Below are 72,089 nucleotides of genomic sequence, written 5' to 3' on the forward strand. Positions count from 1 at the left end.
TTTTCGCTTTTGCTCCTGTCGGTGTGGGCAGGGTCATTTAAAGAAGGACACTGACTGGTACCAGGTGAAGCGAATGCAGGATGATAAGAAGAAGAAATCAGTGTTGGAGAAGAGTACGGGAAGGTCTATGGCAGAGTCAACAGAGGAGGCCAAAAAGGGCAGGCCGGCCAACAAGCCCCAGAAAGGCTTGAGTAATGACCTCCAGCGAAGGCACTCGATGGACAGGCAGAACTCCCAAGAGAAGGGTGTGATGGGTGGCAGCTACGCCGTTCGTTCACCTTGTGTCTCTCCTGGCCAGTCCCCGCCCACTGGCTACTCTATTCTTGCCCCCACACACTTCAGTGGGCCTCGTTCCTCGCGATACTTGGGAGAGTTTTTGAAGAACGCCATTCACCTGGAGCCCCATAAGAAGAACATGGCTGGTGGGGGCATGTTCAGGAATGCACATTTTGATTATGGGGCAGCTGGCTTGCAAACACATAGGTCAGGACACTTCGATGCTCCTGTGCAGTTTTTGAGAAGGCTCGATCTATCTGAGCTGCTCACTCACATCCCCAGGCATAAATTGAATACTTTCCATGTGCGGATGGAAGATGATGCCCAGGTGGGCCAAGGGGAAGACCTTCGGAAGTTCATCCTTGCTGCTCTCAGTGCCAGCCACAGGAACGTTGTAAACTGTGCTCTATGCCACAGGGCGCTGCCAGTGTTTGAACAGTTTCCGCTGGTGGATGGGACCCTATTCCTTAGCCCATCAAGACATGATGAGATTGAATATGATGTTCCCTGTCACCTTCAAGGTACAGGTTGTCTGTCAGTCATGCTAGGTTTCATTAAATGATGGAACTGCCTTCTGTGCCCTGTCCCCTCCATTATAGATTTTCATTCCTATTCTGCATTTTTAAGGAGTTCAGTAAAACCTAAAGTAATGTCCAAAGTACTCGCGTGGATCAAATTGAAACACTTAGAAGGAATTACAAAAAGCAAATACTCTGTAGGAACGTCCATACCTTGTGTTTGTGTTTACAACTAAAAGATTTCTTATCTGATTTCTAGGTAGACCATGGGAATGTTTTCCAGCCAATCTGTTTTGCATGCTCCTTTATCTGTCATGAACTTTACTCCAAGATACACATCAACCTTTTAATTTTAAAAGTGCAGTGCTGTAGCATGGGTGAAAGTTGTATTTGTACCACTGATAAGGGTGAGGTGCCTCTCATTTGCTTTCAGACCAGAGAATATCAGTTTTGTTTTGTAGCAAACTGTTATTTTTTTCATATGGAAAAGACTATAGTCTGACCTATGTTAACACTGGCCTGGAGAGGTTGGACATAGTAAAGGTAAGCTTTTAATATGGTGGGTTGAAGCAGCAGTGTAGTAGTGAGGGTTTTAGACTTATTTCCAAACTCCCGCCTGTTTGAACTGTGTCCTCATCATGTCCCAGCTCTGAGACCAAGGCATGTGTTTTTTTTTTTCCTAGAGAAACAAATGAATGTGGGCTAGCATGAGCTTCAGCTCTTCGTGAAGGCTCAAACTAAGTGATCAGGTTGTATACAGCTAGACATGCCTGTCCTGCAGCCTACTGGCAGACAGCATGGCTAAAATAAGTCAGAGTATTCATAGTTTGGAGTTCAGAAGCATAGAATTATATGTTGAAAAGTGTGTTGGTAAGTGATTAATGAGAGGTATTTTAACATTGAAGTTTCTCACCTTTAAATAAAATTTTCTATATCCCATGCACTGTCATAGTATATGTTATGTAACATTCCTTTGCTCAACAAACTTTGTATTTTATTTTTTTCCTTTCCTTAAATCACTGTGCACTAAATCACTAAACTGTATTCATGCTGGCATTATTGTTTCTGTCTTGCCTAATATAGTTCAAGGAGAAAAAACAATAGGCAAATATACATTCTAAAAAAGTTCCAGGATAAACAGAATATACGTATATGAGATAACAATGCTTATTTGCTTTGGTGGGGAGTCAAGCACAAGGTGCTTGTCATTTTATCAGTACTAATAACTGGTTTAGTAATAATGTAACTCATCATTTGTTAATGTTTCCCACTAAGAATGAAACTGTGAAATTTTACTTTTTGTAATTAATTGCTTCTTAACCGTTGAATGATATATCTGAAAAACCTGCTCAGACAAGTTGCTGTGAATAATTAATTGTTAAAATTTTTACCTCCTTGTCCTGGGTAAAATGGTTTATTGTCAGAAGTGCGCTTTGAAATGAAATTTTTAAACTGTAAGGTGCTGTTCCAGACTGTTATTTTCTTTTAAGTACAGCAAAATACTTCTTTTATTTCAGGTGGGTTTAAGATACCAGGTGCCTTGTTTCCTTTATAACAAGGATCCTGAAAATTAAGTGATAGGGAAATGTAGTATCTTAATGTGCAGAAACAGTGCAGAACCTCAGATGGGGAAAGTTATGTATCTTCTGGCACAACCCAACTCCTGTACGTGGAATTATTTGAACATCACCAATGTCAATTGCTTGCTTTAGGAACAGAGTTTATTGTATTTGCGCTTTAGTCTCATTGCATCACATTTTCTAAAGCCAAATATGCCAATGTGGAATAACTCAATTTTTACCAGCTCATACTAGCATGTTTACTTAGTATATATATTTTAAGAAGAGTCTATTTTCTCTTTTTGTTTTTCTAAAATAGTTGGCTTAAAAAATCAAAACAAGCTAAAACCCAAACTATTAATTTCAGAAATGTCTGATATAGACTAATCATAAATTATTAATATTTTGTTCCCATATATCTAGAAGAGATACAGGATGTGTGTCTGTTAAATTACAGTTTGTGATGTGTTCTGTACTTTGATGCTAAAGAGCACAAATTGCAATCCAAAATGAATACATATTATACACAGTCCTGTTATGTTGCTGATCTGTAACTGCAGTACTGCTTAGCTTCGTATTTTCTAACGGTGCAAATTATGGTATGTTACAGAATTAGTACTCTATGTCAGCCCACTTCTAATAGCCAACTATTAAACTACAAATCAATTTAGTCATTACAAATCAGGCATAATCTGTGTGCCAGATCTTTGTAATTTGTGTAGGTTTTTTTTGTTTTTGTGAAATTTGATCTCAGATTTTGCATTGGTGATTTTAATCACATATATGTGGTGAAAATATTTGATTTCCAAGTCTGAGACACTTGATTTTTTGAAAATAAATATAACTCAGGCTTTGAAAGTCATTGTGCATACAGAGCCTAAAGTCATGATATTCATAGGTCTGAATGGCATGTTAAACTCTGTATGTGTAATACGTAATGTTTTTAAATATTCTTAATGAACGGTCAGAAGAAAATACATGAAAAAAATGACTTTTAACTGTTGCTTTTTCTATGGGGATTATTAGATCCTTAGTTCCCTCTTTGCTAGAAGATTCTGGCAAGTTGTGAAATGAATCTGTACCAAGTTTGCTAATAAGCTTCAGCACTTCACTTCTTCTGTAAGGTGGAGATGAAGCTAGGGCAAAATCCTGGTTTTGGAAACACAGCAGCTGATCTTACAGCTTAACCTGGCATCTGTTCTTGGAGGTTTAGCAACTCCTTTTATAAAATATTTTGCTAAGTTCTACCAGCAAATGATGGAAGGGAGAGTGGGCAGGGTGATGACTAATTCCTGAGTTCTGCATCCATGGAAAATAGCTTCAGTCAAATCCTATGTATTTCCCATAGAGAAACTTTTTATACTTTTATCATTCATCCTTTATAAAGGAAAAAAGAAAAGGTGTGATTTGTATCACTAAAGATCAGATAGCACAGTGCAGAAAATGTGTCTGTTTTAATCTTCTGATTTGTCTCATGAAGATATGTCTTTCCTGTCCACAGGAAGGCTTATGCACCTCTATGCTGTTTGTGTAGACTGCTTAGAAGGGGTTCACAAAATTATCTGCATCAAGTGCAAGTCCCGATGGGATGGAAGCTGGCATCAACTGGGAACTATGTATACCTACGATATTCTGGCAGCATCTCCCTGTTGTCAGGTTAGTACTATACATAAATAAGACTCTAAGGTGAAATTGCTGCTGATGATAAAGTCAAGGTTTGTGTATCTCTTCTCCCTTTCCTCCTTCCATCCTTCTTTTCCAGTCTGTACCTATGAGTGGAATACAAGAAAGCTGACTGGGTCCCCGTCCCTTTGTCTTAAGAGGTACAAAAGCCTATAGCTAGACAAAAGGCATTGCAATGGTCAATGGTTAATACTTTTGTTTTTAAATAAAGCCCCCTTAAATGCATTTGCTGTTAAATCCAATGCTGCATCACTAGCATCAGATATAATCCACATTTTCAGCAGCTGTTTCATGTTTTCAGGTTTTTTTAGTTCATAAATCATGTTTTATCATAATTTTAGCAAAAAAGCTCCAAGGGAACAGAAAGGTCTAAAGTGTCTTTATACTTGGAGATTACTCAGCTCTCCTTAATCTTTGCCGTGACTGACTCTGGTGATGGTGCTTCATCCACCACAGCCTGAAGCAACATAGTTTTTATTAAATGCTCACCTAATCTATACCTTGAGTGAGGAAGATCCAAGGCTTGGGGCTACTCCAGAGTAGACATGTGCCCAAGAGAACAGGTTAGTTAGCATTCAAGAGAATTGTCTTTGTGATGGACAGAGTACTTCTGCTGTGCAGGTAGGGGTAGACAGCTGCAAAAAAAGCATTTGTCTGGGAATGGTCTCAGTGGTCCGCTCCAGATGCTCAGACACAGAGGTGTTGTTGGTAGGATAGGACAGGAGCCTTGCAGAGATGCACGTGTTCAAACTGTGCTCACTTCATGGTGATGTGCATACTTAAGAGCAATCTAAAATACCATTTTGTCAATATGAAAAATGACAATTTATTTTAAATCTAACATATTTACAAAAATGTGTTGCTCAAAAGACAAGTGGTGTTTCTGCTGCTAGTTAAGATGGCATTGATAGCAGTTATAACTACAGGCAGATATACTGCCTCCAAATTTAGTGTTTCTTGAAAATGTAACTTAAAAAACTAGGGACTTTAAAAGATAAAAAACTGATGCTGACTTGCTGTCTTTGTAAAAGGCAGCAACTTTAAATCTGAATTGCTTCTGTAGAATGTATAATACAAGAATTAAGAGCTCATTAAGACCCTTAATTACATGATTAATGGACAGTGTGACAGTACATGGTATCAGAACTGATTATAAAATCATTAAGTGCAGTGACTGTAGTTGCCAGATAGTACACATTATTGTTTCACCATGATTGTTATAGGTGATTCCATGCATACAGAGGAATGACATTTAAATATAGTATATGATTTAACTCCAAATTACCTTGCTGATTTTATTTTGAATAATTTCATACCTTATTTCAAAATATTTAATTCTACACCACAAATTTACATGAAGGATAAAGCCTCTGTCAGGTTACTAACACTTAACTGATGTGCTGGACGGTAGCAAAGGAGAAAACACTTTGGTTAAGAAATTAATAAAAATTCATAATCTAATAGATTGTATTTCTTAGAATTTCTGCTTTTCAAGCAGAACAGATGGCTGTGAAGCTGTTGATTAGTTTCTTTTTGAGTCTGGTCTCAAGAGGAATAGTACTTTAATAATTTCCTCCTCTCCTCATCCAGGAAAATCCCTTAAATCAAGGTGGCCATAAACAATACTTTTTTGTTCTTTTCAGTGAAGAGCTGAAGCTTTCATTAGCGTATTGGGCTGTGAGGTTAAGCTACAGTACAGCTCAGGCCCTTACTGCTCTTTTGCCACCTTTACTCTTAAACTCCTTTACAATCTCAAATCCCTTCTGCTTCTTCTGAAAGACCTGCTGAGCTTTCATGTTGCCTGTTGCTTTCTTTACATCAGATGGGCTGTATTTCTCAGCTAGATTCCTTCTGAAGACTCACTTTTTTGTAACAACTGAATATTAACGGCTCTGTCTGTCCTCACCTTTGACCTTTAATTTCTCATATCCACCCAGTTAATGTTGCTTTTTTCTCAGTTGATTTTGTAGAATAGTTTGTGTGCTTGAAGTGGTTTAGTTTGTGTATCCTGATAAGTATTACAAATGGTTAAATAGCTACTTAAGGTGACAAAAATATCATGTTGTGCTGATAAAGTAGATTGAGTTATACATTCGTTAAGCCAAAGGATTAAAATGCTGATATATTTCACGGACAGATGATGTTCAAGTGTCATCTGAAATGGTTGAATTGCGTGGCACAAATATAAAATTTCTCTCTGTGCCTTGGGGCTTCATTTATAATTTATTGAGACAGCACTTCTTGTGCTGCAGATTGAGGAATTGGTTCAGAGATTAGGCAAAACAAAACAATCATTTGTGTAAATAAACCTTGAAATTCTTTGCCTCTCGTCAGTCAGAATGGGACTTGACCTACTCTCCAGAATTTGGTGGTGATATTTAATGTGAAATATATAGTGCATACCTGTGAGTTACCAGTCCAGGTGAGGAATGTCCTTGCTAGCAGATCCCATTACTGCCAATTTCCTGACTGACCCATTCTCCTGCTGGGGAGGGCAGGGGGCTGCCTCTGGCACCTTCGTTTTCCAGAGGTGAGTTTGGTTGTTTAAAAAGTATTTTTTGTTTGTTTGTTGTTTACAGGCTCGACTGAACTGTAAGCACTGTGGGAAGCCAGTAATAGATGTACGGATTGGCATGCAGTATTTTTCTGAATACAGCAATGTCCAGCAGTGTCCTCACTGTGGAAATCTAGACTACCACTTCGTGAAGCCATTTTCTTCATTTAAAGTTTTGGAGGCTTATTGACGAAAGCTTTGCTTTAGTAATAGCTATTTTATGGGTATTTCAACTTTATTACATATCTTTTTATAGGATTCATTCTGTGATGAAATTTAATTTCTTTTCTAACTGAAAGAGCAGCTTCTTTGTCAGTGTACATATTAATATGTATATATATATATATATATGTCGTTAAAACCAGAATCCTCCTGACAAGATCTCTGTGAAGGTTGGAGGCAAGCCAATTTAATGGCCTTTGAATATACCCCAAGTATGGGGTAAAGATCAGCTAAAAATGATTTGGGTTTATTTTTTGTATAATTGTAATACAATTTATAGCAAGGGTATGGGGAAGACATACAGGACAGAGAAATATGTCCAGTTGAAAAATGGATAGTTGTGTAGTGAATGTTTCAGCTTGGTGAAAATGGGAAATCCTTGGGAAGAAATGGTTCTGTTAGTGCTGAATTCATTCAGCCTTTTAATCGGTCCTCACAGGCGCAGGAGCTGGCTCTATGCTGCTAGTCCCACCAGTCCCCTCAGCAGGCTTTCTTTCAGATTTCCCAAAACAGGAGTAAAGTAGGGTATCATGACAAGTGAATGTAAATGTATGCCAGCAGATGCAATCTTGAATGAGGTTTTTTGTTTTGGCATAGCATCTTCCTGCTGTGTGTGTTTGATGTGCATTGCCCTCATGGCAATAGTGCTGCTTCCAACGGGGCTGTCATGTGCCCAGCTGGGTCATCTGCTCCTACCAAAACAAGCTGGAGATCTTAAAATGCTTTATTTAAAGGTATTTCTTCACAGACATTTTAGAGAAGGAACTGGCTGAGCTGAGTGGGTATGTGTTTGTATGTGCCTGCTGGGGCTGAGGCTTTGCTCCCTGCTCTAGACTGGTGTGACTGATGTGGAAGGAGAACCATGAAGTGGGATCTGGGCCCTCAGATCTTTAAGAGCTGAGACGTACTGAGTACAAAACATGACATCACTTTTTAAAACAATTAATTGCTGCATCTTCATATTTCAAAATTGTGTTCAGTTTAGGATCTAAAAACATGGAGACATTTTAAGAAAGCAAACTTAGCATATTTACTTTCTACATGCCTCTGTGCTGTACATAACAGGCTGCATTAGGCAGTGAATTCGTATCAGAGAGTTTGGCCCTGTAGACTCTGCAGTTGTTGTTTCTTGATTCCCATTTCTCCTTTGCTTAAATAAATTTTTTTAAAATAGGTCATTATTCTTTTGCTTGGTTTCTCAAATCAGTTGAGACTTATGGGAGGTGTGGTTTTCTTGCTTTTCTCTGCAGTGTGTTTATGGAGTGTTTGTCCACTTGAGAAGTATGGGGGTTGTTTCTGTTTACGAGATGGGATTTTTTTTTTCTTAAGTTTTTTTGTTTTCCAAATTAGAATCTTTTTAAAGAATGTATCTGTCAAAATCACGGTCTTGAAAATGGCCCTGATACTCTGCCACACTGGGAAAGAAACAAAAAAGTCAGAGGCCAAGAAAGTGTTTTTCCCATATTGGACTGGGAATTATGCTTTCTGCTAAGTTAAGAAATGGACATGCACATAAAACTCAAGCTGAATACCCATGTTTCTTTGTGTGTAAAAATGCCAAGTTCACGGTTTTACTTCCTGGCTATCTTCACTGCAGAATTAGCTTGTTTTAGCATTAGCTACTCTTTGAGTAATACTCAAGTTGCACAGAGGGTTTACGTGGGCACAAGTGACTTACTGCTAACTTGAGTGGTAATGTCCTTAAAAGCCACCCAGCTCATGTGATCCATTGCTAGTCTAAACAGCAGTGTTAACAGGCTGTGGTAGCCTTCTTCACTGGTGCTCTTCTCCTTCAGTCCTCACTCCTGAGCTTGGTTTTGGGTCTGCAGCACATCCTTGGGTTTTCTTCAGTTGTCCCCTGTTTCCTCTTCAAGGGGAATTATGGAAAGGAATTTGAGAGACTTCTAACACTGTCCCATGGCTACCACAACATTACACCAAGCCCAGTTGCAGTGGGACCAGCACTGTAAAAATTGTTCATAGGAGCAGGAGCTGGCCTGGGCATACCTGGGCTGGAAGAAGGTTTCTAGGAGATAAAACCTAATTAGCTGTGCAGTGTAGACTTCCCTTATGGAGGGCAATGAAATTATAATTTGGATTAACTCCTTGGGAAGGATGAGCCCTTCAGCTTTGATGGTGCATTGAGCAGGCTCATGGAGTTAGGGTGGCTAACAAGCTTGGAGTTGCATTTACTGGCAGTACCATGAGAACCACACCAGACAGACAATGGCTAGACTGCCCCAGCAGCCTGAAATCATGCAGCAAAGACAAAGGTCCTGTAATGAGAAACATTAAAGGATACATTTCTTCCTCTAATGTTTGGTCTTGAGTGCCAGTCACACATGCCAGGAATCTAGGGTGTTACTTCCCACATAGGCTAATGGCATTGTGTGCCCGCTTTTTTGTGCACTGATGAGGGGAGGTGTCACTGTACAATGCACATGGTAGGGGAGAAGTGGTATCTGGAGTCCTAGATACTTGTTCACTTGCTTCCCTTAGAGTAGCTTAATTTATAATTATTTTCTTTAAGTTCTTAGATGTCTCTCTAAACATGTATGTGTGACAATCGAGAATGAGTAGATGTGAAGAAAAGGGAATTTGGCCAGCTTTAAAAACACAAGTGTATGGGAGAACGTGCAGTATATCCAAGTCAAAAGTAGGAATGGAGCAGACTGAGAAAATGGGAAGGGAGAAGCGTATTTAAAGTGTTAGCAGTGACAAGGATTTACATACAAGTCTATCCAAGAAAATAATTTAGTTCTCCATCAGCTTTTCCTTTTAATTCTGTTGTTAAGTGAGTCTTACCGCTGCTTGAGGAAATACCTATTTTCTTGCAAAACACTCTCAACTGGAGGCTTAGTAGCACATGTAGCACTGTAAAAATGATCCTTGATGGAAACCATCTGAGCTACAGAAAGATTCCTCTGAACTTTCACTCCAAAGTAAATTGTCCCTAATTTGTAGAGGCTTTCCCTGCTTCTTGCTGGTGCTGAAACCTGTTCTTGGGTTTCAGCAGTATTTTTTGTAACTGCAGATTGCAGTCAAGGAGTCAGCCCCTGCCTCTGGCCATGAGAGTTTTGCCTAAGTAGAAGGGCAAATGTAACTTCTTTGGGACATAATAGCTACTTTGGAGGTTAAACTAGACCACAATTGGCTTTGCTTTCTGTCTTGACGAGCATTGGAAGTAGTTATGAGCTTATAAATGTGTCAAAAGGGAAATTACTTCCCTAGCTAGAGAGCTGCTTGCTTTGCTTGTTCGGCTAAAGTTTATTCTTCATTACGTTTCATTTTTCTGGTGCTGTGTGGTTTTTTTTAAGCTGGCCCGTGGTCAGATTAAATTTGCCTGAAATATGTTTTGTAAAAGAGAATACAGTCCAAACCTCCAAACCTCTGGATTTGGAGGTTCGTTCTACTCTCCTTAAGTGCACGTTACTCCTTGTGATAGTAATAGGAGTTGCATGTGCAAATGCTTTTCTTTCCAGTAGTTAACTCTCCTTTCGATAGGAGAGGCTTGCATTTAGATAGATTTCATATTTTGGATGTGTAAAAATGATTTCATCCATCAGTAGGATGTCTACAGGTAAATTCTGATGATCATAACTAACCAAATGGACATCTTTTACATGCTGATGTGTAATTTGACATCTACCAAGGTGAACAGCCTAAAATTGTTGTTCCGTCTAATGCTGCGGAGTCATTAAAACGACAGTGTTCTGTAGCCAGCCCATAGACTATCCTGTTTGCATTAACATCTCCAGTAGTGAGCAGTGTATTCATGAGTTTAATTGGGAAAATAGGGAATATTCCTACAAGGGAGGCATCTAACCCAATTTCTTTCTTTTTTCCCTTTTCCCCCCCCCATGTACTCTTCACTTTACTGTAACAGGTAACCAAGGACAAACATGTTGTAAGGCCACTGGTGAGAAAACCCCTCGAAAATATACTTGTCCAAAAGGTTCCTTGTTGAGACATTCTTGGATTGCACTTTTGCAGATGGAAGAATATGTACATAGCAAATGAATGTTGATGAAATTAAAATAATTGGTTATGATATCAATTACATGTGTTGTTAGAGAATATTTTGTTGTGGCTTCTCTGTATTAAAAAGTAATAAATACCAGACAGCTAATGGTGTTGGTTCTTCTTTCCCTGTTCTTCTCTGGACTAGTTTCTTACACCTGCTCTTTCTAGAGTTCCTCTAGTTGCCTTAAGTTTAAAGGGCACAATAAAACCAGGTTTTTGGTGTCAGTTAAAGTGAAACTTAATTGTAGTAATTTTGAAGACTGCTGTCCTAAGAGGGTGGTGGTGGGTGATGTGATGTGCCACCTTGCCAAACTGAAGTCCTGTTCACTTTGTTGACGTTAGAAGTGCTCCGTCTGTAGCCTAGCACGTCCTGCGGGAGCTGTTTCAGGAACACCCATGTGCTATGCCAGCTGTTGCCAGTGAGGCTGCATAGAGGACAGAGTGCTGAATCCTTCACTTCTGGCTGAGTCTGTTAATGGAAATATTCCCTCTGGTGCCAGTGAAATATCAGAAGGGCTTCTGGAGGGGAAAACACAATACAATAGCACTATGGTAAAAGGGTTTCCTATGTTATGACTGTACATGTAATCTCTGAAACCCATTTGCAAGGGAGGGGACCTAAAATCTTTGCTTTCTGTGTCAGTTTTTTCAGCAGTCTGACTAATCATGGAATCATGCATTTTAGCAAACCTTACTCCATGAGCTTACAGCATGATTTTTCAGCCTTTGCATATTACCACAGAGAAGTTCAGGAAGGATATAAATGATCATGGCCATCTGGACATACAAAAAGTAAAGCAAATACTGCTGGGAGGGACGGAAGGCCGTAGCTCAGGAGAGATGAGGTGTGATTTGGAGATTTGGGAACGCTAAAAGAGCCAGCTCTAGCTGCGCACGTTTAATTTTGGAAGCAGGTGCCATGGCTGATTTGAATAACCTGACACTGACAACCTGTATGTTAATTGTGAAAAGCACTCTGGATAGCTGCTTTTTAAAATATGAACATTTGCTCATGAGGCGAAAATATAAATAAGCTGCCATCAGCTAATTGCTAGTGAATGCAGTGATTCCATATTGATATTTTACTGAAACAATAATGGGTAATGGTTTGATGCTTAAGCCTCTGTGGGAAAACTAAATGATAACTAGTATTTCAGGGGAACTGTTCCCCTAGCTTAATTACTGCAGTCCTTGGTACTGAGTACTAAACTACGGAACTTGAGGTTTGATCTTCTGTGGTACTTACTGTGTTGCTAAAAGAAACTGAATAGCATTGTGAGAATGTAGAGAAAGGAAAAAGTCTCAGAAAAGAAAGCTTTTCAAGCTGTTACATGATATGGTATGTAGGTAAAATAGGGGTGGCACAGGCAAATTGGGTTAGGAGCATGCCTGGGCTCATATTGTGCTGGAGGCATCCCTGATTGTGTCAGAGGAGGGGAATGAACTATTCAGGCTGCATATGCGTGTGGGTGTTTGCACCTAAAAATACGTGTCCAGGTTTCACACAAATATATTTGTATTTAATTTCTATTCCTACAGTATTCTGTGAAACAATTTCTGTTCATTGTGATGCTAGTAAAACCTGGCCTTATAAAACAAAACCGGCTTTCCAAAACAGCTGCTGCTGCATATTTTGTCATTGACTTGCTACATTAGTATTTTTTGGCCTTTATTACATGCATTAGTCACTGAGTTTCCTGCACATTTGCTTTTCATTCAGTGATGTCCAACCACCATCAATGGGATGTGAAGAGAAGCTAAAGCAGCTGGTATAGCTCCTTAACCCACAGACCACCTGATCCGAAGCTCATGTGAGCCAAGCTTGCAGAGCCAAACCAACCGTGGTAGCATCCAGGAGGAACTCTGAAGTCATGCTTCAAGAAGAAATTTGCTCCTTCCTCCTTTGAAGAAAACTGCTTTCCATTTTGTAATGTACCTGCCTGAAGTGCTGTATATTCGAGAGTTTGCATTTGGCTCCATTATATCATGTAGCCTTGGAGCTACTCCCTTTTGTTAAACGTGTGCTGCACTTGTTTTCTTGTGAGAAAAACACACATGCAGATCCCATCCATCTTACGGCTTCTGTGTCCCATTTTCCTGGCTACATATTCATTTAACAAGCAGTTGAAAAAAATAAAAAGCTCTGGCAGGATCTTTTCAAAATAAAATTCTCCCTGATTACTGAGATAGGGTTGGAGAATAACAAATCAATGCGATGCCTGCATGACTTTTATTAATACAGGAATGGTAACTGTGGAATGGGGTCTGTGGAATAGAATGTAATCCAGCCATAAAAATCAAAGAGACTTAAATAATAACACATATTACCAATTGCCAAATACTTCAGCCTTTTTTTCCTTATTTTGTGGTTTTTTTCCGGACCTGAGCTTTTAAATGAGTCTGGCTCCAACTGAAGTAATACTTTGTGTTTGGAATGTGATTAGTGTAGGCTCGATTTAATTGCCTGAGACTTGTTCTAAGAAGCATCCCTGCTAGCTGATTACTTGTATAATGTTTGCAGACTTCCCAATCCCCACGTGACAAACTGATCCTTCCGTTTTTGTGTGTTTAGGAAGCATCATTCAGTTGGTACAAGACACAAACACTGATTGAGGATACTGAGGCGGGCTTTTCCTTTTCCATGTCTTTTATAAGACCTGTAGGCAGACAGCACCTCAGATCAGAAATGAGAAAGATTGAGAAACTGAATCAGAAACTAGAATCAGTACTTTAAAAACTAGGGAATATTTTCTTTAAAACTTTAAGTGATTGCTGTGGTTACAAGCTCTGTAACCAGGATATTCCAGTTACACAAATAGTAATTGAATTTAGTATGCTTTTAAATTTCAGTCTTCTGCCAAAGAATATGTTGAACTGCGTGGGAGTCTTTCCTTGCCATTGGGCAGCCTTTCCATTTGGTGCAGTCAACACTAGATGGGCTGCCGTGTTGACGGCAGAAGGGGAGCAGCTGCAGACCTTGGTGTACGGCCGGGTGGAACATAGGAACCTAATAATCAGGGGCAAAATACCACATAAAGTGTAATTCACTACCACAGGCAGCACGGCAACCACATTGGTTCGAGTAGAAGTCAACTGCAGAGTAAGGGACGAAAAGTTTTATGGCAGTTCTTCCTGATGATTTTGTAAGCAGTCCTCACTTAAAAATTGTCAATGCTTGTACCTTGTTGAATTTAAATTCCTCTGGCTCTGGCTGAAAGAGTCCCTGTTCCACTTCTTTACCTCTGCCCTCCCACTCATGCTGAAGCTGAAGGGATGCTCACAGCCAGGGAGATGATGGACCTGGCTCCCTCCAGACCCAGTGAACTGGCTCTGCACTTTAGTGCTTGCAGGTACAAGATGCCATGTGGACAGTCTGAAGCCTTGGAGAGAGCCAGCATGGGTATGACTGAGCTGAATTATTTTGCCTCTGCGTTCTACCTCATCTGTGGTATGCTTGTGATGTGCTTCTGAGAGCTATTTATCTAAAAGGCTTGCATGGAAAAGAAAGGCAAAAGAGTAGCAGGACTTAACTGCCCCCGTTGGTGCATGTCAGTGTCATAAGACCTGTTACCCAGGGGAACATAAAGCATCATGAGCTTGCTCAAGTTCCCTGCAGCACACAGACATCTGCCTGAGGGTCCTTGCTTTCTTAGTTGTGCCCTGGAACAAGATCAGTGGGAGCACACTGTAACTGCCACAGTGTGACTGCTGAATGTGTTGTGCTCATGGAGGTGGAGCAGCTGTGCAGCAGGTGGAGCAGGATCACCCACACATCTTTTTGCTTTTGTGGGAAGATCCTGAGAGAAGTAGTTCTCAGGAGCTGCCTATTTGTGGCTGGAAAAAATGAGAAACGAGTCAGTTGCAGTAGAACCAGGAAGCCAAGCAGGGATTTTGGCAATGTAGCTGTCCTCTGTCTCCCGAAGTCTGTGGAAATGGGGTTGTGTCTGTTTATACCAGAAAAAGATATGTGCTAGTGCTTTGGATAGTTGATGGATGTCAGAACTTCAGAGTACAGGTATTGCTGAGAACAAGCACTGTACAAATTAGTCTAGTCATGTGTTTTGCAGATCCCTCATTAGCAAGGAATTCTTAATAAGAATTATAATATTAATGAGGGTTTATCCTCTAAATCCCTTTCAAAGGAAGAAAAGAATCAGAAAATTGACTCATACAGTAAGGTGAGGACATTTGGCTGAAGGCTGAAAGCATGAAAGAGGTGATGGGAGAATTAACATTTCACTTCCTCTCTGGAGAGTGTACAGCAGAAGAGGGCTGGAGGGAGGAATGTTCTGACTCAACAGACTGGGGGAGAGGTGGAATTAGCAGGACAGCTGGCATTTGGTTAACACTAGGAGAGCTTCAATCAAGATGTTTGATGACTACTTGCAATATCAAATTTAGCTGGGGAGGAACCATTGTCAAGTACAAAAAGCTTTTTCCACTGGTCTCTCTGTCTTGTCATGGTCACTAGAGCTGGTGTGAGTTACTATGCATAGCACTGGGCACAGCCCAATGCAAGGTCACCGTGAGAGGGGAGTTTGCGTATTGCAGTCAGCTTTTGCTGAGGATTGTGTCTGCACGCTGGCACTCTCCTTGTGTGGATGGCAGTGTTGTCATGACCTTACTGGAGGTTTGTTATTTGTGTGGATTTTGGTGTGCTTCATGTCTGACCTCTGATGAAAATGTGCTGGCAGAAGAGAAGCACTGGAGGGCCCAGCCCTGTTCTGCTACCAGTTTGAGAGCACAGCTGCCCTCGTGTCCCTTTACCACTCAGCTGCCATGTCTGTGCAAACACACACCTACACCTAAAGCAACTGGACTTTCCAGGCCAGCTTATTGTTGAATCCTCTCTTCCTGCTGTGCTCAGCTACTGACTAGTGGAAATGCAGTTCTGTGAGCCAAGTCAGAGAGAGCAGGCCAAATTTTAAAGTGGGTGTGTATAATCTTCAGAAAAAATACTGTGTAACTGTGAACTCTATAATTTTCTTCTGATTGTTTTGATGGAGGTCAAGGCATGATAAACATGCATGTGAAAACTTGCACTGGTTTAACCACATCAAGTTGAAAATGTACAGGCATGAACAAGACCCAGAAATGTCAGTATTCCACTTTTGCAAACCTGTAGTGTGGTGGTGAGGATCCCAAAATAAGTCTGACTTTCCTCCATAGCACAGTTGCTCCCTCTGACTGCTGTAGGTGCACACTGCATGGGCATGGTAGAAGATATTTCAGACAGGCTTCAGTCCTGGAATCGATAGTGCTAGAGCACAAACCATGTGAACTTCATCATGTTGTCTTAAGCTTGCCTCTGGCTTTTGGAACCAAATGGTTGATGCTTCACAAGTCTTACCAGTTACGTAGTTGATCGTCAGCTGTAACTGTGACTCTTAGCTAAAGTCGTTTCAGCAGAAGTTTTCAAACCAAAAATACATATCCAACAGACTTCAAAAGGGTTATAACACATTTATTGTTCAGACTTTGCTGGTTGGAATTCCCCTGGGAGATGCCCTGTAGGGTGCATTTCTGTTCAATATACTTGATCTGGATGCAGGAGTTGAATACCCCACTGGCAAGTTTGCTGATTATGCTAAACTGCTGATGACTATGAGAGGTTTTGTAGAGGGCTCTAGACAGATTGGAGTACTGGGCAATGATTAAGGGGGTGAAGTTTAACAAGTCCAAATGGCAGATTCTGTACCTCGGATGGAATAACATCAAGCACAAGTATAAACTGGGAGAAAGCAGTCTGGAGAGCAGCCCTGCGGAAAGGGATCTAGGGGTGTTGGTTGTCAGCTGGCTCAATGTAAGTCAACAGGGTGTGCCCTCGCTGCCAGGAGGGCAAACTGCATCTTGGAGTGCATCAAACACAGCTGGTCAAAAGAAGTGATTATCCCTCTGTATTCAATGTTGGTGTGGCCTCATTTTGAGCACTATGAGCAGATCTGGGGCCCACAATTTAAGGAGGATGTGAAGGTCCTTGAATTCATCCAGAGGAGGGCAACAAAGCTGATGGAAGGGCTGAAGGAGGAGTGGAGGAGGACTTTGGGCTTCTCTAGTTTGGAGAAAAGGAGTCTGAATTGTTGCTATCTGTAGCTTCCTGAGGAGGGGATGTAGAAAGGGAGCTGCTGATCTCTTCTCCCTGTAATCCAGTGATAGGACACATGGGAGTCATTCAAAGCTGCACCAGAGGAGATTGAGACTGGATATTAGGAAGCATTATTTTACCAAGGGGATAGTCAAACACTGAAACAGGCTTCCTAGAGAGACAGTTGATGCTCCAAGCCTGTCAGTGCTTAAAAGGCATTTGGACAGTGCCAAAGTGGTCAGGCAGTTCAACTAGATGATCATTGTAGGTCCCTTCCAACTGAACTCTTCTATTCTATTCTATTCTATTCTATTGTATTCTATAGGGCTTCTCAATAGGAGGCTGGTGTGACAAGATAAAATGTCTTTATAAGATTGACTTAAGCTTCTTGACCTTTAAGAATTAGTAAAGACTTTTGTTTATTTTGCTTTCTCTGGTTGAATGTAACACACGTGGGTGTGCTTTAACCAGGTTCTTCTGGTGCTGCATTTTTGTTCTTAATCCTTGTAACATTTTGCCCAACAAGCAGGAACAGTACATGTCAAAAGTTCATACACCTGTGTAAATGTTATTGTTAGCAATTACTGCTCTGCTGAGGACTCGGAAAGTTTTGCCAAAACCTCAGGAGAAAAACTATCAAGTATAGGAACCTGAGCTTATGGGAGGTAGGTCTCAAGTAGCTGTCACTGTGTCACACATCCTATTGGAGCTGCAGCTGCAAAGGGGTGAGGCTTTTGCATTCCCAGCAGACCTGGATGATCCTGCCTGTTTGCCAACAGTTGTTTCTCTGCTCATCTGGCACAGCTGCCTGCATAGTCATCCCCTGAGCAAAGCCAGGTCAAAATGATCTGGTTTGCTTGAGCATTTTCATAACTAAATCTAAAGTTGTCTTATGTATTTTCACCAGGCTGTCTTAGAAAATCATCACATGAGCTGGTACGGTGGCAAAATTAGTGAGGGTTTGACCGGTGATGGAGTTCATGGTGAGGTACTAGGAAGACTGCTGTATGAAGGGGAAGTGGTGGCTGCTTTGCTTGGATAGGAGCAGTTCAAGCAGGCAGGGAAGTCACTGCTGCAGTTAAACACGTGGGTTCTCTTGTTACGAAATCAGGATGTCCCATGTCTTCTCAACAGAAGAGCTGGTTTTGTTGAGCCTGGAGAAGGCTCAGAGGGAATCTTAAACTAATGATGGGAGACTACAAAGAAGATGGTGATACATAGTGGCAAGCAGAGAGGCCAAGGACATGAGCTACACCAAGGAAGATTAGATAGAAGGAAAAAAATTTTACTCTGAAGAAAATCAAACATGGGAACAAGTACCCAGAAACATGCAGTCTCCATCCTTGGAAATATTCAAAACTGACAGGACCTAAGCACCCTGATGTACCTTCAAAATTGGTCCTGCTTCTTTTAGGAAGGGGAGGTGACCTCTAGGGATCTATATCAATATAAAATATTACATGATTATAATCTTTAATGGCATTATAAATTAGATGAAAGCAATTAATCTCACTGAGCAGTAAATGCTGTGCTCAGTAACTCACAACCACATTCACTACTCAAATTTTACAAGCAAGAGTATGAGGCAGAAAGATCATTCATTTGTCTGAGACACAGGGTCCCAAGAGCAGGGATTATAATGCAATAATTGCAAGAGTTCCAGGTGCACCACCTGGTGTCTGCATTCTGTGTTTCCCCATGCTATCTACCAGTGCCAATGGGATTCTTCAGAGTGCAGCAGGGACCCAGCTCCTCCCTGTGGGAGAAGGGCACCAGGAAGAGCAGAAGTGCAACTGTGGTGTTACAGAGCTTATACCATTAAAATGCCTTACTACAGCTCTTCAGGTCTGTATGTTTCACAGCTATAATAGAACATGCTGCACCACATTAATATATAATTAAAATGTTAGTATGGTATATGTTCATTCACCCATATACTGAGATTTAAAGTACAACTTTTCAAATTCTGTTTTCAGTCCAGGAGATGTCTCTTAAAATTGTCAAGGAAAGGCTACCATTAGGAACAGCGTTATACTCCAGTTAACATCCAAATGTGTGGATTCCTTTATGAGCAAAGGATGGCTGAAGTTCAATTAGAGTTATGATGACCAGAATTCAGGTTGTAGTTTCCTGAGATATTGTCACAAAAAAAACCCCCAGTGGAATTACTGCAATGATCTGAGTTAATATTAGCTCTTCCTGGTGATGATGGTGGTGTATTTTTAACCTGAATTGCTTGAGTGACCCAGTTCAAGTGCATCTGTGCAGCACCATGCTGGTGAGGGCAGCGGGTGCTGTGTCTGTATGGGAGTGATGCCTTGAACGGGGGGGGATGAGGCAAGAAGCTGTAAGTCATGTTACTCTAGAGCTGGCATTTTATTTTTAATTCTGTGGAAACTGGTGAAAACACCCAGAAAAAAATAGCTGAGTAGCATGATGAGTAGCACAACTTGACTCTCTTCCTGGGACTCTAGGGTTTCGTTCTGTGTATGATTGGCTGTGACACTGGAGGTGTTCAGCTTGTATCTTTTTTTTAGAAACTGAACTAGCTGGCAGTTTGTAGGCTGAAGCCTTCCAGTGTTAGCTATAGGACACCAGGACCACCTAAAATGAGAGAACAGAAATTCCAGAAACCTAGTGAATCTCAGCAAATGTTGATTTTAAAAAGCTTTGTTTTATTTGTTGTTATTGTCTTTAGTAATGCTCTCCAAGGGATGGATTGAAAAGGGATTACCAAAGTGCCCAACTGTAATATTGCTGATAACTGACAAATCATGGAATGATGAAGCTAGGAGGGACCTTGAAATATTCCCTGTCTGGGTGAGGTCTATTGTGGTCCATATGCCCAAGTCACACAAGCCAGCTCTCCCAGCCCTCTTATTTTGGTAAGGTTCCCAGCTCTGTGTCCACAGCAGATCTCACTGAGCTGGAACATGGAGATGGGACCTTAGAATCTCTTCAGTCCCCTGGTGTCTAGACCATAACCTTTTCTTTAAGGGATTCAAGGTGTTAAATAGTGTATCTTTTCCCTCTGGACTGCAAACTCAGATGCTGCCACAGCCTGGCATTTGAGGTAGCTCTTTTTGCCTAGAAAACTGCCCAACTTTGCAAACTGGAAGTGATGTGAAATAAGTGTTCTGCCAGAAGGGCTTTTCGTGGCCTGAGTGTTACTGATGTGTGAGGACATATGGACGTTCAAAAGCCCTCTGCTCCTCTCAGCTTCTGCAGTGAGTGAAGCGGTAGTACCACAACACCATAATAAGCCATTTTTGAGAACCACAGTAGCAAAAAAAAAATATTTTGTTTTCTTTTTCAAGATTGGTTGTTTTCCAGGTTAAACTTGCACTAAAACCTCTACCTTTTTTTTCTTTTAGGCATAAAAATACTTTCATTGGGATAAACAGGGAAAGCAATCTCAAATCAGAGATGCATAAAGGAAAAAAAAAGCTAGTATCCAAATACAGTGAAATGTAAAGCTTTTTCCAGTTTTCAAGACAGGGCTGCAAGTAGTTGTGACAGGGAAGGAGGATGACACGGTTGTTCCCTCTTTATGGTGACATCCTATAGGACAAAGAGCACATACCTCATGAGGCAACACGAATGGGTGTACATGCATCCCTTTGTGGCATCCTCAGGGTAAATCCAGAACTTCCCTAGCCTGGATACAGGAGTTCAGCTGCTCCGTCTGGGCAAACTTACATCATATGGCTCCCTTGAGTAAGAGCAAAGAGCATTCCCTTTAGACTCTTGTTCATATACATGTGATGTAGATATAGTACATTATTCTGGGCTTATTTCTGAGCTATCACCTCTTTTAACTTTTTGTATGCCCTTTCTTTCAGAATATCTCTAAATAGCAGAAAAAATGTGGAAGCTACTTTGCTCACAAATGATGGGTGTCCTGGCATCTTCTTTGCCACTCCTCTCTCAAAGTCAGGACCAAAATGTAGGACCCTTCACTGCCCCTCACTATGCCTGTGGAGATGGAGCTGACCTATGGTTTGTGCAGCCATCTGCAGCCCACAAGCAATTACCACTTGACCTGCTGCATGGGGTCAAGTGTGATAAGCGGCCAGGCTGCAGGGTGGCCTGAGCTGTCAGCCATGTGAAGCTCTGAGCCAGTGGGGGCTTTGCATGTTGACATTTCTGGGTTTCCCTGGGATTTGAGCACTGGCCCAGCACTATCCTCCCACAGCCATGATCATCGTCTCCTCCTGCATCTTTGACAGGGGTGCGATAGGTATTTTCCAAGCAGAAAAAACAGCATTGCACAGTAGTAATGATGTTAGTGCAAAAGATTCAGGGGTAGGGGAGACCACCAGCGCAGCAAACACCCTTTCTCTGTGTCTGCCCTTCCTGTCCTCCTGACTCTCTCATCTAGCTGGTGCGTGCTGTGTTGCTGGACAGGCTGCCTGGAGGGAAGGGTTATCTCTGTCTCTGGTGCTTCCCCCTTGTCTCAGCAAAGGTCATGGGTGGATGTTGGCATGAATGGCAACACAGGAGTAGTGTGTGGGCCCAGATGAAGAACAATTCTTGCTGCTGTTTCCTGATAAGTAAGAAGAAAAGTCTAAATTCAATACTGATGAGTGCAATGATGTTCATTGCAAAGAGAGAGGTGGTGTGAATCTGAGCATGAAACTACATATGCAGTTGATTGCAATGTGATTGACAAAGTGAATTTAAAGATGACATTAATAGTGAAGCTTAGAATGAAAGTTTCACTGTATTTTACCATATGTCCCTGTTCCGGGTCATTTGCAATATTGCTGCAGTTCTGTCATCTGGACTGTATATTCCATGCCTGTATCTACTTCTGTTCAGTTTTGTGGGAAAAGTTAAACTGAAACAGATCATCTGTTTCTTACTAATCTCTCATCAACTGGATTTATCAGTTCTGTAGTCTGCCTCAGGATCAGAAATTAGGTGAGAGGTGTCATGTTAGTGTCATGAATGTGATTTTAGCAGTCATCAAGAAAATTTTCTCATATATGTAAAAATTCTTGATTATTGAAAGATGTTGTATTTTACATGTTCAGCAGGGGAGCTGTCAGATTTTTGAGGCAACAAAAGGTTAGATATACAGAAAGGGAAAATATTTTTGTTCTTTCCTTGCAACTTTTTCAAATAAAGACTGTTGCTGATTTGGAAGCAGTGCAGCAATGGCTGGGTTTAGTAAGGAAGAAATAGCTACTATCATCACCTTTCCTCACCCCCAAATCTGTGCTTGGTGGTATGGGAACAACTATGTGAAATAAAAGCAAGACTGAAGGAGGCAACCACAGAACACACCAGGACTGATGAGACTGGCAGTATCAGTAGGATAATGACAGATAATGACGATAGCGATGAACACTGGGAAGACACGTCTCACTGCTACTTACTGCCTCCAAATGACCACAGAAGTGTCATGGGTTTCTGTGTTTTGAGTGCAGAGGTACCTGAGGGAAGTGCAGCAGAGCTGTTGTGCAGACTGCCATCCCAAAGGCTTTTCACAAGGACACTGCTACTATGCAGAGGCAGTTTTATATTGGGTACCAGTGCAAGAAAAGAGCAAGAGAAGGCTAGGAATTAATTTTGAAGAAGAATGAGAGAAAGTAGGTTAGCACACAGAAACCTGTGATGGTGGTTTAATCTTCCAGTCTTGGTTAAATTGCTTGAACAGGTGCTTGGTTAAATTGTATAGATTTTCCACCTCTGCTGAGAGTCTCCAGCCTCTATAGACCATGAGTTTACACATAAACCATCCCCATGGTTTGACTCTAAATGCTCTGTGCAGCCTCGAATCAGCCAGGATTTTCCCTACAATTTGTTTCTCCCGTCTTGCAAACACAGGAAGCCAAATCCTGAAACAAACAGCTGGGAGGGTCACTCTCCTGTGCTTTCAGTGTTACATGTACACACTGAGAATGAGGAGGAAACTGCAGGAATAAAATGCAGTTGGTACATGGTATTAAAGAAGAGAAGCAACAGGTATGTGGGTAGAAACTCACAAAGTAATAGGAATTACAAATATGTGACTCCAGTTTTAGAATGACAAGGGCAAAAATGAGGAAGGCGGAATAGAGTGGGAGTGATTTTCCCAGAAGGCTGTGTAATTATTCAGGAGGAATGATGCTGTAAGAATAAATCATAACTATGTAGGAAGTTTTTATCTGCAGGATCCTTGTCTCCCTGCTTGTTGAAGTTGGAAGGTATAAAGCAACAATTACATAATTAAAGATGTGACCATAATGATTGTGTAAAATGGAACCAACTTAAAGTTACAAGGCCCTTATTATTGAATTGAATATTTGATTGTATAAGAAAACTTCAACAACTGAAGGCTATTTGAAGAAAAAGAAGGGCCTATTTAAAGAAAAAAAGTTGGTTTCATGCAGGTAATTACTAAAATGACAGCAGAATCAAGCAAAATCAAGAATGAAAAAAACCCTAAAACATCAAGTATATCAATTGCATTAATTTTAAAAGTCACCCTAACAACAAACAAAACTTGTACGTGTAATGGAAACTATATTTCTACAGACTTAAGTCAATGGAAACTAAAAAAAAGTATATCGTATGAATATAACTTTTTATCTTAGGACAAGGATTTGTTATAGATTAACATTTTCACAGGCACATAACTGGCTTGGTTTTCAGAGATGGCCATTCACTTAGTGCCTTGAATCTGAACATTTGATATGATTCATGTTGCCTAATTTAAACACCTAATCAGAGACATATTAAATTTAAGCTAGTTGTCTTAAACTGGCTCTACAATCCGAAGAGACATGGCATCTTCAGAGAGAAAGTAATTCCTTCTGTCTTGGATGCCAGTATTACTGTGAAATATCTTGTCCTCAAAAGATTCCTTTTCTTCTCCACTGCTTATAAAAGGAGCTTAAGGTAACTAAGACTTGAATGATCTACTTTCAGGTGGTTAAAGACCTGAAAAAAATCCTGTAGGTCTTGTTATCTAACATAAGGCATCCACATTTGAAAAGTGTAGCCATAATAGCTACTCGTAAGGCCATATCCAAACAGGCTATTGCAACTCGTGCTCGGCATACTCCAAGAGTTAGCTCTTGAAAAGGCTGGGCCAGGCAGTGCAGAGATAGACATACTGAGCCAAGGTGTGGATCATGTTGGCAGTAAGCAAAGATTCAAACCCCACTTTTGGAGGGTGGCATGCTGGAAGGGCTCTGTGCCCACTATTTCCCAGGGTCTGCAAATGATGACATCTTTCCTCTTGGTTCACCTGTATCTCAACCTTGGCTTGAATAAGTCACTTTGTCTTCAGGGTCTTCTTGGGATTTGTCTATAAACATAAGTTTCTTTGATTGCAACATTTCCTTTTCTGGCCTCTGAACATCTTGTTTAATTGCCCTTTTCAAATTCTTAAGCTATCCAGCTCAGACTCTGAAAGGCCTAGATTGAATTCAGAAGAAGGAGACGAGAAACAAGAAATGTGCCAACAGGATTTTTCAACTTTCTTCCAAAAAGCCTTCTTACTTTCTTTGCTTGAGACCATGAACAGCTGTCTGGGTTGGTACCCTCTCTTGTCGCCTTCCTTCCTCATCTCTGTTCTTGGCGCTAGAATCAACCAGTTTCTGACAAGGTGGCTACATTAATAAGCAATGGTGTGTTGGCAGGCATACAGGAAGAGCCGGTTAGACAAGAGAGGGGATAAGAATGTAGCCAGTGCCTGGGAGTGTCTGTGAAAAGGATTCCTGCTTTCCTGATACCTATTTGCTTCTGGGCTATTTACTTGTGCTCTGCTCCAGTGAACAGGGTGACAAGTGAGTGTCCTTGCCCTTCTCCTGGGAGGATCAACACATGCAGCAGGGCCAGGAGGAAGCTGTGGTGAATAGGTTCATGTTGCTGTAACTGGGAGAGATGCCACCATCCAGAAGCATGATCTCAGGGTTTTCCTCTGGAATACATCTTGGTGTCTTCTGGTCTGCTTTCTGCTCCTTGCCTAGAAACTGGGATCTGCAGCCAACTTCTGACCTCATTTGTGAGCTGGAAACAGCCATAATCCCCACTGTTGGGCTCAAATAGTATGACAAAGTAGCAGTTTTCTGTTGGATGCAGAAAGGGGGTTGTGACCCCCTACCTTAGGAATTGCCATCAGTTTGGAAGTTTCTTTTCAGTTGTTTTTAGTTATTTTATGGGAATCTATAAAAGATCTTCTCCTCTTCCCTATAGTTCTGTGGAAAACAAAACCTCTTTTACAACACTGAGCAGAAAAGACCAATGGAAGGTAAAGCTGAAAGCTGGTGGATGTTTAGGCCACAGTGCTGATCGGTCATTTCCTCTTACAAAAATTCATCTTTGGCTGTTGCACTACTCCTTGGATATGGCTGACCACGTCAATCATTTCACTATTTTACTTTGTAATTACAGATTCCTTTCACCTCATTTATTAAAATAAATTTATGTCCAAGTAGGCCATCTTTTATACAATGTCAAAACAAATAGATAGAATTAATGATGAGTCTTTAAATATATGTATGTGAATTGCAATGGGTTTTGAAACATCAAACTGCAACACTTTAAAATTATATTGCTGAATGAGATGACTCATCATGCCTGGGAAAAAAAAGATCCCGTGATTTTATTGTATTTTCCTGTCATTAAGAAAACATTATACTTCAAGCAGATGAAGGATTGCAAAATTTGCAGACTCATTATTACTGGATAGTGGTAGCAAAGAGAAGTGCATTACATTTGCCTTCAGATATGTGAGTGTGTTTTAGCACCCACATTTTTGTTTCTTTAAAAAAAAAAAGGTATCTATTTAGAGGACAAAGCAGAGCTCTAGTTTGCAGATGACAAGTCTGGACACACCAGTGTCTTCAATCCACTGCTTCCATGTCTGCGTCCCCTCTTTGCTCAGCGAACTGACCTTGGACAGGTCTATCTGCTGAGTCATCCATATATTCTGTAGCTTTTGGTGGACATTCCATGGGTACTGACATATTCCCAAGGGGAGGGGTCATGTTTTGTGTGGGTGTTGGCATGTTTTCGGGGCTTGCTGGCATGCTTTCAATGGGTTTTGGCATATTCCCAGTGGATACTGGCACACTCTTGGGAGGTATTGGCACACTTTCTGTGGGCATTGGCACCCTTCCTGGAAGTGCGGGCATGCTTTTGGTGGGCTTTGGCATGTTCCCAGTGGGTATTGTCATACTTTCAGTGGGTGCTGGCATGTGTTCAGTGGGTATTGGTGTGCTTGTGCTGGGCTGCTCACAGTGTTTCCCAGACTCTGACTGTGGGGTGAGAGGAGCGGGGAGTTCTGGCTCTGGGGCAGCATTACACTTTTGAGTGTCACAGGTCTCTGGATTGCTGCTGTTGCTTGGGAGGGACTCCTCTGCCTTGTGGGACACACGGAAACCTTCAGCCAGCTCCTTCAGCATTCTCTTGTCACTCGCACGCAGCTCAATGCTCGCCTGCTCAGAGGGGGAAGGGCTTGTATCAGCATCTTCTTCTTCTTCTTCTTCTTCTTCTTCTTCTAAGATGCCATTTCCATTCACCTCTTCTGGGTACTGTGCTTGCTTTATTTTTTTGTACAATTCATTTCTCTCTTCCTGCAGAGCACGGCAAAGGTTCTCTAGTCTCTGGATTTTCAACACGAAGCACTCATATTCCTTGGACCTCATGGCTTTCTGTAGTCAAAGACATCAGACAAAGGTTCATTAGTAGAACTGGCAATTAGGAAACAATTTGAGACCTAAGCAGCCTTCACAGGATGCTGCCAGGTGGCTGGCTTTCACCAACTGCTCTACAATAACTATGGTCTTTTGGACCAAAGATTCAAGAGGAAATTCATCCCTGTTACTACGGTGTATTAGCATTCTCCATACATATTCAGATCAATTTCACTCAAAAATATTTGCAGGAATACCTGTTGATGATCTGTAGAGGTGGAAAAACATACTGGATATCTATACAGATAAGCAGCCAAAAATCTACCTGGACTTTTGGTTGGTGTGGGTGTGAATTTTGGAGGAAAACAAGCTGCATTCTACTTTTTGTTTGTTTTGCTTCTGGGTCCTATGAGAGCAGCCTGAATTGGAACAATTTCTGCTTTTACACCCAGTGAGGAAACAAGAGGTACAGAAAACCATAAAAATAGAAACAGTAATAGCACAGAGCTACAAAACTAACCAGAAAGACCTGGTCCAAGTTCAGCATATGTTTGGGGTGAAACTTCAGGCAGTCTCTTATCTTATTTGAATGAGTTCCAATGTGCTTATGAACTTCCTTTGCAATGCCCCTGGGACAACATGTTTAAAACTATGGTGAGACTCAGTACTTGCTTTGTACTCTTGGAGTTTGCCTAAACAGGAAGTTAATGAAAGGTGTGAATTTAAAGTTCATTATCTAGAACACATTAATTCTCTGGATGGATGCTCTCATGCAGAAAGAAAGTACTGTGAAGTCAACTAATGCCAATTGGCCTTTCTGGGAGAGCATTCACAATTACCCATTTTTAGAGCACTTAAAATTCAGAGTTATATAATTCAGTTTCTCATGGACGTAGTGAATGTCTGCACAATCTAAAAGCCCTAGCAGCTGGGATTGTCTTTTTCTCAAAAGACATCTAATTATCAAGGTAGCTTTAAAAAAAGACCCTTAGATTCAAAAATAAAATTTTCACTGACTTTTGGCAGTGTCAGGTTATCTTATCTCCTACTTAAAGCTTTATTTGGGGAAAAAGACGCATCTTAAGATGAGAAAGACTGCTCACCTCTTCAATCATGTCCAGTAATGCTCTGTTACAGTTCTCAAACCTGGATTTCCATGTAGCAGTATCCTTTTCCAACTTCTTCATTTTCTTTGTCATCTATAGAAGCAGGAAGAAAAGCTGAATCACAACAAAAATTTCATGCTGCAGATGAAAATAGGGCAGCCATTTTATTTGAGTCTTTGGCTGTACTCATAACTCTGCTACCAGCAGCCGTAGTGTCTGTGCTAGGTAATAATTTATGTTAAGGGATGGATTTAATTTTAAGTAGCTGCCATATAAGTTTCAGCCTCTAGTCTGTAGTCTTAAAATAGGACCAGTTGATTATAGCTATCTTCCAGCATACAAACTATCACAAAAACAAAAGGCAAAGAAATGGAGGAATCATTCTGTTTGTCTCTTTACCAGACCACAGAGTTAGATTGCTGGGAAGGTAAAGAAGGGCTGGCATCTTCTGGACCATCAATGCCAAGGACATTCCCCCTGGATTAGTCACCTCTATACTACCTCCAAAACATACCACTAGCTAAATAGCCCCATTTTTCCCTTTGTTTTTCTGACTGAACTCTGTGAAGAATCATTAGAGACTGCTTGGATCAGGGCATGACGATTTTGAGCCCTGGTGGCAGAGCAGATCATTGTTTATTATGAAAGCAGGTATAGCACGTTGGTGTGCTTGGTTTTTAACTCCCATTCACTACAGGAATTCATAACCCCAGCTACAGGGAAATAGTCTGTGTGGGCTGTTTCCACACAGTGAAAAGGTGTTGGTGGGCTTCAGCTCCGCCTAGGTACTCCAGTGGAAAGATGTGTAGCCTATGTCAAGCTCTCTGTACCAGTGTCAGTCACCCAGAAGCTTCTGAGCACTCCTGGAGATATGGTCTGACAAACATGGCTCCAGACTCCCCCTCTGGTATCTCTTAGGGATCTGTACCCAACCACCATATTAGATTTTAGGTAAAGTGTTTATTCTTACAGGAAATCTTGGTTTTAGCTGAAAGGGAAAATGAAATGTTCAGCTTGCAGAGCTGAAATCTAAGCTGCTGTCAGTTGTGGCTGAGTGTGTCCCAAATCTTATTTGAATGTTGACGAGATTTTTCTTCAAAATGTGAAGAAATAGTCCTATCTCAGGTACAATTATTACAGTGAGAAATGTAAAGGGAAAGTATCAATTACAAATTCCAGGCATGAGTTACTACTCACTTTTTCCATCTCTTGTTTGAATGTGGCAAACACTTCATTGCTTTTGGTCAGTGTTTTCTGAAATTCTTCAAACCTTTCAGAATACAGAGTGATCTGCATTAACAGAAAAAAAAAATATTAATTTCAGAATCTCCAGGACAGTGAACTTCTACTTTGGTAGAAGATAATAAAATAAATTTTGCATTTGGACATTGAAATTAGCTTCTGTTTGGAGAATATGAAGCACAAACATCAGGGAACACATCTTTTTAAGGTTGCAAGCTATTATGATTCCACTATTGCAGAAAGGTACACTGAGTAAGAATAGAAAGACCCAGGCAAGTGATTTTTAAAAGACCTGGGAATTGTGGATGCCCTATTCTCCTGAATGTTCCAGCTATGGTGTTTCTACACAGGATATCCAGAAGCAAAATAATTCCCTAGACATAGAGACTTCTGAAACATTTCCCTTGGTTTGATCCCTGACCCATCTCCATGGACACGAACTAACCTGAGCTGGTCCAACCACTGATTCTGTGCAGGACCATGCAACAGGATTCACTCAAGGTGAGAGCCAGCATGATGATGAGCTGTGCCTGAGCTCTAAGTCTTGCTTCACTATGCAGACATCACCAAACCCCTGCTTTAACCCAAGGGCATAAGCCCTGATGGGCCTTAGCAGAGGAGCTCAGTACCACTTGGCTGCCCAGCTGTTCACCTGCCTTGTGGATTCCTCCCCCAGCCAGGCTAGGAGCTGAGTGCTACCCTGGCTATGCTGCTTCCGATGTCCAAGTGAGCTGGGGGAGAGGCATCCCCACATGAGGCTGCAACCAGAGTTTCCCCTCTTCCATCATTCTGCCTGGTGGCTCAGGCTATGGCCTGGAGCTGCAAAGGCAGTGCTCGATGTGCTTCACTGAATTCCCCTGTTGAAGAGGAGTGTCATTGCTCACCCCACCAGTAAGCAAAGCCCACCCTTCACTTTCACACCACTGTGATTCTGCACTATATTACTTCAAGATGCATCCCTGTACCATGGCTTGAGCAAGCTGAGGGTACCTTGTCAGCTCTGTTTTGTAGCCTGCATGTGGACTGCAGCTGTGGGCAAGGCCAGCAAAAACAGAAGAAGTGATCTCCAGCTGGCCTTTTCTGCTGGTTTCACTTCACTTCATGAAGCAGAGCAGAAGAAAGGTCTGTTGCAATGTGCCAGCATTTCAGACTATTAGGGCTCCATATTGTACTGTCAGTGTATACCTGGCAGCCATGTGAAAATTCACCAGTAGCTGTATTTTGTCAGTAATACCTATTTTTTATATCTAAAATCATTAGGGAGTTCTAAAGATCTGAAGTTAGTTTTTCTGTACGATTTTCTCATTTTTCACTTTTTCTGGTGTGGGATTTTTTTGGGCGTTTTTGTGTTTGCTTCTTTGGTTTTTTGTCCTCTGGAAAGGAAGACCATCTTCAGCTTATTCACTTCCTTCTAGTGCCAAAGCATCCCCAGCAGTGTTTAGGTGATCAGACATTTCATCTGTCCAGCCTGACAGCTCTTAGAAAAAGTGATTGACATAACATGTGGTGGCTGAGGCAGGGTAGGTGCAGGGCAGTGGGAGGTTCAAGAACAGCCTGCAGTATTCTCACGTCTGAGTGGAGGTTGGCTACCCTCTCCACACTGGCAGGGAGCTGGCTAAATGATTAGTTAGGAGCTTTCTTTTTGTTGTGGTGCCAGTCAACTCATCCTCTCCCCTGATACTACTGTGCAATTACTGAGGAAAAGAAGATTTAGAAAACGTTGCTAGTGGTGGAGCATGTTTAATTCTGATTTTGAAATCAGGTATGGTTATATTATGTATTATGCTCATTTAAGCTAGTTGTTATGATCCCCCTTGTCACAGCCATAAATGCACTGTACTGTGGATGTGTTCCAGCTAAGTTTAACCTAGGTAGTTATGGCCCCGGTGGCTGTGAACACAGCACTGGCTGCAGCCCTTCCCCACCAAGGTGAGTGAAGACATGGGAGGTTAATCTCCGCAGAGTTCTCTGTGGTGCCAATATCAGAGCTAGCTGACATGAAGCTTGTGTGTATTTATAGAAAGCTGTATCCAGAGTTGTAACCTAGGCGCAAACAAAAAACTCGAGGGATTTATTTTAGCAGCCCAAGTGCCACAGCCTAAGTGGGACACTGATATCAAGTAAGACATTTGGAATCGATGTCATAGCTCTAAGAGGAAATGCCTGAGCATCTCAAAGCCAGGTGAGGGAGCAGGGGTGGGAGTCAGCAAACTGAGGCTCCTAGTCCAGACCCATTGCCTTAAAAAAGCTCACCCCAATTCTGTCATTGCTTTTCTCTTACAATTTTTGTTTAATTAAATTAAAAACCTTTCATGTTTGAACAGGGCAAGCTCTGACCTCAGCTGGGGCCCTAGGCAGCACCATAGCACCAAGAACAACTTCTGCAACTTAAAATTGAGTAATGAATGAATGTTTTCACGGTGGCTGGGAACAGGCTGTGAGAGCTGTCCCTACCTAGGAGCACGCACTTGTGCTCCTAGGTCAGGGAGATGAGGACCCCCCTGCTGCTGCCCACTGCCCATCTAATGCCCTGACTGTGTGGGCAAGGAGAGCAGAGGTAGAGCTGCTACCAGTGCAAGGCCTTGGGAACTGGGGGCACCTCAGCACTGGAATACTGAGAGGGTGCTTCTACAAGGACACCCCTTTGGCCTTGTTATGTTCTTCTTGGTTGCCGTAGCCTAGTGGTTGCACTATGCTGGCAACCAAAAATTAAAGATCTCAGCTGTCATCTATCTTATTTTGTTTCAATGCATGAAGCTAAAATAATCTGCCTAAGCATCATACCTGGGGAGAGCGTGCAGCATCCTGGGAAGCACCACCACAGTTTGGGTGTAACCCTCAGCTGGTGCCAGATCCCTGTCACCATTTGGAGCACCAGAATTGGCCATCTCAGGCACACTATGTGACCCAGAGACAGGTTGGTATGAAGATGATGTCTGCAGTTTCTTACAGCTCAAGGAAGCAGTGGGTGCTCATCACCTCCTCTAAAATAGAGTGGTATTTCTGTGAGGGTTATATTATGGCTTCTCCCTATCTCACTGACTAATGTCTTTTCATTTCCATGTAGCTGTTCCTCTGCTAATCATAGAATCATAGGACGACTTGGGTTGGAAGGTACCTTAAAGACCATCCCTGGCATGGACAGGGACATGTTTCACTAGACCAGGTTGCTCAAAGTCCCATCCAACCTGGCCTGGAACACTTCCAGGGATGGGACATAACATCTATTTATTGTTTTGTGTTGTTTGCATCAAGGAGCTCTTTATGCCCTTTCTGTTTGGCACTTGCACAAGACCTTGCATGATGGTATGTGGTCCATGAGGGAGGCCTTTCAGTGTTACCATTCTAGAAATAATAAAAGTAGCAAAAATAATACTAATAGTGTTATTATTCCCAGTAATTTCAAAGAGAGGTTGATGTGTGACAGAGCCCTCACACTTGAGCCATATACAACTGTATGTTTCATTTCAGCAAATGAATCACTTAAGTTTCTGAAAGGGGCACATGTATTTTCAATGCCTTTGCAGACTTGTTTGAGTAGATTTTTTCTAAAAACAATTTTACTGTTTCAAATGTATGCTTAATAAATTCTAGTCTTTATCAATACCTTCAGTTTCATTAAACTGGCTACAGAGGTCTGCCTGCATAAAAAAACCTTTTTTTCTGGTTGAACATAAAAGTTTAATTAAAACCACCTTGAGAAAATTAGGAGCGGGTTTGCAGTTGGGACAGACTCAGCTGGAGGCATTTGAGGTTTGATTGCAGAACCTGTCAAACTGGTGTCAGCAGGAGTTTATATGATGTTCTTCCGTGTGCTACTGGCTTATCTTAACCCTTGAAAAAACAGTTGAAGAACCAAACCCCTCTTATCGCATTTCCAGGTTATCAGTTTAACACTAGCATTTCTTGACTGCTCAACAGGTAGCAATTAGACCATCTGCAAGGGGAAAGCTGGAACAACTTACCAGTATAATTAGCACTGAGCAAGAGCTAGGAGAGGGCTTCCTGATGAGTGAGGAGATTGGCAGCTGCAAGAGGGGCTGAAAGACTGACACCACCCTTCTCAAGCTTCTGCTAATCTTTCTCACAGACAGCTCAAAGAAGATAAATCTACATGACTCTTTCTCTAAGTCTAGGAAAATCTACCAATACTCTCTTTTTGATGTGAAAGTCCAGGATATCATCCAGTGTTCTCACTCCTTGATTCACGGTCTCACTCGACTATTCAGTGTTGATTATTGCATTGTTCCCAAAGTGTAGTATATACTGCCTATTTCTTGGTTTTACTACCTTTCACTCCAGCCTGACTCCTGGTGTAATTTTGGCAAGTAATTTTATTTTATTGAAAGTTTCAAATTACAATTAAAACTAGTGACCCCTTTGCATGAACTCTTAGTAGACAGAATTCTTGCTAAAGTTAATGAAAACAGTGCCTTCACACTCCAGTTCAGAAAAGCACATGAGCACATCAGCTTCAGTTTGGTAAATGTTTCATGATATGCATGTACTCCAGTGCTTTGCTGGATTATAAACATGCCTGAAGGGTAGTTATGATGTATAACCAAGCCAAGGCACATACATTGTTCTGTGGTTGAATACTGTAAACACTCATAAATCATGGAACTATAGAATGATTAGGGTCCTTCCTGCCTTGGGAAGGGACACTTTCCACTAGACCAGTTGCTTCAAGCCCCATCCAGCCTGGCCTTCAACACTTCTAGGGATGGGATATCCACAAATTCTCTGGGCAACCTATTCAAGTGTCTCACCACTCTCACAGTAAAGAATTTTTTCCTCATATATAATATAAATCTCTCCTCTTTCAGTTTAAAACTGTTACCCCTTGTCCTGTCACCACATGCTCTGGTAAAAAGTCTCTCTCCACCTTTATAAACCTCTTTTAAATATCTAAAGGTTGCAAAAAGGTCTCCCCAGGGCCTTTTCTTCTACAGACTAAGCAACTGCATGACACAGTATGATCCACAGTTGTGGGCATTACCTTACAGCTGGCTTGAAAATAACCTGTTTCCTTTGCAATAGTTTATGGGATGTAGAATGAGGGTAGAAGGAATACACAGAAAGTAGTTTGGATACTTTACCTGGAATGGGCCTCATGAGTTAAAAACTGGGAAACAAAAGCACACCATGCAATAATCTCTCCTACGTCACCTGTGCCTGCAGGACAGTCTCTTGCTCCTTTAGCATTTTGGCCTGGAGCTTCCATTCTGCAGCTTGGTTCAGGAGCTGTGTTTTGGGCAGCAGAGAGAAAAATTGTTAGGTCTCTAATTTATCAGTTGGAAATCCTCATTCTCCAGCTACTCATATATCTACCTCTGCTGCTGTAATAAGGAGTGATCTAACTTTCAGGTGAATGTAGTTAGAGGAGTTAGGCAAGACAGGGTATTTAGTGTTAACTTGAGACATGGGATGGGCCATTTGGTTTCCAAAAGAACATTTGAATTGCAGTTCAAAAACTGCTTTGAATTAAGTGTGCAGTACAGTGGACTATAAAAAGTGTGGTATTTAACCATATCTTCACCAGACTTCTAGAGAATGGTTGTGATGCTTTCTGGCACATTCATTTCAGCACAGCTCCAGCCAAATTCCTGCTCTCCAATGAATGGCAAACTCCCTTTTGCATTAATGATCAGGACGTAGCATGGTCACAGTCAGACATGCCTCAAAAAATCTGCAAGTTTTCAGAAAGGGAATGCATAGTAAAGGCCATATATTTGCTGCTGTCTATTGTCTTTGGGCTCTATTTGCATTGATAAGTGGAGAATCCCAGTTCAGCATGATAAACATCTCACTTAGGTCAAGGAGGCAGCCCAGGAAGAGCTTGACTGCAGTTTCATTCCTGGCTGCTCCTGGGAAGATGTAACTCCCTACTCCCAGGCATTTGGCAAAATTACATTCTGATATGAAGGCTTCAGATAGACCAGAGGAGGGTTGGTCGAGGCTGAATGAATTGTAAGAATGAGGTGTACGGAGACCTTTTCTGGCTACAGTTCTGAGTTAGGACTTCCAAAGTGCAGAGTAATATTTTAGCAGTTGGTTTAATCTGAAAGCAGGAAACATTTAGCGAAGTGTAGAGGAAATATACCTGTCGCCTACCAAACATTTTTAAAGTGTTTACCAGTCAGGCCAAATGGGTTTTAGAAAAAGAATGCTAATGATAACTTGAGCAATGAGACATAAAGAAATTAGTTACCACAAGATTTTTTTTCTGTTTGATTAAATTGTGCTTAAATTGTACTATAAATTGGATTTAAAATAACACAGTTGGGCTCTGAAATTATATTGAAAATTAAAAGGACTGTGTACATCAGTGGACCCTACTCTTATACTGGAAATGAAAGGTGAATAGAACCACATGCAGAAAATGTGTTTGATTCCCAGTAAAAACCTTTATTCTAACCATTCTATTGGAAATAACACACGTAAACTATATATACCACCTGGCAAGAGAGCTGAGGATGCACCCTAAAATGCTGACTACCTCCATCTATTTGTGGAAAAAGGATTATAAGCTCTAGAAAAATATTTCTTCCATCAATTTGGCCTTTGATATAGACTCACAGAATTGTTGCCATCTACAACTTCCTAGACAAGAATGTTTTACAGCTAAAGTATGTACTGTATGAAGAAATACCACATTCTATTTGTTTTCTACCTGCCTCTCAATATTTATTTTGAGAACTTAATTTGATGTTTGGTTCAGTGGAAATAAATAAAATTCATGAATTTAGATCTTATTGACTAAAATTTCAAATAGGTTGTGTCATAGCCAGTAAAAAGAGATGATATGGGTGGGCCTGGGTTAAATGAGTTTCAGTCCATGCATTTATTTTCGTGGAAGAGGGTAGGTTTCACACACATAAAAAGAATGATTTTTTTTTAGAGTTGGATGAGATCTGGATATCTATATTTCACCTTTCTTTAATATCTACTTGTTTATGTTTTTTTTAGGAATTATAGGGTATCGGGTTTGAATGATTTAATGAAAACCTTTTTGAAAACCTTCAGAGCTACGCAGTCCCTAGGCCAGTCATTACTTTGAAGAACTGGTCTTTTATCTGTATTGCTTTAATCTCAGCCAGGGTTACCTTCATATCCAGTGTGACTGGAATAATGAAAAGGTCCCATGTCTTGCGCCATGTCTTCTGCCACAGCACAACAGATGGACAGAGAAGGCAAAGGAAGGTTGCTTCTTTTGCCTGTTAATGAAATTCTTCTCTCTTACTGACCCACATAGCTTCTGCAGCCAGTAAAAATCCAAGAGTTAATAAACTATTCTGTAGTGGAAGCAAGCCACAGAGAGCCTTGCTCAAATTAGTATGCGTTTATATGCAGCCCGAGGTCATCTGCAAACACCAAGCTGGGAGAAAACGAATCAGAACTGATACATTTATTAATAGGCTGTGAAGTGGTAACAAGGAGGCTGAAGTATAAAAAATGAATAAATATTGCATGTGGTGTTTACAAAGCAGCACTTGAGTGAAGTGTGGTGATGTTACACTCTATTATTAGAGCTATGATAGCTGCTGGAGACCCAGACAGTCACATCACGTCCAGGACTAAAAGGACCAGTTCCCATTTAATGGCATGCATCTAGGGACTGGCTTAGAGAAAATTAAGCTTCCCTTTTTGCTGTCAGACTCTGTAAATTCCAATTATGAAGAAATCTAATCAATGCCTTGCAGTCATATACTTGAAAGCCACAGATGCTTTAAACTGTGATTAATTGCACATCAAAGTTTGTATTACAAGTGCTAAAAATGTATGGTAGGGAGAAGAAATCCAGGTAGTTCTGACCAGTTACAGGATGATAATAAAATTGCATCCTTAGGTCAAGTTGGCCCTTTGTGGAGGCCACACACTATGAACCATTGCTGCTTATATAGGTAATTGCATTCTTGGATGCATGTGTAGAGTGAATTGTGCAAGGAGGGAGAGGACCTGCCTGCTGAGATGTACAGAGACTGCAGGAGGGGACATCTCTCTTTATCTGACTTAAAGAAGTTAAGGGGCAAAGGGGCAAAGATTCCTACATGGAAGAACTGCCTAGGAAGATATTAAAGTGAGCCTTCAAAGAGTAATCAAATAGGTAAAAGAATACAATAATTTTAATTTAAGAACATTTGCAAAAACCTGCAGCAAAAGTCATGCATGGGGATATAGAAAATGCTATGGAGAGAAAGGTTCTGAAAGCCATTCTAACTTTGCACATTACTGAGCTGGAGAGAGTTACAGTGAAATGAGAGAACTCCATCAAAACCACCTTAATTTCATACATACATATACGTTACTCCCACAGACACTAGCACAATAGCTTGGTGGGTGGGGCTAAGAGCATATCAATAGGACTGAGGTGGGAGCCAAGTGTAGGCCAGCTTTCTGTGTGCTGGGCTACCTGTGATGAGTCGTGACATGCTTAATTGTGCTTTGACTCATTGCATGGCTTTTGGCCTGCCACTTAAGTTCTTCAGCTAAATCTACCTTGCTCTGAGGTGATGTTAGCTATATATTACCAGCCTACCTCAAAGACAGAGTTTTTAAGCATTAATTTGGACAGTGTGAAAAACATTCTTTGTACACTGCACATACCATTATACACCCACTGCTTAAAGGTTTTATAGCTTGTTTTTGAACCTGTTATTTCAGAGGTGCTAGTCATACATACAGCAAAGCCAGAAAGAAAATCTTCCACTCTCAATTGTAGACAGTGATGACTTTTGCTACTTAAAAGGAAATGAAAATACCGAAATTGTGCATACCAGTTCTGGATAATCTACACAAAGTAGTTTTGACTAGAAACACAGTCAGTCACAGGCAACAAGCATCCCCAAAACTCATATTCTGTGAGACACAGCAAGAAAGATCATTGATACAAGGCTATGTATGTCAGTTTTCCACAGAGATAATGCCTCATCTTTTACATCTTCTGTTTTGAGGGTTTTTTCCCCAGTATCTGAAATCTGGTAGTCAGTAGCAAAACTCCCAGTGACAGCAGTAAAGTAAGTTCCATATTTGGTTTGCCATTGCAAGTGATTTCTTGGACATGTTTCTTGGGGTTAAATCTGCCAAGAATCAATGGTCACAAAGGGAATTTTGGGGTTTGGCTTTACGTACGTTTCACAGTGAAAAGGAATAACTCAGCTGGACCAATCAAAATGTCATGCAGTGACATGCAGATTTGCACACAGAGAAGTCCCAGACCCTCTTCACCTGCCCTCTTTAGCAGCTAGTAAAGCTGAGCAGGAGTGTGTGTTCCAGCCACAAGATCAGTGCAAAGAAAGAGGATAAATGCTCTTATGGGCAATTTTTGGTAAGAAGTGTTTGCTGTGTTTTGCTTGTACTCTAACCCCAGGAATCAGAACCCCACATTTTTGTCTATATTTTAAGATACTTATTAGCCATGCTTGTGCTACTATATCTGTTTTCAGATATGGGGAGGGGATAAATGTTCTCTCTTTAGAGCTCTCTCATGCTGCTCCTGAGTTAGCTGGAGGACTGGTGAAAACTAAAGCTTTCTTCCAGCTGATGAGAACCTGTCACTCCCCCTGAGTAGTCTCAGCTGTTGCCTCTGCTGAGAAGAGGTACTATGTGTCAGTGTTGAACTCCAATCCTTTGTAGATGTGAGGGTTGCTGTGAAAATACCAGACAGTCTGACAAAATTAATTTTGGTCTGATTGAGTCATAAAATATGTGAGACTACGGATGGAGGAGTGTTGTCTTCTGATCCCAGCTGTGCCTGCAAGTGACATCCCTCCTGGATCTGCTCTTCCCTATCCCCCCGATAAAGAGGTCCCCTCCTCCAGATAGGGAGGAAGAGCAGACAAGGCTGCTAAGCAGATCCAGACCCTTCCTGCCTGAAAGGTGGGCTGGCAGACCAATGTAGGGAGGGGAACTGAGAAGGGAAGGCTCTATCACAGCAAGCAGCTCCTGTGGACTCCTCCACAGAAGGACTTGCGGGAGGATGCCTGGGGAGGCTCCGAACCTGGGAGAATAGTGGCCTTCAGCCATGTTCTTGTTCTCCTCTCTGATTGTTTAGATGTGTGCATTTATCTTGTGGGGAGATGGAGTATCAAATACCAGAGCCATTTGAAAACTGATGGCATCACCTACCCAACATCACAATGAATCGACTGCATAGTAACAGTGAGTTAGCTAGAGCAGCCTGTACTCTAAGCTACTGCTCTGCAGTTTGCTTCTAAAACTGTAAATGCCAATGGAAGCAGCCTTTTAGAGGCTGTTCCTTTGCATTAAGCATTGATGGTAGCTATAAAAACTTCTCTGCTACTGTATCCTAGATTGGACCTGAAGAATCAATATATTAGTGAAATAGCATGCAGGGCTTGTTTTGGTTAAAGTTAGATAAAAGACAGACAGATTAGAACGACAAGTACATATTCCTTCTCTTTCTGATGTCGCTCCTCAGCTTCTTTCATCATTTCCCGAGACTGCTCCAACTTGGCATCTACCAGTTTCTGCTGAAGTTCTCTGTGCTGAAATATTTTATCAAGGTGCTGTAAGAAAATAAATTCTGCTGAATGTGTAGGTTTAATTATCTACATAGACCTTCATGCTTATGCATGTAGAGCTATTAACCAGAACACTTATAAGACAAAAATATTGCAAAACAAGAAGACACTCAATCTATTGCAATTACTAAAAAATCACAGCTCTAATAAGAACAAACTGTGACAGATTTTGCATGAGAAGGGAAACCGGTTTACATTATCAATTTTGACCTATTGTAGGGGGAAAAAAAAGCCTTAGCATCTTTGCCAGTTTTATGGTCTACATATGAAGTCATTACTATAATCCAATATGACTGAAGATCAAATAATTGCTCATCGATAATAAATATGCTGGGGACACACTTTTTTTTAGCTGTTCAATGGCCTATGGATCCAAGTCACTGTGTGAACAAATGTGTAAATCACACCTACAGAACTTGGAAACAGGTGCACAGCCCATGCCATCCTCTATGTAAATACAATCCCCTTTGCTCTGGCCACACCTGCACAATGTGGGCATGGAGGGCCTGGGATCTGGAGATCAGACCAGATGAACCAGAGGCCTCCTCTAGACTGTAAAATGTCTAGCTCCATGGTGACCTTCAGGACATAAATGTTGCTGGAGCAAATATTCTGTGTCCCTCTGGTTTACATTTTCTTCTCATACAAACCATAAGACAGGAATGTACACTTCCTTCATTCCGTATATGACTTCATATATGATTCAACAGATTTGGAAACGCAGGTATCGTATCAGCCATTCCAGATTGTAAAGACAGATTATTTATGTTTTATTCAGTATGTTGTCTGATTGCACTGAGGCTCACAGTAAATGTATTTAAAAACAATAAAAAGACCCATTGTGATATTTGTTAGCATTTATCATAAAATAAAAAAAAAGGCAGTTGAGATTTTAATGGAGGATGGAGATTTTTGTGTCAAAATTTTATAACCAATTCCAATGTTTACAGAAAGAATAATTTCCCATCTGTCTATTATCTGCTAAATCTTATGGTGAGCACTGTGTCTGCAAAAAAAAAAAAAAGAAAAGAATCTATTCAACTTCAGAGGGCCTCCTTTATCTGTTGTCTTAATTTTCTGCTTTGGGGAAGGGTCAAATCACTTACATCAGAGCTCTTCTCAGCAAAGTGTATCTGGAGGGAACAAAGTATATTTGGTGTCACCAGCAGAACAGGCCGTTCAGAAAAATGGGAGCTGGGATGTGCTCAGTGGGAGCTTAGCAGGAAGGAGGAAAGGGATGCTGGGAGATGTCCCCATGGACTTGGGGGAGCTATGAGGCGCCGTGGGCAGTTTAGCAGACAGCTGGCACACCTTGCTGCTTGTGTGAGTTGGCACCTCTCCACACAGTAGCAAGTCTGCCATGGGTGCCATGGGCGGGGTGCTGTCCCATACAACTCCATGGCTGCAGAGCCTGGCAGGCTTGCTACAGGCATAGTCCCACTCAGAGGGCAAAGTATGGTGAGGACTATCCTTGTTACCTCTGTGAGACACCTGAATGATAGCTGGTGGGGCAGATAGGCTGCTGGCAATGCCTTCTGCTTTCCCTGGGTTTGCTGCCTGTCTCCTCCAATACCCACGGCATTGCTCTCACCTCTTCCCGCAGCTCGTACTGGTCAATGATGCTCTTCAGCTTCTCTGCCAGCTCCGTGTTCTCTTGGCAGAGCTTCATGTTCCTCTCACTTTGCTGCTCGATCTGAGCCTGGATTTCACTCAGTGTGCCCTGGAAGTGATTAGTTATTTCTTTCCTCTTCTCATCTTCCTCCCGTGCCCGCTGAATTGTTTCCTCCTGTTGTTAAATGGGAAGGAACACAGTAAGTTAGAGGCATAATAAGCAGTTCCAGAAAGATACTGTTTCAGAGTAGCATAAGCCCTCCCTTTGAAGGATTTTACATGTTTGCATTCCTCTTTGGAGATTTTCTTGCTTTCATCCGTTCCAGCATGAGGTGTGATTCTAAATTTACAGAGCAAATTACACAGTGGCCTTGAAAAAATTAGGGAACAAAGAATTTGCATTTACAAAGATGGATGTAGAGCAGAGCTCCAGATCAAAGCAAGCCTGAAAGAGAGGACATGTGTGCATATCTTGATAGATGATACCTCAGCACAGCTTTTGCTTTGGAAGAAGATGTTTAGTGAAGCAGTCCAAAGCTCTTTTATTGAAATTCTCTTTGACTGAATTAGAATATTACCCTTTAAAATACCTCCTGTCAACTAGGAATCTTCATATCAAATGTACGGCCTTTGGGATTTTAATTTTAAGAGAAATTCATCACTTGCTGAAGAATCCATTCCAATTCCTCAAGTTTTCTCCTCTACTTTTTAACTGACATAAACATTTGCACTAATTTATTAGTGAGTGGAATCAAGGAAAGCTTGTGTGCAGTTTCAGAATCGAAGCAGACATTCAGAATTATTTTTTTTACCTATTATTGAAATTCTGTTTTAGATTTGTTTATATAAAAGACAATGCAGAAAGAATCTGGATTCATTGCTTTGGATCCAGAAACATGGACTATTTTTAGTCCTTACTTTTGCTTCCAGGACAGCCTGTCCTTCTGTGGAATGTAACCCTGATATAGAGTGGCTAGGACCATATCTGCTGTCATTACAAATCATGCCAGGACCATGTTAAGAACTCACTCCATAGCATGCAAATGGCATACTCTAGTAAGGTTTCAACTAGCATAGTCATTTACATAAAAATCTCTGATAACACTGCATATGGATATTTTCTATAAATATATTTGAATAAAGCCTTAGCTAACTCTAAGAGGGTATAATTTGTATCATGAATGTGCACAGAAATCACCATGAAGCCCTGCTGTGCTCTGCAGTTTACACAAGAACACATGTGTATGCTCACAAAGAGAGTAAAAGAAAACATGAAACCAGAAGAACTCTCCCTTTTAAGAGAAAGAAAGAATGTCAGGTGGAACTGGGCAAGTACTTGGGGATTGGGTCCTGGTTCAGTACCTACATTGGAAATTGGACACATGGAAAATTTGCAGCAAGATGAAAGAGAAGCTCTCCAATTATTTTTTTTTTCAGTTGGTGAGAATGATTTTGAAACATTTTGCTTGACCAGCAGTTGAGCTGTGTTCTGTTTCTAGTTACTTTTTGTTTAAATTTTTTTAGTAAAAGAATGCTTTTCCAAAGTAGAGTTATCCCATGACTCACAGAGTTAAATCACCCATTGTGAAACTCCCCACCCTGGGGGAGGTACTGAACCTAAGCATATATAATCTTGGGGTTTTGGGACTTCTGGTACCACTTGTTAGTTCCAGAGGAGGACCAGAAGTCCACTAGGACTCCAACTACCACTCTCGACAAGACTGCGATCATTACTTCAACAGGACTGTGACCATCATCTGGACCAACAGGTTTCCTTTCCTTTTACTTTGCCCCCAGGGGGACCAAGTGGTGCTCAGCCCAGGGGCTAACAAACCCCATTCTATTCTTGTCCCAGGGTGCTGGGTTATACATCTGTCCTTGGGGGTTAAAACCAGTTTTCTCTGTATCACTGTATTTATTGTAATCTTTTTAATAAATTGTAACTCTGACTTGTAATCTCTCTTGAGTTGGGTTCATTTCTCCTATTGGTTTACTTCTAAACCAGCACAACCTCTAATACACTGTTTAAAAAACTCTTCATGCCTCTTAGTTCTTCGTTATAGAAGTGCAGCCCTGAGCAGGGAGAAGAGTGACCAGGTGCTTTCACTTCTGGAAGTCAAAGTGAGAAATTGAACTTGCATGTCTGGAGTCCTATTTCTATGGTTTCAAAACATCCTTCCTCAAAAAATTTATTGTTTCAGTAGACCAAATAGTGTTATAACACATCACTGCTGTGATTTAAAGCTCTCTGGAGTAATAAATCCAGCTGAACATAAAAAAAAGGTGGATTGTGCATCTGTCACACCAAACGGCTCCGTTACAAGGTGAAATGAGACATCCTGAGAGTGACAATCATGCAGATGTACACAAACCAACCCTCTGTGCATGTGTTACTCAGAGGATCTTATTTCCTGCTCTTCTGAGGTAAAATAATTATGCAATACAGAGCACAGAGACAATATATAGATTCATTGTAAAGACACTGAGCCAGCAAGCATTTGGTTGCAGGACACGGTATTTCTCTGGATCTTTTCTGCTTCAGAGAAAAATATATTTGAGGAGGATATTTGCTTGGGGAGGGGCCCTGGTGTGTGTACCAGAGAGCTCCTCAGAGTCCTTCATTTGTTAAATCCTTGAGATCCCAGTCACAGATTAAGGCTCAGTGTGGGTGAGAGGAGCTGGCTGAGCAGAAAGACAACTGTGTGGCTACAGCACTGCACAGAGACTGACAGGCATTGCTTCTTCCCTGTGCCCAAGACCAAAAGCCTCTGCGCTCAGTGCTTTGCCATGAGTGGAGCTCGCTGCGTCGCTGCTAGCGCCCAGCTGATGGTAGGCTGGTGCCTGGTCCCTAAGGTAATACAGTTTTAATCTCACAGGCTTCTAAGTCCTACCAATAATACCATGAGAATAGTGATAGGACTTTGGAGGTGTCTGCTTTAAACCTGAGCCTTAACTGGCCTACGGCTGAGGCTGTGTCTGCACTGGAGCCAAGGAGAGGGCTGGATGCCCACGGTGCCAGCATCAAAGCTCTATATGCCTGCCAGCTCTGCTTCAGGGCTGTGGGCCAGCTCCCCTTCACCCATCTCACCTGGGCAGGCACAGTCTGGCAAACCCCAAATCATCATTATCACCTAGGTTTTATTATCGCAAGGCAACAGCCTCAGCTCTTTGCTTGTACCAATCCCTGGCACCTGAGAAAATGCATGTTTTTCGAATACTTCCTTAGTGTTTCCCATTTCAAGACAACACAGTGTAAAGTAAAATCCTGAAGATTTCTCCCAAATGGGAGTCTTGAAGACTGATCACTGTTTTGTGTTACTGCTGTTGCAGCTGAAGCAGCTGTGTGGAGTCCAGAGCTCCTGGCTGACTTGGTTTTAGGGAGCAGAGCAGAGGGTGTTTGGGGTAGTGAATTCTCAGCATCATCATGGTTAATTCCTAACATGCATACAATGCTTGGTCTTGTCAGATGCTTCACTTTCTACTTATTCTTTTAATAGCTTTGAATTAAGTGTTCAATTTTAGTGAGAAAAATAAAGCATTGTAAATTATTTTTAGATTTCCAGTTGTGGAAAGTAGAAATCCAGCCACAAACTATTGTTCTTTTTTCTCTGCCTTTTCTTAATCTTCACACTCCATGTCAACCTTTCAAAGACATATTCTTGCATCCTACTGCAATACTGCTTTTGCTCAGGTGTTTTGCTGCTAAAAATGTAAGAATGAATTGAATAAAACCTTGTAAAATTAAGACAAGGATATTTTGCAGTTTGGGATTTAGCACTGGAATGTGAGATAATTTGAAAATAGAAGAGCGTGATTGTCTCTGGAATTGTCCACATGCGTCTCTGGGCCAGCTCAAGAAGACTGTTGGTCTGCTGAAGTCCTATCAGCCAAGAGGATATAAGTGTGGAATTCTTTTTTTCAATTAACCATTTTCTTCATTCCCAGGCACCACGGTCTGAGCCAGTTTGGAGCCGAGCCCACAGTCGAAGCTGTTGACTTTTGTGACATTTGTATGAAAGTCATTGCTTAATGCCTGGTGACAGGAAGGACAGGGGACCTGAGATGTTCATGTCACTGCAAGATACTAAGTAGCTACCAAGCTGTCAGATAATTGACAAAACATGAACTCCATGCAGAGAAATTAATAGCTATTTTTCATAGGAGACCTTCTCTCTATTGCAGTGGGAATACATTCTGCTATTTCATGAACCTTTATTCTGCTTTTCTTGGGGGGAGAATTAAATGTCTGTGTAACTGCAAGGAAATAATCAGAATACCTGGCTGTATGCAAGTCAGAATTTGAGGCTGGTATCCAATGCTAACCAGAAATTTTTCTTCTCTGATCTGCCCTGTAGATTTTCAATACAGCTCCACATAGCATATTCATCATCACTTGGCTGCATGGATCTCCAGTTAATGGGAATTCCACACACCAGCTGAGTGAAGATGACACTTACATGATGTGATGTGCATACAATATACCACATGGTAAGTCAGAGATGGTTCGTGATCTGGGCAGGCCAGGTTTCTCCTTTGTTATTGAAATGGCACAATCTCCTACAGATTTTATTTTCCGTGATTTGGAACATAATCAAAGGTGCTAATCCCAAACACTAAAAAATTATGAATCAGTTTCTCTGTCCTGCCAAAACCAAAATAAAAACATTTAAGTATGAGATTTTAAAAATAACATTTGACAGATTTTCCTCTTTTGGGCCCTCTCAGTACAGTCTTAAGTGAAAGAAAATTGCACTCAAATAAACAGAACATGAGTTTCTGGAGAGTCACAGATCTCCAGGAGCTAGAGCTTAAAGGCAAATATTCCAAGAACTGCTAAAATTCTCAGAGAGATGAAACTGGATAAAGATAATGAGTGCCTTTGTTTATTAATTTAATTCATGTATATTTTGCAAGTCTATTTTGTCTTATTGTCTTATTTAACTTTGTTTTTTCTACACTGAAAGCACAGGAACCAGAGGAAAGATGGTATATTGGGTTTCTTAAAAGGTCTCCAATTTCTTTGAAAGAAGTGGCCAGAATTTGAACACTTCTTCCTACTACCAGATCAACTCAGGTACCTTTCCTGATTCACCTGGCATAAGCACAGGATAAAAATCAGAACTAAGCCTGAAATTGATAGGTTTATTTAGAGGACCTAGTCACAAGGCAAAACAGTCCAACAAGTGGAAAGGAACTGGAAAGAGACTTTCCTAAATGTAAAGCTGAAATGTGTGATGAAATATTTATATACAAAGGGGAAGGGAAAATCATGTTCTCTAGTAACAAGATTAATAAGCATAAAGTAGCTGGGAAATTGTGTGAGAAATTCAACCAAATTTGTTCCAAATATGTTTTCCAAATATTCTTTATACCCCAGTCTCCACCAACTTGTTCCCCTAATATTATTTGTTTAGTAATCTCAGTTAAGGCTATGCAAAGCACTGTACTCTGTACTCTTAATTCACTTTAGAACTGGCTTGTATTTCTGTTGAAAGATTTTGCTCACAGACAGTCTGGTAAATCCGTGTAAATCAATATTGAAGTATAGTTCAGATCTGGTACAAATTACAGGCATATATTTAATTTTCACTACCAGTTCTGTGCTACTATAACTGGGTACAGAGATTTGCTTCTAGTTTCCCCATCTGTTAAACTGCTTCTATTCTTCTACTAGCACACAGTTTAAATATATGTGTGACCATTGCCCTCTCCCAGATGTATTCTTACCAGTGTACAATGAAAGTTAGAGCTACACCCTGAAGGCCCACTCCTGAGCTGGTGGAAATGAATGAAAATCCATTACAGTTAATAGGGGTTATATCAGGTGGAATTCTTGCTGCTGACAATTCATATATGTAATTCTATACATAACTATATCCCCATAAAGAAGGGGTTTTAATAGATGAAAGCAGAGGCTTTTTGTATAATAATACAACCACCATCACTAACATGTCCTCAGAAAAAAAAAGACAATCACAACAGTAATATACTTCGTGAACCTACAATTTTTCACGAAGCATAATCATATTATAAATTTCACATTTAAATGGTGTGATGCACCAAGCAATAGGCAGACATATGGATCCCAGCCTTTTGATACTCCAGAAAATTTCCTCTTTGAACTGATTTTTGTAATCCAAATTACTTCCACAGTGCTGGCATTCTTCCTGTCTATGTTTGATGTCTTGAGGCAAATGTCCTGATTGACTGACCTTCACAAATCACTTGAAAAACCCAAGTACTCAAATTATGTGAAAATACCCACCAGCATTCTGTGAGTCCACTGGAGCAAAGCTGGTGTCCCTGTTATTCTGCCCATGCATATGCATTTTCATCTGCAGTCTCAGGGACCTGGTCTGTTAGCACCATTGCTTTTCTCTGTGCTGAGCTTCCTGATCATGCAAGGAGGGCTTACAACTAGTGTGGGCAAACACAATATCCAAAAGTGCTTGGATATTTCCAAATGAGAAATAAAGAGGTCTTGGTGTAAATGGACCTGAAGACTTATAATTATATAATATATAATTAAAACATATAATTATATATTATATATTTTATATATGTTATATACTACATATACTGTACAGTATATAGTATATACATTGCACTTATTATAAATATAATTATAACATATAATTCTATATTGCAAGTACAGAAGAAAACGTCTCTTTGACCTGGTACTAGAGCAAGATGGGAAGGCATCAGCATCTTTTTCCCCTCCACTGCTCAGTACCTTGCTAAGGCCACCACCCACCTTGAGGTTTTTGTTGTGTCTCTGCAGCTCCCGGCACAGGCTCTCCAGCTTGCTGCGGGCAAGGATGGCTCGGCTGTGCTCACTCTGCAGCTGGTCCTTCTCCTTGGTGATCTGAGCCTGCCTCTTCTGTAGGTACTTCAGCTTTTTCTGCTCGGCACGGTGTTCTTCGAGCTGGGCAGGAAACAGGGATTAAAATGAAAAAAAGACAGGTAAAAAAGAAAAGAAAATGAACTTTTTTGGTTTAGAGAGTGTTCAGACTTTCTTAACCTCTTAGGAAATGTTTTGTATTCATCAGTGCTAATGGGAGAGGAGAGAGGGAGCTGGAGAGAGTCTCAAGACTGCTCACTGCAACAGTCCCAAGTGTGCTGTAATGTGGGTGGGTGAACATAATTTTTAACATTTTTGTCACACCATTTCAGTCCTTCCTTCTTTGGTTTGAATTTTTTTGAAGGACATCTGTGAGATTTTTATTTTTGTTTTGGCATTAGGAACTAGAACAGTCAGTAGTGCTTTATGCAGTGAGATTTCTCCAGATCATGAGAAAACACAGTAGTTGCTCATTCTTTTTTACAGTTTCCTGAATTAGAAGTGGCTTCCCAAATACCCAGGAACCTTCTCAAAAAATAGCAAGACAAGTGCTGGAAACCAAGAATGCTGTCTGTATGGGAGCCTTGTTGCTGATGGAGGAGAATTCTCTTCAGGGAAGAGCTTCCCAAAATGTCATGCGGGCACCTACTCTTGCCAGGCTCCTCTTGTTCACAGGACCATGTGGCAGCATCTGTCAGTTGTGTTTCTGGAGGTCCTGTCATCAACAGGGGTGAGTTATGGGAAGTCAAAACTCTTTTAGGCTCTTTGTCTCCATATAGTTACTGAAGAAAATGTGGACAGTTCCTGATGTTCATTTGAGAACCTCCTGTTCCTGTGGGTGCATGGCTCCTGCCTTCGCTAGAGGGCTGGTGGGGAGGAGAGTGTATTTGGAGGGGAGAGTGAGGGGCAACAACAGAATTGCTGATATCAGTCCCTGCACAGCCTGGTCATTTCTTTTGACACATGCCTATTAGAGTCTGCTTGGAAAAAATTTCCTGTACTGTAAATTAACAGTAAAGTCAAAGAAGCATTTTCCCTCTGAAGCTTTTAATGATTTCATCTCCCATTCCAACACACAAGAGCCCTCCCCACTGTATCACAGGCATGCATACATTGTGAGATATTTCTGAAGTCTAGATATTTTCTGGTTGAAAAATATTAGCACATGATCTGCAACATGCAAACCTTAATAATATCAGTTGCCATTAAGTCTATATTATCTAATAATATGGTACCACTAGTATTAATTATTAACCCCAGTATGACTGGGAAAGTCTGTGAGCACCGGGGAACGATGTGCAGCTCAAACAAGACAGTCAACAAGCATCATATTTTCACACTTCCTATGCCCGAGGATCTGTTTTCTGCAGTTGTTCTGTAATTTATGCTTACAGTAGAGACCTCTGTATTATTAATCAAATTGCACCTATGTGTACCACAAAACAATGCAATTGCCAGCTTGGAGTATACTTACAGTTTATGTCCAACTTTCAGCGTGTGCATTGTGTTTTACTCCCATAGATCAGAATAGGGCCTTTCGAATCTATTCAAGCACTGAAATAATTTTTCCAGTATTGTAGGAAAAAAAAATAGCTTTTCTGCAGTTAAGGCTGAATTTTTTTTTCCTTTATAAGCTTGATTTTGTTCCCTTCCACTTTTATTTGAGAAACATAAAAAATGTTCTTTTTGCTTCACATTTTGCATGTGCAGTCAGTGCTGAGTGGATAATGATTTACTCAAATTTCACGATTCACTCAAACTCTGCATGAGATAGGTGGTTTAGAATAAAGTAGGTCTTAATCATAATAAAAGAAGTCTTCCAAGCCTTTTTTGCCTTTTTTTTCCCATTAAAATAACTTGTACTAGAAACTTGTATTTCAAAGTTCTCAGGAATATCTGACTACTTTTGCACTGAGAAAGGGTATATAGGAATGACAAAAGGGCTGCCACTGATAAATTTTTAAGAATAATTAATGAAATATAAGCTAAAATTAAATGCAAATAGAAGGAATTATGATTTTTGGAAGGCTGATCTAGAGAAATAAACACTTAATTTAGGAAAAAAAGTTTTATCTTGACCCCACTGTAGACAATGACAACACTTACATTTATTTATTTATTAGCATATGGTTCTTGCACCCAACACCGATGAGAGACCCTCAGGATCTCTGAAAATAAGCCAGTCACAGCTTGTGTCCAAATGGCTATGCTGTCTTGCTTCCCCAACCTCACAGGCATGGCTTCTTCCTTCACCAGCCCATGCTTTTCCCTGATGCCTTCCGTTGTGTACTCACAGTCACTACAGACTGTGCCAGGGCATGTGCTGACAGATAAATAACATATTGCTGGTTGGCCATGGGGAAGTGTTGGTGCTGCACTGGGTCCCCAAGTACCAGGAACCTCTTAAGCCACAGCCGGCCCCAACACTACCTAAAGCAGGAGAAGCTCAATCTGCCACATGGCTACATCTTCCCTTGACCTCTGCTGCAACAAGTGTTTGTGCTCACCAGACCAGGGGGCTGATCTGGGTGGAAAACAACTCAGCAAAACAAGATGTGATCTGAAGTGTGTGATGGGGATAGACAAGAGGGAGCAGAGAGAGCTGACAAGCTATTAATCACACTACACCCCTCAGCCGTGCTGAGTGAGCAGTGTAAGGCTTTCTCCTACAAGATTTTAGTTGCATTTATTGAATGATTTATTTCAGTGACATTGCACAGTATGTCAGAAACAAATGCTGAGTATTTTTGTTTTAGCACCTTTCTCCTCCATGGGTTACTGGAAATAAGGTCCCTGTTTTATACATTGCTGCAATGCTGTTTGAATGCAGTGAAGAGTACTTTATAGAGGAAGAAGACCTATTTCAGTTAATCGGAGAGCATGAATTCCCTTTAAGCATGAGATAAAGCATGAACAGAGGATTTCATGTGAAAAAAGGGAAAGCTAAACTTCACATTATGATGAGACATGGACACATCTGTGCATAAAACCAATTACAAAGTCAATGATCTGCTTGGCACATTTTTCAGCACTCCACAAACTGTAAAATGCTGCAGCCTTTTCATTTGAAAGATTTTCACAGCTTATGCTCATACAGTCCTTTGACTACTTAGAAAAAAAATTAATCTGAAAATAACCCATCATCAGTGTAGAAAGAACAGAGTTGGGTAGGTGGCATTGTTATAGGGATGATGTTATGTTGGCAGAGGCTTTGACTCTTCATTTCATTGTGCTGTGTTTTCTCTTACGATTAGTCCCAGTTGGCTATTATCTGCTTCCTAATATTTTATACTAAGTCCTGTATTATTTTCATTTTAATTAAATGACCGAAACATAATTTAAAGAAATACCCACTTACAGATGCATGCAAAACTCCTTGCAGAAGGTGAAGACAGAAGCCTAGACATTAGTCTCCAGTGTGGGTCAGTTTGATAGATTTGCTTTTAAGTATGAATATTCTACCTCATCAACGTTTTGACCAAAAGTTCAGCTTGTTTTCTTCACTTTTTACTTTTTTTTCCTCCATCTTACCCATAATTATTTGACCATGACAATTATTTTGGGATTCATTTAGCACAACAGACAGTACTATTACATGAGATTTCACCATGCTGCATGACAAGTTTTTATACCTTCCTGTATGGACAGATTGTACAGAAAAGAACCAATACTGTACTAACCAACTCAGCATACTTCTTAAACAACAGGTCCAACTTCTCTTCTGGAGTATTCAGTTTATTCAAGCTTTGCATCAGTAGGGTGGCTTCTTTACCTTTAAAAAAGAAGAGGAGATTTGATGGTAGTTTGATTGATGTTCTGTTATGAAATTGGTTGTTTGATGCATGGATCTGGAAAAACTCAGAGAGAAATAAGGCATTTTGGAAGGAAAGGAATATTTTTTTGCTATGAACTTCTGGGGTTTTCGCCATAAGAACAAACATGCTAGAATCTTCCTCCATTTCAGACCTCAGTAATGTGCTCTATTCTAGTGAAAGCGTTATCTGTGAAATGCTTTTGTCCTGTGTAATCTGATTTTCATTGAATGTTTTTGCAACATGTTTAGGTCAAATACATGGCACATTTGACTGAAATAGGGAGAGAAAGGGCCTGGACCCTGAAGGCCCAGGAATAGATCTCTTTGCAAGTGAGAGCAGATCAGAACTGGTGTACTCAGCTCCTTTGCTGTCATATATGACATAAGGAAGATTAAGTTAGGTAAGGAGACTGTGGTGTGGAAGTCAACAATCAGAGAGTAGTAGGTACTGCCAGCCAGGTCTGGGTTGCATGATACTCGTGTAAATCAGTTCCATGAGTTGGTGAATAGAGTATGTATACCAGAGAAAGTCTAATAACTCTCTGAGGTGTGAATAGCTAAATCACTGCATAGCCATTTAAGTATTGCTTCTCCTCTGATACCTCTCAGTATTCATTTCAGCCCCAAGCACGAGCTTGAGCTTGAACACTGCTTGTTCATCAAATACAAAGTGTCCCTGGCATCCCTGGTGCCAGGGGCTTAGACATGCTTTTCCAAATGCTCCCCTTTCCCAAGGCTGTGAGACAAAATCTGCTTTCTGCTTTAGGCTGGACTTTTTCCATTTCAAGTCTAGTGCAGTCCAGAAGTACTGTCAGTGGAGAAAATCCTTTATTTCACACTAAATTCTCTCTACAGCATTTCTATAAATAAGTTGAAGAGAGCTAAAGTCAAATACTAGTGTGAAAACTGTTGCAAGTGCAACTGGAGCACTGTGTGTTGGTAGGGTTTTCAGTGAGCTTGCTGAGGTACCAATAACAGCACCAAAGCCAAGGCAATAGAAACTGAGGAACTTTCTTCTGGAAATTCAAGGAATTTGGGAAAAAAATCTATAATCTGTCCTATGCTTAGTGCCTTGCCTCTAAGAACATTCTGTGGTTATTTCTCTACAGGCTTAGTCTGTGGTTGGGTTTGGGTTCTCATGCAAAGCAGAAGCTTGAAGATTGGCCAGAGTTAAATGCAAGAAGGAAAATAAATTACATGTTTGTTAGATTGGAATGTGACTACATTGCTCTCTAGTGGCTGCCCAGCAGAAAGGACAAGCTGTATAAAAAGTTGCTGAGACTTCTTTTTAGCTCAGCTAACAGCCCTGGCAGGGCTGAAGTGCTCTCTAAGCACTGTACTTAGAGAGAATAAATGTATTAGTTTGTTTCATATAGTCCATAATGAGTCCAGAGGTTTCCTAAAATTTGCTAAATCAAAAATAACCTGGGCATGACAGTGAATTTGTTCTGCAGGTTCCCACACCACATAGTAGCACCATTAGCACCTTTGTGACTGGTGAGTAGTCATATCTGAGGAAGCAGGAAAAGAATAATTTACTGAGGCACAAACAAGAGACTGGGTTTTCCTTTGTCTGAGAAGTGACTTTGTGCAGTGTGTTGTCAGACTGACAGCTGTGGATAACCACTTTGGGAGGCCCACTAGTGCATTAGATTTCTGTGATACAATCCCAAGCTCTTTTCTTTTTAAAAGGACTAATATCTGATCCAGCCTACATGTTGGGTAATGCCAAAAAAAAATTAGTAGTTAGAGAAAAGTTGTAATGGTCACTGTAATTTTCAGTGGTAACTGAAGGTTCCTATTATCCATGGCAGAGACTTAAAATGGAAAAGATCAAGGGAGTTCTTACTTGTGTTTGCAGAAGAGCTGTGTATGTAAATACTTGCCTAGTCCTTTCAGGATTTTCTTCTCCAGCTTTTGCTCCTTGTTGCCGCTGGGCTCCTTTGCTCTGCATGCATCCCCAGGAGCCAGCTTCTCTTTCTCACTCTCCTCATTTCCATCTTCATATTCTGCATCCTCCAAGATGCCTTGCTCTCCCTTCTTAGGCTTTTCAGTTCCTGTAGAAGTGTTTTCCTTCTCCATCAGGCTCGTGGCAGACCCGTAGGTTTTAATGATATCCTCCAGCTGTCGGCTCAACTCCTCTGAGATGTCACACGTGGCTTCTTCGGGCCCAGCACTTGGCTGCTCTGTGGAGGCTGGAGCAGGGGACACCAAGCCAGGGGCAGGTTTGTCCCCACTCTGCCCCTGGGTATCCTGCTCAGGTGATGTCGGAGACCGGTCATTCTCCATTCCTAGTGCAGTACCTGACAGCAAACAAATGGAGGGTTGACTTAAAAGCACACAGAATTAGTCATCGAACTGCTCCCAAAGCTTGGCCAGCATGTGAGTGATTTTGTGTGAAATTTGGAATGGCATCTCATCCATTAGCTCTGGCTTGATAAATATATCACACTTAAATAAATAACCAAGGTGATTTGCCTGCAAGGAGAAAAGCAAATTATATACTTTCCAAGAGAAAAACCTACCCAAATCTATCACTTGAAAATGGAAAACCTCCTGTTCCCATTGCCAGCAATGACAGATGAAATGACACCTGAGTCACTTATACCATTTTCCTCCCTGCACACCATTTACCACGTTTACTTTTCTTGATCTGTTTACCTGCAACACTGGCTACTGATATAGGCAGCTTCACTTGAGAGCTGCATTAGTTTCATTTTCTATTTTTCCCCTGTCAGCACATGTTAAGTCAATAATCATGAAAAATATTTTAAATGAAATTGGTGCACTGAAAATTGTGCTGTGCCCTTGGAAAGCCCAGCATGGTGCTTGATTTACAAGAGACCTGGTTTGGTACTGTCACAATAACAGCAAAGAATAAGATAAACAGCTCTAAACCACTCTTCTCTTGTACTTGCTGCATGATGCTGACATCTTGTTTGACAAAGTACAAAAATAAGAATAAATCACAGTGAAATAAAACCAACCAGACATAACACGGTTTGATAGTCCATGGTGTTTTCCAGGATGCATTTCAGCTAATTTATTCCCAGTTTGCAAAGGGAAGCTTTTGATTTCTCATGTCTCTGAGCAGCTGCAGTGAGCCAGGCAAATACAGAGTGTCAAACATACCTGTGTTTCTTCAGAGCCTGCTCCAGTTTACCCAGAACCTGGCAATGAGGGTGTCAGCAAGAGCATCCTGGGCATCTGCTCCCAGCTTCTGCAAGGTGTGGGCCAGCAGAAGCTGTACGTAGCTAAAAAACTCAGTGTAGAGAAGGCTCCTTCTCTCTCAGAGTGCCAGCAGAGCTGCTGGCACCACTGTGTTGCCCTCAAGAAGTAGTGCAGAGGGGGTGCACAGGTGGGCCTTGCTCTGCAACTAGCCCCTACTTCTGCTTGACTCCAGACTACTCTTTTCAACCATGAGCCCTTTCTCGGTCTTCTTCAGGTTGACTTTTGTTCCTCTCTTTAATGATATGATTTACAATGGTGCCCGTGGGGAAGGAAGAGAGGAAGAAGCTTGTTTGGTTGGTTCTGTTCCAGCATCTGAAGCAGTTCCTTTCTTATTTTTTAAGACAACTTGCTTTGAAAACATGGAGCTAACTGGGAAGCATTTTGTTCCCTGTTCATGTAGGATGTAACATATATTTTCTATAGTGTCTAAATTTCTTCAGCTTTCAAAATTGTAAACTAGTATGACCAAACGTGGTATATGATAAGAGAGATGTCATTTACTGTAATAAATGACTTGATGTTTGTTATTAAACTCTCCCCAGTCAAAGTGATGATTGCACGTGCAGTGATGGCCATCGCTAAAGCAACGTTTTTCAAGATTTGATTTTCTATATGACTAGGCTTGCAGATAAGATAGTCAAATGAGTTATCATCTCTCAAGCAAATAATTGAAAACTTTGAGTGGGGCTCAGGATGTGCTTGAAAACTCATAGCTATAAATCCATGCCCCTGCAGTCCTCCCATAGGTACAACTTGCCAGAAGAAATGGCTTAGGCAGTTGTCTGGACCTTGTCTCACAGACCCTTCAGACAGTTGCATTCCATTCTGTCCTCCTTGTGGCATTGTCATGATATCACTGCAAAATGATTGTAAAGTTATATCTGTCTGATTTGATGTCTTATTGAATTTAACTTACACTGAAACATTAGACTTTATGTATGCAATTTAGGTAAATAATTCCAGATAGCATGAATATTAGCCTACAGTTTATGATCTTTTTTTTAACTAGGGCTAATTGATTGCCAGATAATTCATGGTCACTGAGAGTATTGTAAATGCTAAGCTAGAAGCTCCACAAAGTATGTGTTTATCTCTGACATATTCAGTCTAGTATTTACAATTGTAATCATTAATTTGAGCTAATTGGCAGTTGGAATCAATCAGCTAGAAAATCCAAGATCACCAGCTCTTGTTTAGGCAGAACAAAACTCTCTGTTTTTTTGATATGTTCATCACAGAAGGAGAACAGGATTGCAAAATGTTCCATTTCCAAACATGAACTTCTCTTCTGACTATCTCCCTCTCTTTGTAAGAAGGCACAAACTGATGTTCTCACCACACCCCGACTCTCTCCCTTAGGTGCCTCCCAGCTCCCAACTTCAACTCTCATGGAGCAGCGCTGTCTGGCTAAAGGTTTCCTCTTACATTAAGCATGAAGTATGCCTGCAAATACAGTAGGCTTTAAATCAACAATCGATCTATGCGTGGTGTTGCTCAGTAATAAGGGAAAAGCATGGGTGAATGAAAGAGAAACTGGATTTTTAGAATCAAGATGTTTACAAGCTGGCCTTGCAGGAAATCAGGAGATTAGTTATAATCAGTCTCTGAAACCATAGCAATGTGCATCCTCTGAGGTCCTGTCCACAAGCCCAGAACGGTAAGCAGGCAGGAACCCCATAAACATCCAGCAATGAACCTTTAAACCAAGGATGCCCACCTGCTGGGTCATATCAGAGACTGTGTTTACTCACACAAATAAATATCCAAATGTTTTACTTTGTTCTTCTTCAGGCTAAACCAGAGGTCTGATAAATTCTTTCCAGTACAAACGCAATGCCTGTGAAGACTTCTGTACCTTCTTTTGCACAACAGCTTCCACAGAGTCATGGAGTTTATTTTGAGGGAGATAGGGCAGCTCTCATCTACTGAGAGCTGTCTGCTTACAGCCTTTGACGCTGGGAGATTTTACTGCATTTGGCCCTGGTTCTCCTCATGCTCCAGCCTGTTTAAGCTTGATGCAGATAAGGAATTCTGCCTTATCAGGCCATAAAAGACTTTCAGTGCCAATTTCACCAAGACCCAAAGTGTTTAGATTATATATTATCTTAGACACAGTAATGCCTAAAAATTAGGTGACTGAGTCCAGAAGAGGAATTCTTTGGTTTCTCAGACTTGCCTAATTTTAGACTACCCACGTCTTGAGTTTTGCAACTTCTACTACCATTACTGTTGCCTCCAGGTACCTAAATTTCCAACACAGCCTTATCCTGTTTTATGGCAAAGGGGAGGACTGACCAGTTATCTGAGTGAGTCTGATGATTGCATCTTGTTTATTCTTTTCCTCTTGCGTTCCCAAATTCTGGACCTGTTCCACAGCTCTGAGATCAGCACCTTTCTTGGCCCTGGTGCTTTGGATGGAAACTTGACCCCAGACACTTGTGGTTGCTGCCTCTACAGATAGTCACTATGGCCCTCCTCTTCTCCAATGGGAAATACCCTCAAGAGCCAGAGGGTGTTGCTGCTTCACCTCTGTGACAAAGACTCTTCTGCATTCTCCTCCTTCCTCTTTTAAAAACTTGGGAAAACCCAGGAGAGCAATGGAGCTCTCAGAATAGCTAAGCACACAGCATAGCCGCAGCTGCACTCAGAGGCAACAGCAAAAGGTGTGCTGCTCAGATCAGTCTTGTTACATGCTGAGTTTGTTTGTCTCTGATCATATCCCTTAATATCTCACATTAGCAGCACAACTTGCCTTCACTGTGCTTTGACAACAGTCGGTATTTCCAAAGTAAAAGGTCAGTAGGCAAGAGTCAATGACTGATTTAGCAGAGCTGCAACAGCCATCCCTCTGCTGCTGGGGCAGCTGTTCCCATGCTGGGCTGCACCAGCCCACCTCGCACTGCTGGAGCCAACACTGCTACCCAGGCACACTCCTGGCATGAATAAAGCAAAAATTAAATGTTTTCTTCTTAGCTTTTTTTGCAGGTAGTCTTAAAGACTGTCACAGAGTTTTGTTTATCTTTGTTAGACAGTGTGCTTTCCCTTCCTTTTCATGGAATTTGTTTCCCCCTTTCCTTCTTGCAGTTTGAACTTCTGGAGGTTTTACAAACTGTTCTATATTTAGCTTTTGCCTCCTCATGTATCCAGCAGAAGGACACATGGCACCTGCTCTGCAGCCAGGAGCTATTTTAAGCATTTCTAAAATGGGTAATGGGATGGGTACTCAGCACTTTATGCTCAAAATTCACATATTCACACAATTCTCTAAAACAAAGCTTTGCGTACACTTGTATGTTTGCAGTGAACATATGCTGATAAAATCAGAATTCTTACCTTGACATAACACTAGATTAAACTACAGTAACATGTCAAAGCAGAAAACATTAAACTCTGGAATGGCCCACACTACTGTAGCTCCAATTACTCTCCAGAAAAATACAAGTACCTTTTTACAGTCTAGACACCACCCTATGTATTACTTCAAAAACTGATGATAAAGCCAGCTACATGCTACATTTGAATAGCTTTATGATTTATACACAATCTTCTAGTACAATACCGAACAAAAGTTTGGAGGTTTCATGGCAGGTTTCCATACAGGCTCAGAAGCAGACTCAGAGACTTTCTGAAGTCCCCTGCCTCACCTCATGTTCAGCACCTGAGTCTTGATCACTTACTGTTGTAGCAAACCAGCCATAGCCCCTTGTCTCACTTCAAGGCAAGCTCTACCAAAATAATCTCAAAATTTTTTGATCACTCTTAAAAGAAGCATTTCTTACTTTCACCAACAACCCTAGATACTTGCCCATTTTCCTCAGGTGTCACATGGTGCCCAGGCTTTTAAGGCTATTCCTAGAAAATGTGTGCTGACAATCCAAAAGGGAAGTACTCACATTAAAGCCCTTGCACCATGCCACCAAGCAGTGACTGTAAGGAAGCTGTTCATCTAACTTACCAGAGCAAAGAGAAGAGCTGAGCAGAGAAAAAAAAGTCAAGCAGAAATCTCAGACAAGGGCACACCAGCAACAGGACACTGCCTCTGTAATCTTGCCACCGAGGGAAGAGGGATGGGAAGACCAAACGAGGAGGGAAGGACACAGTGACACAGCAGGAGCAAGCACTGCAGGGACTGAGTGCACACTTTGTAGGGGACAGTCTCTGATAGGTGCACAGGGAAGCTGCCTGCTGGCTGGCAGTGTAAGCTAGCTATGTTGGCTGTTCCCTGCTCCCACAGAGATAGCACAAGAGGTTAGAGACTCGAGCCCTCTGAAAGAGAAAATAAAGGAAGGATACTTACACAGCTGCCACCCTTCAAATTTAAGTCTTAATCCCTCAACTGCTTGACTTGTCGCGTGGTGTGAAATTTGTCTGTATTGACTATGGATTGGTCAAAATTGGTTGAATTTTTCTGTCTGAATTGCAAAGATTGGGATGGCATTCCATAATGTGAACTCCCAGCTGTGACTGCCCTTTGCATCCTGGGATTTGGGCAGGATTTGTTAAAAACAGATTGATTCTTAATCACAGACTCGCTGGCTGGAAGGGACCACAGGAAGCCTCTAGTTCAACCTCTTGCTTAAAGTAAGCTCATCTGTGATCTCAGACCAGGTCTCTCAGGGCTTTATATTAATCTTACAAACCTCCGCAGACAGAGACTGCATGACCTCTCTGGGAAGCCTGCTCTGCCTGACTGTCATGGTGGTGAAAGTTTCTCTTTATCTAGCCTTAACTTCCCTTGTTCCAGATTGTGCCTTTTGCCCCTTGTCCTCCCACTTTACACCTGTATGAAGAGCCTAACTCCGTCTTTTGATAATCTCCTCCAAAGCTGGCTCTTCTTCAGGCTGAACATCCCACTTCCCCCAACCTCTCCTCACAGAACAATTGCTCCAGCACCGGCCATCATGGTGCTCCTCCAGTGAATTGACCAGCTTCTCCCACTGAGGCAGCAATGCTAATGGAGTAGGCTGGTGTAGCTGCCCCCCTGATACTAGCAGCTCCCAAACAAGTGCTCTTATTACTGTCAAGGTAAGCTGCCTTACCGACTTTCTGCATGTTACCCTGCCAGCTCAGGTTGGCCCAAAGTTGTTGATACAAACAAGCAGGGTGCTCCCCAGGGAGCTCAGCTGCACACTGGTTATGCAGCTACCAGTATTTCCCACTTCTGTGACCCACAAGCCACTCAGGCAGCATCTTGAGATGCCAGATCACCTACGGACCATCTGCCGCCCACTCCCTAGAAGGAGATGTAGGCCAGTTTAATATGCAGATGTGCAAACAATGGAGAAATGATAGGCTGGTGCTGGAAGTGGCAGCCAGGGCTATGGAAGAGAAACTGGACTTGGTCTGCAGTGAAAAAAAATAAGGCTCAGAACAACAATATGTGGAAAAACAAATGTATACTACAATGGTTTGGAGTAAGCCTTCAAACTGAACCATGGCACTAGAGGAATCAGAAATGTTTCGTGCCTGATTTACAAGGCATGTAAGAGAAAACAGTACTGCACAGCTCGGTATCAAGAAGTACCAGTTCAGAAACAGCCCATATGTTACCAGCATCTCAGACTTTCACTGGAGAGGACTAAAGGTCTTGTTATATTTGTGGAGGCAGAGTCTATGGGACAAAAAGTTCACACTTGGAGTGATTTCTCCTTAGTCTTATTTCTCTGCTTGGAAAAGGCAGCTCCTAGAGTCTGGGCATGTGTGGGCACTGCGGCTTAAGGGAAAATCAGTTCTTACAGTCTTCTTCAGACACTGATGGTGGTTCAGTGGTGGTCCTAAGGAAGTCACAGATTTAAGGGTAATGAAAAGGAGCTGGCAAGGCCAGGGGCTTCTGCAGCAAATCTTGTGGAGAGAGTTGGAAACTGGTTGGACGTGTTTTGAGAGAAGATAAAGCTCTGGGGATGTTTGTGACAGGGAAGTGTGAGAGAGCAGAATACCAATGAAGATAAGAGAGTTTGTGTGGGCTCTTCGTGCTCCTCCTGATCTGATTGGAGAATTCTCCTGTTTCAGTATCCTGTTCATTTTTCTGTTGAAATAAAAGCAGCTCTGAGATCAAAATGCACAACTGAGCTACCAAGGAGCTAAGTAACAGCTGAGATACAGAAAGTTACTCCAGCATATCCAAATTCCTTGGCAAACACAAGGCAAGACACATTCAGCTTTGCTTTCTTTCACTGGGGGTATAGCTATTACATGTCAGCTCATTTTTTCAACAGCCTGACAGCATGCACACAAAACCCTTATCACAGCTCAAATGACATACTGGGATTCACTGGGCACTGGGAATTTGGTCATGTCCCTGACACATCAGCGTGTACTGATAACAGGAAATTAGTTGGGATCATCATTATAAAAATTAGTTTGTAGTACAAAGCTACATATTCTGAGTTGTTCCTAAATAAGCAACTACATAGAACAGTCTCTGGTACAGTCAGGAAATAGAAAGGGGCACAGAAATTCTATGTTCCTGAGTTTGCGGGGAGTATGTGGGTGTAGCTTCAGAAGATGAAAGGGATCTGATGGATTTTGGCCTGTGAATTGAAATAACCACCTTAGGAATCGAAAGTGAAACTCAGACAGAGAAATTTAGAGGAGTGTGTTGAAACTACCATGCAGGCAATTTACGTGCTGAGGACAACCAACTGACTGGCACTCAGATGCCGCACACTGGGATGGTTGCATCTGGAAAACTGAGGAGAGAGCTGATTGAAAATGCTCTCTGTGAAATCTGCACTGTTTCTGAGGTTTCTGCTTTTGCAATGCTTTCAGCATTTCATGTCTCTACTTAGGGGAAGAGAAAGAAATCTTTCTCTAATACATGAGAAAGAAGAGAAATGCACCTTTGTTACATTAAAGCTAGATGACTCCTTGAGAATTTGCAGTAACAAAGCTGAATTTATCTTACAGGTGTGTTCAGCTATGAACTGGATTGCATATCAATAACTCTACACTCTCTTTGTTGCTTAGTGGTATTTACACAAAGATCATTAGGCATGTTACAGAGAAACTGTCTGTTTCTGGGTTAAACATATTGAGTAGCAGCATAAATCTACTGAAGATATAGGCTTCTCAGGGAGGAAAAAAATTTACACTTATATTTATCATTTCCTCTATATAATATTCAATGTGTTCAGCCTTACCAAACAGAAGGATAAGTTCACCATTAAGTCAAGGCTATTGAAGCTTTTGGATTTTCTTCCTATCTTTCTCTGACATACTTTTTCCTTTCTTTGTCTAGGCCATTTTCCTCAATTACAAGATTCAGGTCTCACCTGCTGATGCTCCCTCCTCTCCTCCCTTCCTCCAGTGCTAATGTTGCTTTTGGGAGTTTTGTGTATTCTTTTTGTGTCCCATAGGAAGGTTTAGGTAAAAGACCAGTGGTTCATGTTTAGTCTCTCTCTCAAATGCTCAAGGGCTTTAAAAAATGCAGTCTCTGAAGGCAATACTGTGTTGGTTAAAACAACTTGAAAAAGTTTTGAGGGTTTCTTTTTCACCACAAGCTATGGCAAGCCTTAATTCTTCTTCCACTCAAATTGTAGCTGCTCTGCCAGCAGCAGAAGAAAATCTGGAGACAATCGTTCCCAGTCTTGTCACACACAAGGATGCAGACTTTAGTGGACTGCCATGGTCTGCTACTTCAATGCCAGATCTGTATCAGTGAGAGCACCATTCTTTTATTCTTTTGCAGGAACTTTCACAGTTCTCCTGCTGAACAGTTTGTGATTTATTTTATGAAAGATACAGGTTTTTCATATTATATTGCACCTGCGCAGAACCATTAATATTTCAGTCAATCATATTAGAAATATAATTGGAAGGCCAATCACATCCTGGGTTGCATCAAAAGAAGCATGGCCAGCATGTTGAGGGAGGTGATTCTTTACTCTGCTCTCATGAGACCCCACCTGGAGTACTGCATCCAGCTGTGGGGTCCTCAACACAAGAAAGATGTGGACCTGTTGGAGCAAGTCCACAGCAGGGCCATAAAAATGACCAGGCAGCTGGAGCACCTCTCCTGTGAAAAAATGCTAAGAGAGTTCAGGTTGTTCAGCCCAGAGAAGAGAAGGTTCTGGGGAGACCTTATAGCACCTTCAAGTACCTAAAGGGGGCTTATAAAAATGAGGGACAGTGACTTTTTACATGGGTAGATAGTGGTAGGACAAGAGGTAATGACTTCAAACTGAGAGATGTTAGGTTTAAATTAGATACAAGCAAGAAATTCTTTACCGTGAAGTTGGTGAGTCACTGGAACAGGTTGCCCAGAGAAGCCGTAGATACCCCATCCCTGGAAGTATTGAAGACTAGGTTGGATGGGACTTCAAGCAACCTGATCTAGTGGAAGGTGTCCCTACCCATGGCAGGGAGGTTGGAACTAGATTGTCTTTAAGGTCCCTTTCAACCCAAACCATTCTATGAAATTAAACTGATCTGTTCTGTTTAAGTATGACTATAATATATTCATGTCATTACATAGTAATATAACATACATGTAATATGATAATGTACAGTAACAAGCAGGCATGTAAAATATATAATTAAAGTACAGTGTCTATGAAGGATTTAGAAATGCCTATAACATAATCCGCATAATTAGAATTTAGAAAGAGCCCTCATAAAGGGTCTTGGGACACAGAAACATGTTCACATGTGAGCAGTGGTCTAGAAGTCAGAAGCTTGTTGAATCTGGCAGTGTTCTTCTGCCATTGGCAGCTATGACTGAACTGATATTGTGAGAGTCCTATGCTGTCCCAATGAAAAGTTTGTCAAGACTAATCTCCACTGGGCTTAATTTACTTCCATAGAAATGTCATAAACACCTGGACCAATAAGACATTTTGCATGGTGGCCTCTTGTGAATCATTTCTCTCTTGTTTAGTCCTGTGTCAATGTAAAAAAAAAAAAAGGTGTGGGGGAGTAATATAATTGCATTTATTTGTATATACAAAGCAGGTGTTCCACACTGCATCAATTTTCTATAGATTTCCTAGCTCCAAATCAATCTCAAAAGGGTTGGAAGGTTGTGATTTGCCTTCTAATAAGATTTTATGGCCTGAAGGGTTTGTCATATACCTAATGTTTGCCAGGTCTTTTTCTTCTACAGCTCAAAGATCCTGGCTACCAATGGCAGTTAATAACGCAGTCAAATTAGCTGACACAAAAAACCCCAGTAGGCAACTGACTTAACTATTTTAAGCAAATAATTTAATTCTTAATCTACATCGCTAAGAATATAATTTCTGAATTTTAGCATGGAAACCACTGCAAGAATCTGAAGGGAACCCTATGCTCTGCTACTGAACAGTTTTTGATTTATTCTTGGAAAGATTCAAGTCTTTTGAAAGTTTAAGAGCTAGCAAAATCAATTATCAGGGTTTCAATTTTCTCTGGGCAATTTCCACTGCTTCAGCTTGCCCAAGAGACAGACTCTACAAAAATATATTATGCTATGTGCTATTTGGAGAATTTGGCAAAGTTCAGAATAGCTTCACTTGAAAAGTCACACAAAAGGTAAAGTAAACCCTCAGATGAGGCATGCAGTCACACTTGAATGTATATCTGCTGTTTGAAAATAACTCTTCCCCGATATACAAAGGTAATTTATTGGGAAGGGAAAGAGTAGTGTTAGCTTTTTCCAGTTATTCTGGTACTGCAGTGAAGTTACTGATGCTTTACACCATTATAAGCAAACGTAAATCTAGCATGAAACTTCAAAAAGGTACTGAATCCTGAAACAGTCTATTTTTGTAATGTAATTGCATTTTAAAATGATGCTCCTCTAGCTAGAAATTATCTTCTATCAACACACAGTGAGAACAGAGTTGGGCCAAGTCAACTGTCATCCTGGACATTTTCTAAACCTGCCAGGGGAAATCTCTGGGCCCAATTCAGATGTGATCATGCTGTAAAATCACATATCTAGTGTAATTTTGAAGTCTTTTAAATACCAGTGGTATGTTCATCAAGGGTGAGTTATAGAGAGGAAATTATTGACTCCTGTATGGTAATGTAAACTGACTTGCTTTGTACAAGGCAGGTTTTTTTGTCTTTTCCTCCTTTTTCTAAATCCTTCCATTTGCTAGTAATGTTCAGTTGCATCAGTTTCATTATCAGTATGTATCATTTATTTTAGATTGCTGCTAGAACTGGCTTGTAAAAATTAGAAATGGAAAAGACTCATTAAAGGCTCAGTCCTGCAGCTGCTCCGTGTGTGGAGCTGTCATTGATTTTCCTAGCAGCACCTGCTGGTAAGCAGCACAGAGAATAAAGAAAATTAGAAATTAAAGGCTTGAACCTCTCATCTGTATGGGCTGTACATGGGCAAGAAAGTATCTCATAATTGGAGCCAAACATCTTTCTCTGGAAAGGACGAGGTCCAAATTCTGCTGAAAATCATAAGTAAGCTGAGGGGGCCAGGGGGCAGGACAACACTGAGGTTGCAACTAACCTGTCTAAGACTACTGGAGGGAAGAATAGGGGCTAACACAATGGGAACAACACAGATTGATATAACACTTAAAACACGCTTGGAAATTAGGGGAACATTTGTGGTGAAAGATAAAGATCTGTAGAAAGATGGGGGGAAATAACAGAGACAGTGATGGTAAAATAAGTCCTAATGAGGATTTTATAGGATAATGATAGGGTGGATGAGGAACTGTTAGTTCAGAAGGAATGCTGCAGTGATCAGCAGAAGTGGTAGCGCTACTGTGTGATGTCTAAAACTGCTGCTGATGTAAACACCAATGACCTATTTTAAGGCATGCGTGGAAAGAGAATGACTACATGGAAAATGCAAAAGGTATATTGGCATTGGGAGATCAAAACTGTGTAACAGTGTTAATTGGATTTTTCTAAAAGGATTTTCTAGCTATTTGGGTAGAAGCACCTTATTAAACATAACAACGCTTGTAAGACCAAATGAATAAAGAAGAAAATAAACCCCAAGAGATGAAAGGATGAATAAAGAAAAGATCAGGTGAGATTGACTTTCATATTTTACTAAGCTGACAGACAAATACAAGAGGTGGCACACTATCACAAACTTGTTAGAATACGGCAAGTCTTTATTTCGTGTAGATAAAAAGCCTATGCAAGTAATATTTAATGTGAAAAGCAATTTGCTCTCTAATTTAGATCCTGGATTGAATAGGAGTATATGGACAGATATGTGCATAATATTTAGCCTTAGATATCTTCAGATGTGTCCCCAGAACCCTATTACTAAGAATTTAAAGAGTATTTTTCCTCTAATGGCACTCTGAAGGAGAGGATGGGTCAGATCTCAGTACTTTTCAATACCCTCAGAGCAGTTATCCAATGTGAGACTCCCCAGCTATTTGGAGTATGGGGAATTGCTGAACTACGGGGAGAGGGGGAGGGAATCAACTATTTAGCACCCCACTAGGAATCACAGAGAACAATTCTAGTTCACTTGGATACTCATCATCAGCCAATCTGTAATAGTGTCTGAGTTCCTATAGCATTCCAAGATACATTGCTACTTACTATTTAACTCTGTGGCAGTGTTTTCCAGTTGTGTAGTAGCTTGCACGCAAGGATCTAATAAATTCTATTAAGTAACCCTACCATGAAGCAGTGATGAACTGCAGAAAGCTCATTGTACTCATTATTTGAAAGGGTAAACTAAGACATAAAGTGTTACGTGTTATATGCACAATAAATAATGACTTGCCCAAGGTCATGCAGATGGGAACAAGATGCGCTCAGACTCTTCCCTACTTTAATTGTGGCATGCTTGTTTTATACATGAGGACCAGAGTTACATAAAGCACATAAAGACACCAAGCATTTTTGTGAAGTGGACCTCCCTTTCACTCTGAGCATGTGTCTTCCTTTCTGCAAAGGATTTGCATCAAATTTATAGGACCTGTCCAGTCAGCTTGAATAAAGATGGCCTAAAAACCACACTGCTTTGAACAAAAGAGGACTAAAGTAGGAAAATTATAGGTCTTGAGGGCCTAAATGTTAACAAATAAAGGAATCTTCCCTATACAAAGGAACTGTACTTCACATGACCATGGAAAAACATAATTCTGATTTTCATTAAATTCAGAAGACTTCTTTGAGATCTCTGAGACATTTCAGAGGTTGTGACTATGACAACCCACAGAGAAAAATGTAAATAAAATCCAAGGACTGTCATATCATTATTCTAATGACTAGTGAATATTACCTCTTCTCAGTTTTTCTTTTTTCTTTTTTTTTTTTTCCTCTCATCATTTGGTATCTTACCTGTCTTCCCTGTCTTGTAAGGTAGCCAGTAGGTAAGTCACCCAGAGCCACTGTTCTGTTGCATGCTTGTGCTTCCCTGACACAGCAGATTCCTGCTGATGGTTGCCCCTCCAGGCTTTTCATTGTTAACTTCTGTGCCACAATCGTTTTTCACTAGGAGATCTGGTAGCAGAACAGGCAGGAAGGGTAGTCACCATTTGTAAGACTGTGGACTATTTCACCAACAAGGAAAAGGGAAAAAAATAAAACCAGTCTTTAGTCCTATTCTTTCTCATTCTCCAGTCACAAAGAAAAAAACGTATTGGAGGGCATAGAGGTCAGTGGGACCCCCAGCAATCTCCTATGTACCAAACAACAGCAAAAAGAAGATACGGTTCTTATAAGACTGGTTTGTTCTGTCTTCTCTTTCCTTTTATGTCACCAACTCATGTTTGACTAGCTGGGTCCTTGTGAGGCTCTATCAATTTTTAAATCCTGTTGCTTCCTAGATAGTAAAGTGTCAAGGAAACCCACAGGCCATCAATCTTCCAGGTAACCTTCATCAAAAAAGTGGAAAAAGAAAGACACGAAGCATTTCAACATCATCATCCATCTCAGACAACAAACACTGAGGAATCACAAATCTGGTAACAGCTGGCACAAGCAGGTATAAGATGGCAACTTGCCTTTCTAAAGGAAAGTACAAAATCCCCCTGATAACTATGGATGCTTTTCTGCAATGTGAATTGATTTGAATATTAAATACTATATGCATCTATAGCAGAACAACCAGAAAAACAAAAGTGTCTATAACCCTAAGATGTGACATACATGAAAATGAAACATGAGTGTGCTTAAGCTTCCTTAAAAAGCAACATGCAATTTCCTCTCAATGAAAGAGGCTGACAAAAGCCACTGAAGAAAAGCACTTTGGAGCTGTTCATTTTTGTGGGGGAGGAAGAAAATTAGGAAAAATGTTAGTAAATCAGATTTTCATCTACCTTCCTTTCCTTCTCAGTAGTTAAAGGCCACTTGCTACTGGGGTGATTCAAAAAATCACAAAACTAAGAAAGAAGATATTTTCAAGTTATTTCTCTTTTGGCAGAGGAAAAAAGGTAATCAGAAGGTCCCAGTAATTCATTATCAGAATGATTTCAACAGTTATAAAACCCAATAAGCTAATGTTGGAGGAAAATACAAAACAGAACATGCTCTAATCCATCCCTGACCCCAAACACCACTTTAAGATTATACTCAAATATATGATGTTATATTTGAACTAAGTTAATAAGGACTTTGGATAGACTCTTAGTCATCACAGTTATTGTGAATCGTGATTTAATCCAAACTGAAATTGTCATCATTACACAAAGTGTTGTAGTTACAGAGGATGGTTCATGTCTGCACCTGCAATGCTGTGCTCATGCAATGCTTTAACTTGATCAAGCAGGTACTCCAGCGACATCACTCCAGACTCTCAAGATGGACTTATAAGACTCTGACCAAGCAATATATAGTCCTTCTGAAACAAATAATCTGTTCTGAGCGCTCTTAGGCCCACTGATACAGGGGTGGTGACTTAGGGGAAGCTGAAGAAACTGCATGAGACTTAGAATAACCTATGTCAGATGAATCCAGAGACCACTGATCTAGATTTTGGTGATGAAGCTTCTCTGGAAAAATCATAGGTGAATAATAATTTTAAGTCCTGTTATTCTTCACAATTCATAAATTGAGACCACCGTCTTTTGAAAGCTAACCATAAAAAAAAAAAAAGAGAATAGAATGTAGCTCCTGAGCTTTGCCTTATCTTCAATCACAGTTAGGAGAATACCATTCAGGGCAAAGTTGTTATGTACAGTAAAAGCTAGAGAGATCTGAAGGAGAGGCAAGGAAGACAAGTAGTCTCCTTTTCTTCCTTAGGCCAAAATACTGATAGTTGAGCTTTGGAATTCAGAAGTGCTCTGCTTCACTGGTTCCTCTGGAGACAATCTCCTCCACCAGCCCTTGGTAACAGAGCCTTGGGGAAAAACACATAGTCCTCTAATAGAGCACTTGGTTGCTTGCAATATTTACAGGTAAAACAAAGCATGTCAAAAAGACTCCTGGACTAGAAGTCTGGGCTAAAGGAACAGTAGAGTAAAGAGTCAGTGTGAGTATTAATCTCATTTTTATGAAGGCATTGTGGAATTGCCAAGATGCAATTCTTGCATTAAAGGCTCTACTCCATAAGTATTCATCACTATTCACTCTGACTACATTCATTCAGTTAAAATGTATAAGATAAATCAAATTAAAAGGCTGCTTTTTAAAGTACTTTAATCAATAAAAAAGGCAGGGCTTCAGCTACACCTAGCTACAAGCTCCCAGTACTGCAGCCTCTCCTCAGCTGCTCTGATGCGGAGGCTTTATCTGTTATAGTAAATAACTAGCGCTCTGCTTCAATATAAAAGCTGTAAACTGAAACCAGGCACCTCCAAGTAAGCATCAAAAATCTAAACAGCTCCTTGTAAAAATCTGTGTGGTTATCTGTTCATTGTTATCTTTCACATAAAGCACTTAATTAAAACGTTGGGCAAGAGGATCCCGTCAAAAAAAGAGACAGCCTAAGAAGGAGACCAAGAAGTTAAGCGATGAGATGGCGGGCTGCCCTGCAGCAGGTCCCTATCTGGGAAGCCAGGAACAGGGTGAGATGCCTGTCAGAGGTTGCTCTTCTCCATATAGGGCAAAGTCACACACAGGGTGACTTGTGACAGACCAGCTGTCGCCCGCCCCTGCCATCCCAGGGCACAGCTGCAAATCCCCATCACAATGGCTGACCGTGCATCCCAAAGCAAACACACTGCTGCCTCAAACACTTTCAGTGACTTATTTGCCCTGATTAAACTGAAGTGAGGACATGAGGAAGCACAGAGCTGTGGTGCTTCCTGGCCACTAAAAGAGAGTCCCACTAGATGAAGCTGAGATGCGTTATTACAGGGGATTTAAAAAGAGAAGATGGTTTTCAGAAGTAGGAATGAGCACAGACTTCAAGTCTAAGTTTTGGCTACAACAGTTTCCAGTGTGACGACTGACTGGGAATGGGACTGCTCCCTACTTGCATCCCAGGAGCAAGGACGCACTTCCTGTGTCCGTCCTCAAGAGCAGAGAAGCTGGTGCCCAGATCTGCAGGCTTCATTGGTTCCATCTGACAGCAGCTTTGCTCACCTGCATCCACGAAAGAAAATTCAGTTTTTTGGTGTAAATAATGGTCCATGAAGAAGGTTAACACCTCACATTTTCTTGAATTCTCTACTTTTCTTGCATACAGTGTTGTGCCTGTCAGACATGACAAGCAAAAACAATCTGTCCCCATCTCTCCATTGATAGGCACCTGTTCATTGCATGTGGTTTAGGATTTACTAGTCTTCAGATTTTTTCCCTAAAACTTCATCTCTGATTGTCATAACTAATTTTTTTTTTCTGCCTGCTACTCAGGAAGACTTTATATTCTTCTCTATACATGTGCTTGAACCTCGTCCTTCATCTCCTTTTAGGATCACACACTAGCCTTAGTGCAACCTGCTGATAAGCAACCCAGAAGCAATCCAAAGTATAATTATATAATACTTATAATCCTATAAGCAACCTAAAACATTAACTATTTAGAAGCTTGGTGTCCTTTCCCATCATTGGAAAATCTCAGGAATCCATTTCTGCCTTCAAATAATACTCTACTTCATACAAAGTTGATGTAAAAACCCCATATAACTGTATTGGGTTTATAGACAGAAATAATATCAATTATTAGACCAAATAATGTGTCTTGAAGAAAACAGAAAAGATGTTGAATAACAAGCCTTTAAATACTTATCCCCGCAGGGAGAGAGAGTGAAATCTGAAATACTCTGCATTACCTCTGTTTGAACAGCAGCAGATAAGACATTTTATATACTTTCAGAAACATCACCCTCTCCTGCACAGTGCACTAGTGCTAGCAAAGCAAAGCAGCCTGCAGTAGGAAACTCACAGGGCAATTGTTAGGAAGCTCCTGGTTAAAACTGCACATAAGTAAGTGTGCCTTCAGTATCTTGTGATGAGCATCTGCTGAATATTTTGAACTTAAGAAATGTTGTGCGTTCACACTAACAACTTAAGACACAGTTTTAGGAGCTTGACAAATCTGAAAGTTTCCTTTATTTTACTTCATTGCTTATAAAATAGGTAATATGTTGTCAAATAAACACTGTAATAGAGAGACATAACAAAATCCCCCAGTGAAAGAAAAAGGTGTGAAAAGTGGTTAGCATTTTACGAAGCCCAGTAAGGTGGAAAATGTTTTGCTAGTTTTTAATATGGTAAATATATCTTTCAAAATCTGTTTCAGGCTTGTGATCAAATTGGCCCTCTGTAATTTTTTGAGAGAGGGAAGGGCACAGCAGATGGAGAGGGACTGCAATACCTGAACCAACTCTATTAAAAACCTGGTGTTGCAAATTTTTTTCTAAAATGAGGCAAACAGAATAACAGAGAACCTACCATAACAGCAGCTCATCTGTTCAGTCATTTGATGTATCTCATTATTGTTGCAGTTACTCCGACTCAGCTTTATCTTATGCGTGAGCTCAATAGTGGCACCATATTGAAATGTGTAAATATATTTTCATAAACTATGTAAAACACCTCCTCTGTACTGACAAAATGATGCACTTAGAATACATGAGATTCTGAGAAAATGCTGCTGCCTTGGGTTCCAAAATCCTCTATTCCTCATCTGAGTTTTATTGCACACGCAGTGTTATCTGAAAAATATATCTGTCAGACTATTTAAAAATTACTTTGTCTTATCATTTAAACAGCTCCCGTCAATGTTACCTAGTCCTTGTTCACACTGCTATCCCTATGAGTGATGATACAGAAATAGATCGGGTTAAGGTCGGT

General features: G+C 40.9%; 2 protein-coding genes across 3 annotated transcripts in view; one reads left to right on the forward strand and one right to left on the reverse strand.

Annotated features, from left to right (window-relative positions):
* The window catches only part of HECA (hdc homolog, cell cycle regulator), a 16,308-nt gene extending 5,367 nt beyond the window's left edge, over window positions 1–10,941 (forward strand). The window contains exons 2-5 of the mRNA XM_027632540.1: window positions 1–797; window positions 3,855–4,009; window positions 6,616–6,657; window positions 10,699–10,941. The exon at window positions 1–797 is cut by the window's left edge and continues 244 nt beyond it. Of these exons, the coding sequence (XP_027488341.1) occupies window positions 1–797; window positions 3,855–4,009; window positions 6,616–6,657; window positions 10,699–10,779 (1,075 nt within the window). The 3' untranslated portion in view covers window positions 10,780–10,941. The remainder of the gene's footprint in view (window positions 798–3,854; window positions 4,010–6,615; window positions 6,658–10,698) is intronic.
* An 11,591-nt stretch (window positions 10,942–22,532) lies between these two features.
* TXLNB (taxilin beta) lies at window positions 22,533–59,084 on the reverse strand. Of its 2 annotated transcripts, none has more exons than XM_027669961.1 (10): window positions 58,894–59,084; window positions 53,594–54,010; window positions 51,574–51,665; window positions 47,807–47,977; window positions 41,033–41,227; window positions 39,307–39,405; window positions 34,067–34,141; window positions 28,853–28,945; window positions 27,653–27,748; window positions 22,533–26,567 (listed from the first exon to the last, which is right to left on the reverse strand). In XM_027669961.1, the coding sequence occupies exons 2-10, from the start codon at window positions 53,994–53,996 to the stop codon at window positions 25,758–25,760; spliced, it is 2,034 nt and encodes a 677-aa protein (XP_027525762.1). In that variant the 5' UTR covers window positions 53,997–54,010; window positions 58,894–59,084; the 3' UTR covers window positions 22,533–25,757. The 2 variants fall into 2 exon arrangements, with proteins under 2 accessions (XP_027525762.1, XP_027525753.1); XM_027669952.1 differs by having other exon boundaries at window positions 39,307–39,426.
* Between the last annotated feature and the right edge of the window lie 13,005 nt (window positions 59,085–72,089).

Source organism: Corapipo altera, unplaced genomic scaffold (genome assembly GCF_003945725.1).
Source record: "Corapipo altera isolate COAL_440 unplaced genomic scaffold, ASM394572v1 2b, whole genome shotgun sequence".
Lineage (NCBI taxonomy): Eukaryota > Metazoa > Chordata > Aves > Passeriformes > Pipridae > Corapipo > Corapipo altera.

Bases quoted from the DNA above. Each gene is read 5' to 3' on its own strand.
- TXLNB (XM_027669952.1), bottom strand. From the start codon at position 53,996: ATGGAGAATGACCGGTCTCCGACATCACCTGAGCAGGATACCCAGGGG. The intron at 51,666-53,593 runs GCAAGTATTTAC...TCTTTTTTAAAG, and splicing joins GAAAATCCTGAAAGGACTAG to GTAAAGAAGCCACCCTACTG. The intron at 27,749-28,852 runs GTGAGTAGTAAC...CTGCTTCTATAG, and splicing joins TCAAACAAGAGATGGAAAAA to ATGACAAAGAAAATGAAGAA.